This window comes from Acinonyx jubatus, chromosome B3, assembly GCF_027475565.1.
Source record: "Acinonyx jubatus isolate Ajub_Pintada_27869175 chromosome B3, VMU_Ajub_asm_v1.0, whole genome shotgun sequence".
Lineage (NCBI taxonomy): Eukaryota > Metazoa > Chordata > Mammalia > Carnivora > Felidae > Acinonyx > Acinonyx jubatus.
The window spans coordinates 95,638,958-95,694,966 of record NC_069386.1 but is presented as its reverse complement, the minus strand read 5'-3'; the positions used below and the strand labels follow the sequence as shown (position 1 = coordinate 95,694,966).

The following is a 56,009-nucleotide window of genomic DNA, read 5'->3' as shown; positions in this document are numbered from 1 at the left end:
TTCACGCTGCTACCACTGCTTGGAAGGGATACTTTGAACAATTAACACAGGCTTTCCTCACTCAGATTTTCATAGCCTAAAACTCCTTCCCTAGTCACTGCCACTATGTTTACAATTTATCAGAATTTCTGGGATGGGTGAAAGCAGTGCTTAGGGGGACACTGATAGCATTGAATGCGTATACATATTTGACAAGAATAAAGATGTAACATCAACCCTCCTAGTTTTCATCTTAGGAAACCAGAAAAAGAAGAGCAAGTTAAACCCAAATGGAAGAAAAAAATTTAAAGCTGTATCAATGAAATTGAAAACAAGAAATAGAGAAAACTAAAAGCTGGTTCTTTGAAAAGATCAATAACATCAGTAAGCCTCTAAGCCAGGCTCTGTAAGGAAAAAACAGAGAAGACGTAAGTTACAAATATCAGAAGTGAAACAGGGGACAACACTACAGATCCCATGAACATTAAGGGAATAATAAAGAGATCTTATGAACAACTCTGCTCATATATTTGATAACCCAGATGAAATGGACCAATTCCTTGAAAGACACAATCTGCCAAAACTCACGTAAGAAAAAAGCAGACATTCTGAATAAGCCTATATCAAAGAAATAAAACCAGCAGTGCCTGGGTGGCTCAGTCTGTTAAGCGGCCGACTTTGGCTCAGGTCATGATCTTGCATGGGTTCGGGAGGTATCTGTGCTGACAGCTCAGAGCCTGGAGCCTGCTTCAGATTCTGTGTCTCCTTCTCTCTCTCTGGCCCTCCCTGCTCATGCTGTTTGTCTCTCAAAAAATGAATAAAAATGTTCTAAAAAATTTTAAAGAAGTTGAATCAATAATAACCTACCCAAACAGAAAACAACAGGCTCAGATGGGTTCACTGGTAAATTCTAACAAACATTTAAAGAAATATCAATATTCCATAATCTCATAAGTTAGAGCAAAGAATACTTCCTCACTCATTCTGAGGCCAGCATTATCCTAATACCAAAACCAGACAAAGACATCACAAGAAAAGAAAATGACAGACCAATATTGTTCATGAACACAGATGCAAAAATCCTCACCAAAATATTAGTAAATCAAATCCAAAAAAAAGTATTATACACCATGACCAAGAGAGATACACCATGACCAAGTGAGACTTAGCCCCAGTATTCAAGGCTGGTTCAACACTCAAAAATCAACTAATAGAATCCACCATCAACAGGCTAAAGAAAAATCAAATGAACATATCAGTAGAAGCAGAAAAATTATTTAACACCTATTCAGGATAAAAACTCAGCAAACTAAGAAACTTCAACTTAATAAAGAACATCTACAAAAACCTACAGTTCACATCATACTTAGTGCTACGAGAAACTCAAAGCTTTCCCACTAAGATCAAGAATGAGGCAGGGATGTCCCCTCTCACAACTACTTTTCAACATCGTACTGGAAGTCATCACCAATGCAGTAAGGAAAGGAAATAAAATGTTAAGAAGGAAGAAACAAAACTTTGTTCATAGATGACATGATTGCCTATGCAGAAGATCCTAAAAAATTTCTCTGGTTCAATCCAAACAATGGAATGTTATTCAGTGGTGCAAAGACATGAGCGATCTTTTCAAGCATGAAAGCATACAGAGGACATTTAAATGCTTGTTACTACGGAAATACACCAACCTGAAAAGGCTACATACTATGGGATTCTAACTATATAACATATGGAAAAGGCAAAACTATGGAGAAAACAAAAAGATCAGTGGTTGCAGGGGTTAGTGGGGAGGGAGAAATGAATGGGCAGAGCACAGAGAATTTTTAGGGCAGTGAAACTATTTTATATGCTACTATAATGGTAGATACATGTTGTTATACTTCTGTCTAAACCTGTAGGATGTATACCACCAAGAGTGAATGAACCCTAATGTAAGTTTTGGGCCGCAGATGCATCTTAGCTTGGCTGATACAACAAAATACTACAGACCAGTTGGTGTGAACAACAGACATTTATTTCTCACAGTTCTACAGGCTGGGAAGTCCAAGATCAAGGTGCTGGCAGATTCGACCCTAGGTGGGAGCCCTTTTCATGGGCTTGCATCCTGACATGGCAGGAGAAGAGTGAGCTCTGATTTCTGCCCTTTATAAGGACAACAGTCCCATCATGGGGTCATCACCCTCATGACCTCATCTAAACCTAATTACCTCCAAAGACTCCACCTCCAAATACTACTACATTGATTGAGGAACAGGGTTTCAATACATGAATTTGGGGGAAACACATTCAGTCTGTAACAGGGTGATAAAGAATGATCTTGCTGTACCCACATGCTGGACTGGATGGTAACCTCATCAAACCAGAAATTCCAGTAGAATCACATTAATACAATGAAAAAACAGCTGTGCGCATATGCATGTGTGCGCACACACATACACACACACATACACAAGGTGGACAGGGAGCATTGTTTCTTAAAATTGCTTCTTTTCTTTTGAAATTTTCTGAAGTCAAAATTTTTTTGTCAGACAGTACATACTACCCCGAAAATTCTTGACTTTATATTATTTCTCTCTCACATACACGTACAATATAAGTAAGGTATTAGTGAAAGCACCACTTCATCCTGGACTGAAAGTAAAAAGTTCTAAAGAATACTTTTAAGCTTTTATCCAAAGGCTAATCGTTTTTTAAGGGTATGTGTGCAAAGACACTGTTTGGAAAAAAAAATGTACACTAACTTAGATGGGCTATTTACTGTATCACACTAAAGATGATTAATACTCAAAAGAATCCTTCCTGACAACTGGAAAAATATCCTGAAAGACAAAATAAAGATGGCCAGAAATCCTTTTTCCTTGAGGACGAGATTGGAAACCTATTTTGTGAACCACCTGAAAAAAACTATCAACCCCTGCAGAATTGTTTTCCGAACAGAGAGCCCACAAGGGGAGTTCCGAGAGAAAGTTCTGAGGCTGTCAGTGTCTTTGGCTCCTCTACACCATGGAGGTCAGCAGCACAAGAGTTGATAGGAAACCATCAGCTAGTGAGAAGTGAAGGATTAATAATGCTTGGCTTTGAGGTTTTGAAACGAGCTTTGCAGGCTCCCAGAATTTCTACAGCTCCTACCAGAAGAGAAGCAAAACCTGGTTGAAGTCAACTTGTGGAACCTGCAGGTAAGGATCAGAATTTCCTGCCACTCCTACTATTGAAGCAGCACAGAATAGTAAGTCAAAAAAGAGCAGCACCGGTTTTGTGTGCCACAGGCAACAGGCTTCTCTTGAAGCCTAAACGCCAGTGTGTTTCGAGGGGGCGAATCCAACTTTTAACATTCCAAGTAAACCATTTAAAACCAGAAGTGTTTTTCTAAGAGGCTAGAGAGGTGTCTGCCTAATCTAGAATTTAAATTCCCATAATCTACACTTTAAAAGATGTCCATTCAACTCAATGTCATGTATCCCTATCCAATAGGTTTTCATATTTTTTCCCCTTAAAAAATGCTGATAACAGAAGTTCATGGTAATAATTACTTCTAGGATGTATATTGCCTGTGAGATCCTTTTTCTAAATCTGTTTTCAGCCTAAAAATAGTAAAAAAAAGAAAAAGAAAAGAAAAAGAAAACTTATACTGAAATCTTGTTTGCACAATCAACTCTAATGACTGGTTTACACTAACAAAACTAGGAAAATAGTATATCTATAGAGTTTGTATAATAAATAAAATGTAAGCACAAAGTATTTCAATACATAAATAGAAGCCTTTACACATCCAAAATATGGTACATATATATAAAATATATCTAAAATTTAATGAGATACTACAAACTACTATAATTATCATTATAAATTACATATATATTTCAATATAGAAATATATTCTCTCTAGTATTTTAAATTTTAGAGATAACTTGAATGGTGGTGTTAGGGAGAATAATTTTATATACTGAGCTTCTTAATAATTCATTGTTATTAGTAATTCAATGAAAGCGTATAACTGTGATAATATGAATAACTTCTTAATTATGGCAAAAGTACTGGCTAAAGGAATATAAATATAGGATGCTATTTCTGTATAGGCAGGTAATACTGAAAATAAATAGGAAGACAACATATTTCCCTATGGGCCAAATAGCAGGGTTTCTATAAAGGCTAATTACTAAGTTACCATCCCATTTCATTACTTGCAGAAACTACTTCAGAAGCATTCTTCCAGGGCAAAAATATATTTTGTTGGGTCTCAAAAGCTAACATATCTACTGTTTCCCCATATTTCAATGTCTGTATGATAAGTTAATCTCCACTTCAGACACTTTAAAACATGGTCTTTATAAAGTTGGATTAGCTAGTAACTTAGGGGTAATGAAAGACAACTGAAGGTATTTATTCTGCTATTCAAATAAAGGTGGGGACAAGTTACAATGAAGCTCAATAAGACTTTACTAGGTAAGGGCTAAAGGGTAGGAGTCCACTATTTAATCCATATCGGTGCTTGCCTATTTTATCATTTTGCCCAGCTGCATCAGTTATTGAAGGAGAAGTTTTTAAATTACTGGGTTACTTAATGAGAAACTTTAGATAATGTTTAAGTGGCTTGAGAAAATCCATTCTTTCTGAAAGTTGATGTATAGTATTTTTATCTATTATGTTGGGGGATTTCTTAAGTCCTTGGGCTAATTTCTCATTCTCCTCAAATTCATATAAACTTTTCAGTAAAGAGTACACAGTGAGTTAAAATCTCTTACAATTGTACGTACTTTCAGAAAGTATATTTCTTCCTGCAGCTAATTAGGAAATTAGTTTACAAATATAAAATATAATCTTCCATTAACATCTTATTCCCATATATTCCATGGCCTATAATCACCAGGACATAGCATTTTTGTTTCAAATTTTATCTTCTAAATCCTCCAATTTTGGGGGGGGGTGTAAATATACAGTCTGATTAAAATGTGTACACATATTAAATATACAGAGTATTGACAACTTAATTGCTACTGATCCACTGATACTTATTTTCAGTTTCTTCTTTTTGGATTCTTTGTTCTTCTCGGTGATTAGCTGCAGTCCAGAATGTTATTTTTTTGAGCACTTGTTGCAGAAGTTTAGGAGGTAATAAAGATATCTGACTTTCTAAAACTATAGCATTTTTACCAATGCAGTCTAGGCATGACCTGTAAATAAAATATTAAAGAATTATTAGTTTTTGAATCTGAACTTATAAAATATTTATAGGTAAGTATTCTTAAAAAAATTATTATAAAATTGTTACATGATAACATATTTCCTCTGTATTGTTTGGAACATGATAGGATACATGTTCTTCCCAGAGCACCACAATAATTGTATATTTTTATAGCCTCAAGGCCAATCTGACCAAAAGCCCATGGAAACAGAAATTTCAACTTACTATGCACCATGCATAATGTTATTTAAACAGAAAAGATTCAGATTTAATTTCAAAGCATGTTAGTCTGTAGCAGATCATTTTTCATTTATCCTCCTAGTCCAATAACCACTTACTCTTCTCTGAGAACTGTCTTTTTCTTCCATTGCCCCAAGATGAAGCATCTAACATCCATTTTTACGCCAAGTGACCTGGTCCCCCCCCCCCCCCAACTGTAACTCACTTCACTGGCACATGTGACTTAGTGACTGACACTGACCCCGAGAGAGCAGGTCTGAAGAGAGGAATGGAACAGCAATGCAGAAAGAGCCAATGAGAGCCCACCTGAGGTTCTCCAGTCCTGGGAGTCTGGGTGGTCATTTTTCCCCTCTGATTCCACTACCTCGTAGAATCCTTCCTATTTGGAAGGATTCCAACTCCCTTTTTATCTTGTTACTTTGAAGAAGGTGTTGCATTTTAAAACCGAAAGAAACTTGATGAGCTATCAAAAAAGCATCTATTCCAACTGATAAGCTTTAAATCAAACAGGGAAGCAAATCTTTTTTAAAAGTTTTAAAAATAAATTCACTTGATTCTGCTGTACTTAACCTCAGTTGTCATTTTTACAAGGATTTAGATATTTATATCTTCCATACTTTCAGGAAGACTTTTCTCTCTGTGAAAACTCTAAGCAAGGAGAGTGAAAACGCTGTACACAGACATGGGAGATGTGCAGGTGAATGACACAAATCTTACACTTGATATAAGTTTAACTCTGCGGCTCTGTTAACACAATAGCTCCTGTGTCCCTTCCACCAGGGAGAAGGGACAAGTCAGATGAGGAGATGGACTCTGTCATTGCTATTCATTCACTGATTCAACAAATATTTATTCATGTGCACTATTTAGGAGCTTATTTAGGAGCAGGAAATCCAATACTGAGAAAAACCCTATTTCGGCTTTCAGGCAGATTACGATTTAGTGAGGATAAACAATGTTGAGACTGGGATAACATGAAATGGCCTTGACAGGTACAGGGTTCTAGGGGAACGAGACAGGGAGAATAGCGAAGACAACCACAGCAAGCCAGGGAAACCTTCCAGATGGGATGTCCAAGCCGAGACCTTGAGAGTCTCAACAAATTATTCATGATAGAGGACACACACCTGCAAAGCCCTAGAAATGAGATATAACATTTATTCCAGAAACTGGAACTGAGTGGTTCAAATATAGCTAGAGAATGGCGAGAGCGGGACATGGCGGGAAATGAGGTAGAGAGACAGGTGGAGGCCCTGAACACCACAGTAAGGAATGTGCGGTTTGCCTAAGGCAGTGGGAGCCACTGCGTGATCATCACAGTATAAAATGTGCACGTGCCTTGATCCACCAACAGCCCTTCTAGGAGTTTCTCCTGAGGAGACATGCAAGTTTTCCAAAAGCATATACAGGAATATGACAACACAAAATTTCTAATAATAGCCCCCAATTGAGATATCCTAAATAAATATCAATACACTAGTAAAGAAATTGTACTTCTATGAAACAGAACACTGGACAGCCATTACGAACATAAATATAGGTCCATAAATCACTGAATGATTATATGTTTACATGACAGATACCCACAGTGCGAGTCTCAAAAGCAGATTATAAACAGGATGCATACTTTGACCCTTTAGACACACATGCACACGTGAGCATACACATGCATATGTATACTGCTCTCAAGGTTCCAATGGCCTCTTAGCATGGTTAAAACCACAACAGTTTTCATTTTAAAGTGTGGAAGGATAAACAGCAAACTCTTAACAAAGATCATTGTGGACGATGGCTCAAAGGTGATTTTTTTTTTACCATATACCTTTCATACTGTGTGAGTTTTCTTGGTAAATACATCTTATTTTTTTATCAGAATAAGCACCAGTGGTATTTCATCTTAAACCTATATAGGTATCCAAATGTACGATGAGCATGATCCACAAATACATTAGATCAGACAAGTATCTTGAGATGAGGAGCCTCTGCGGCAAATTCCTATTTGTTTCCACTGCCTCAACACAGTAGGTGCCAAACGCCTTCTGACTTAAATTTAAAATTTAAGTAGAATTTAAAATAATTTAAAATAAAAGGAATCCTTTATTATTAAATAATTTAAAATAAAAAGATTGCTCTGGCTACAATGTGGGCCACTGGTTGTGGTGAATACACCTCAACGCAAGAATACCACTAAGTTCCTGCTATAGTCAACGGGTTTTTTGGTTTTTGTTTTTAATTCAAGTTCTGATGCATCAAAATGAGCCCAGCATGAAAAGGGTGTGAAAGGGTGTGTACGCATTCGCAGAAGCACTGTGCTAGGGGCAAAGGGTGACACCAAGAAGCCTGACTGATAGTCACACTCAGTCCCAGCCCCAAACACAAGCCCATCCAGTCTGTGCTGTGCCTTTCTCTCATTTCTATGCTGGTCTACCTTCCCCATCATTGTTTATCTTTCCTTCCAAACTCTGTGCTTTTTAGAACACCAGCTGTGTCCGCAAACACCTCCGCTTCCTCTGACTTCCTGCCCTTGCTTTAACTGAAATCTAAGAAAAGTGCGTAGCCTGCAGTCTTCTTGAGAAAAGAGTGCCGCTTCTTCTGTGTCTCCGTTAACACAGTCCAGGAGCTACTCGAGTATTTGTTGTCGCTCCAGGCTGCTGTCATTTCACCTGCAGGTGGTGCACCCTCCCCCCCCCCCAACCCCCCGCCCCTGTTGTTGAGAACTTTGTGTGGAAAACTCTTTTCAGTCTTTATAACCTCACTCAGGACAGTTCTGCCTCTAAAACCTTCCACTTCCAGATTCTCCTCTAGGAGGGACCAGAAGCCTTACATCCTTTTCCTATGCGCACTCCCTTCACTCTTCCCAGTTCTCCAGACAGTAAGTCCCCTCTGTTCTCAGCTTCCTTTCCTTCCCAGCCCGGCCCATCTGCACTTCATTCTCTTGCCAGAAACTTTCATCCCCGTCTCTGCTGTCCCTCTGTTACATCACCCTGGCTAAACTCCAACCATGGGAGAATTCAGTCAGCCAGCTCCTTTCTGCAGCAGCCACCTGCTCAGTGCGGCTGGAGAAAACGAGCTTCTGCAGACAGAGCCCATCCCTTCAATTCTCCGAGGTCTCAGCTGAGCCCCCTGAGTGTTCTGCAGTGCTGTGTTATACAGCCCCAGTCGGTATCTTCTCAAAGCCACTTGCTACCAACTACGCTTTCTCAGTGCTTTGCCCCCCAGCCAACAAATTCATCTGCCTCTACATCCCTACTTTCTTCATTATTTAAAAAGTATTTTTGCTCTACTCAACGACTAATTCAATTACCTTTTCACTAAAACCCACCTCCTCGAGACCCCGCTGCACCAATTTTTCCTTCATTTTCTTGTGTTTTTTTTTCTAAGTTTATTTTTATTTATTTTGAGAGAGATAGACAGCAAGCTAGGGAGGAGCAGAGAGAGGGGAGTAGGAATCCCAAGCAGGCTCAGTGCTGTGAGCGCAGATCTCAGTACGGGGCTTGAACTCACCAACTCTGAGATCATGACCTGAGCCAAAGTCAAGAGTCAGAGGTTAAACCTACTGAGCCACCCAGGCGCCCCATTTTCTTGTGTTTCCAACAGCTGGTTCTTCTCCTCAGCGTATAAATAAATATAGTTTCAACAGTGAGAGGGTTGGGGTAGCAAGGTCCCATGCAGTAGAAAGTCCACATATAACTTTTGACTCTCCCCAAATTTAATTGCTAATAGCCTACTGTTGATAGGAAACCTTACAGATGACATAGTCAATTAACATCTATTTTTGTATGTATAACATCTAATTTGTAATATTAACATCTCATTCCTCTGCTCCAAATTAGTCAATGCTTCTTGATCTACTAGATAATGTAAACTTATCTTCATGAAACACAAGGCTCTGGATGATATATGGTTGCTGATTTCTTGTCCAACTCCCTACCTCATATGTTTGTCTCAGGAATATTCAGGAATTCAGTTTCCAGAACATACTGCACTCGCATATCTTGTACTAACCCCCATGCACTGCTTGTTCGTAGCAAATTGTCTCGAACCCTCCCTCTTACACAAAGACTCCCCTAACCTTCACCATCTTAACCACATGGACCGAGGGCCTTCTCTTCCACGAGTCTCATTAACTTCGTATATGTTACTCTTAAAGCAACAATATTTTTCTTTTATAGTTGTTGAAACCCTACCTTTTGTATTATTAGCAATTCAAGGGAAAGATCATGACTTTTCATTTTATAGCACAGTGCCTGCCCATGGTAGGCACTCCAATACTGTATTTTTTGATCCTTGTATATAAGGAACTTGCAATCTACTTTGGGAAAGTAGTTCTGTTCACAGTAAAAGGTAAGTAACAATACAAGGCAGTATAATCATTACATCAGCAACTTCCAAACTCTGCCTGCACATTAGAATTATCCTGGGGTCTTTCAACAATTCCTAAGTTCAGGCCACACCCCAGATCAATTAAATCATAACATGTGGGCATGGAACACAGGCATCAATACTTTTTGAGGTTCCCTATGAGATTCTAATGTGCAGTAACAGAAGGAACCACTGAAATAAGAGAAGGAGCAGTTATGAAAGATATTAGGATGGTCCAGTTTGAGCTGGTCCAATGGTTTTGAAGTAGTCCAAGTTACAGCCTACTCCTTGACATACAACACATATGTCTCTCTCATGTGCCTTCACCCGTGTTATTCCTCCTGCATAAAACACCACACTTGTTCACTGGGCCACTTCTACTTCGCTCAGAACCTTCCTCCTGACTCTCAGACAGAGACAGGGGCTTCTTCCCCAATCTTCCAACTATCCCTCGTATATACTCCTTTTAAAGCAAGAATAGGGGCGCCTGGGTGGCTCAGTCGGTTAAGCATCCGACTTCAGCTCAGGTCATGATCTCACAGTCTTTGAGTTCAAGCCCCGCGTCAGGCTCTGTGCTGACAGCTCAGAGCCTGGAGCCTGCTTTGGATTCTGTGTCTGCCTCAACCCTGCTCATGTTCTGTCTCTCTCTGTCTCAAAAATAAATACAAACATTAAAAAAAAAATTAAAGCAAGAATATTCGAGGGGTGCCTGGGTGGCTCAGTCAGTTAAGGATTCAACCCTTGATTTTGGCTCAGGTCATGATACCACAATTCACGGGTTCAAACCTCGAGTCAGGCTCTGCTCTGAGTGTGGATTCTCTCTCTCTCTCCCTCTCTCTCTGCCCCTCCCACAGCTCACATACTCTCTTTCTCTCTCAAAATAAATTTAAATAAATAAATAAGCAAGCAAGCGTGTGTGAATTAAGACACCACGTCACACCATCAACTTAACAGATTTGGTGTTAAAAAAGAAATTCTACTTAAGTAAATGCATATATATGTATGTGTGTCTATTATTGGACACACTGATTTCCTAAGAGTTAAAATATGAAAAACTTCAGACTTAAATCAAGGAAATACAGTGTGTTTAATACTTCTATATGAACTAAATGCAATTTTATGCACAAAATAAAAATGATTATACTGCATATTTTAATTTTTAAAAATCACATTGGTGTATGGTTCACTATTACAAATTTGACTATACTTTTCGGAAGATGTAAATATTTTATTAAGTTCAAATCCTAATCTACCTGAAAAATTATAATGCTTCCCAAAAAGGAAGACGAAAGAAATTATCCTATATTAATAGCGTTATAAATATGTATATATAATTAAAATACTTACCTGAGTAGTGAATAGGGCTGTGTTTGAAAAATCAGTAAATCATTACAGTGGCCCTAATCAACATAAAAAAAGAATTATAAAGGTGTTCAAAATAATAAAATTGCATTAATAAATATTTTCTTTTTGTAAATGTAACAGAGATTACGTAAAGCAGCAAAAAAATCTCCCTCTAGCTATTTACTCACACACACACACACACACACACACACACCATACATATACATATAAACACCTGCTATCCACACAAACTTTGGGTACATTGCTACCTTTTTTCAGCGACCAAATTTCTACCTAACCACAACCTATACAACTGCAAATTTAAAACTCAGAAACATGTTTTTCTCTTAGAACAGTGAGTTCAAAATGAGAAAAGTAGTGGTTTTCAAGTTTTGTTTTTTAAGCAGAACTTTTCTCTTCCAAATGACTCTTATTTTAAGATCTCTTTCTCTTGTCTCTCTTTCGCAAAGGGTCCCATCTGGAAATCTCAGATCCAGAAGATTTTTTGAATAATGATTCTTTCATCTGAAAGTAATGTGGAAGAGTCGGCAGAAAATGTCCCTAATCCTTTCAAATAAGTCTTTAGAATTCCATAATTTATGATGATTTTAATCAGAATTCCTGTTTTAATGATAAACTCTGTATCCTACCGATTTCTAGTGCCAAGAAAAAGAAGACAAACCACAAGGCTTATTTTTTAATTAAATGCCAAGTCGTGGTTTTGATCTTTTGTTGAAGCACTGAATTCTTAGCCAAAAAGTTCTAAAACTTCCAATATACATAACGTTCAAATTGGAGGCCCCAAAACTGCAAACTCAGCCAACCCCCCTGGAGAGAAACCAGCTCATTTCAGGGTTTGCCACTGGGCAGGTGCAGCTCCAGAGAGAACTCGTCTGAAGAGATATCCACCAGAGAGCTGGCACCAACTTGGCTGATTCTGGCCGGAGCACACTCTCCCTGATGGCTCCAAGTCCCTCGATTCCCAAATGTCCTATATAAACCAGAGCAACCAATGCCCAACTCCTGTCCCAACACAGCACAGTATGAGCATGGCCACCTCGCTCTGAACTTCCCGAGGTGCTAGGAGTGAAAGAACAATACTCTCCAAATGCTATTCATTTATTTCTTTGGCCTTAGTTTTATCAGATTTTAAAATGACAATGCTTTAATCTTAAAATTAAAATGAGTGAAGCAGTGGCAAAAGACACATAAAGTAGAGAGAAAATACACTTAAAAATTTCAAACTAGTTTCCTCTTGACGGGAGAAGCTAGCATTGATGTTCTAGTTACCGAGGGAGGTAGTAAATTTCATGGGTACTTATTACTCTACTTAGTTTACGTATACGTTATATACATTCTTATAAAATATCAACTATACCTTACAAATCTTTTAATTCGATAAAATTATAAACATCCATACTATGGTGAGACTCAAAGAGAAAGGGCAGAGTCATCCTTTAAAAGGTCTTCTTAATAATTTGACCAATGAGATTCTCTCTCTCCTTCAGAAATAAATTAACATTAAAAAATTTTTTTAAAAAACAAAGGGGTGCATGGGTGGCTCAGTCTGTTAAGCGTCCAACTTCGGCTCAGGTCACTATCTCACAGTTCATGGGTTCGAGCCCTGCATCAGGCTCTGTGCTGACAGCTCAGAGCCTGGACCCTGCTTCAGATTCTGTGTCTCCCTCTCTCTCTCTCTCTTTCTCTGACCCTCCCCCATTCACACACTGTCTCTCCCTCCTTCAAAAATAAATTAACATTAAAAAAATTTTTTTAATTAAAAAAATACGTGTCGGACTCTGTGCTGAGCCTGCTTCAGATTCTGTCTTTCTCTCTGCCTCTCCCCTGCTTGTACTCTGTCTTCCTCTGTCTCTCAAAAATAAATAAACATTAAAAATTTTTAAAAAATAAAAAAATAAAAATAAAAACTAACTTGGCTAATGAGGTTCATAGACCTATTTTGATTTGTAGACTCAAAATATCCTTAAATGCTGCACAAAAGCCACTCATTCTGAAGATTAGTCATACCACAGAGTAACATTTCATGTTCTTCCATATTTTGCAATGTGGGAACATCAACAATCTTGTTAAATAGCCATTTAGTTTAAATAACAAAACTACTCAGAGGAAATATTTAGATAGGAAATTTTCTTACTGTATCCAAGGAAAGTAAATCATCTTTGCTCCCACCAAATACCATTATTTCATTTTCTTTCCCCAAACAGGCTGTATGCCATAACCTATAGTTGAAAATTATAAGGAGAGTAAAATACTATGAAGAACGAAACCATATATTACATATAAATCAATTTTAAATTGCACACTTTCACATTTAATCTATTTCAAAATGGGCAGGACTGAACTTGAACTTTGGCATATCCTAAAAGAGGTTAGATTTTGAATATTCCTCGAGAATCACTAAAAGATTAGATCCTCATTAAATCATGTCAATTAAAATGACCCCCCACCCAATAATTCTTTTCTGTTATACCCCCCACCAACCTTTTTCTAGCCTCTTTATCTCATAGATATTCTCACTGAAATAAATTAGTTAGAAAGGAACTGATCATCCTGTTGCTAAATGGACACTTTCCCTAATTTTCTTAGGACTCTCTGCCATGTTACTGTTTTCATCATTTTTTACTTTTCTTTCCTGTTCTCTGTTCCCATCATCTGACAAACCCAACTTGGCATTCCCTTCACATTTAGACTGTCATACTACTTATCACTCTGAGTACAAAATACCATAACATGTTCTTCATTTTTCTGTCTCTAATCTCTCTCAGCTACATTTAGCTGATTACTAACATTTTTCAAATGTTTTTAACCATGGACATGTCCTGATCAGGAAGCATCTGTGCCATTTTTCTTAGCCTAATATTCATAACCAATAGCTATTTTTTTCCCACAAGTTTTAATTATTGGCCCCTCCCCCCCTGCAGTGAACCCTCTACTTCATCCAAGTTCATTTATTTTCATCCCCTAAGAGAAAAGTTTATCTATCTCTAGGCTTTTGCTCACCCCATTTCTTATGCTTAGGATGATAAATCATTCTTGCAGTGCCTTAAACACAGGCTCAATATCCCCAGGAAGTGTTCCAAATACCCAAACTAACTGGCTGTTACCTTCTCTGGTCAGCACCTTTCAGCATTTATGTACACATTTTATAATCTTCTGACTTATATTTGAAGATAAACTGCCCTATACACTCCTTTAATTCTTTGATGTGTGGGTCTTCTAAAGGTACACACATGAGGTCCTTAGGTCAAATCTTGGCAGTGGTGTGCTGGAAGTGGCTTAGCAGCTAGTTGAAACCAACTGTGCCTATCCCTCTTCCAATCCATGTTCAGTGCCATCATGCTGGTAGCTTGAAACTGGCCATGATGGAAACCAGAAAATGCTACAAAGCTGGGCTTTTTGGTTTTACTTTTCCTGGAGAGCAGCTGTTAACCCTTTACCAGCACACCGCTGGAACCTGGGTAATCTAATTTTATGCTTCTCTTTAAAAATACCTAAACACTGTGTTCTGCACACAGAAGGTGCTCCAAAACTCTTGATTAACAAAAGCAAATACAAAAACCAGCATTACATATTCAATTATTAAATAAACAAGTTATTTCATAAGAGTAGAGCATCTAATGTTCTTTTTGAAATGGTCTGATAGCTCATAGTCATCTCCAATTTCACAGTATTTACAAAGAATAATCTTAAGTTTTGTAAAATTCAAGATTTCTGGGAGCTCTAACTCTCAGGAAAAAAAGTACACATAAATTTCTCAATTTTAGAAGCTAAATCAAGAAATTTACAAAGTCATCGCTTTGACTCTTAGAGAATTTTGATGACTTTTCTTAATAGACCAAATTGCTGCAGCAAAAGACATCCCAAACAATTACATATTACCCCTTATTACCACATAACTTATTTTTAGTACATTAATACTTTTCACTTAACTTTAGCAAGTGCAAACAGTAGGGTTATGCACAATTTGTTAAATCAAATACTTTCCTCACACAATCACTCACACATTCAAGGACAGTTGCACTCGGGACCCAGGATAGAACTGAGCCATAAGAGATTTTATTTAGGAAACACTCTGCCCAATTCTCCAACTTATATGTTAGAATATAAATTGACATAAATCTTCATCAACACCCAGATTATATTGTGGGGTCGGGGATGGGGACTGGATAAAGGAAATGGAATATAAGGAATGCTTAATTTCCAGGAGAGAAGGCCATGTATAACCTTGGCAACAGTCATGGGACCCAACAGTAAGTACCTAAGGCTCTATAAGCCAATACTTTATTGGACTTCTTTCACAGACACATTTAAAAAGGGGTCCTTGTTGACAGCCACTGACACAGGCAATTAGATACGGCTTTGTACTTGGCCTTTCACTCAAGCGTTGCTCTAACCACAGTGAGACCTGGAGGAGACGGTGGTACACTGTGGAACAGTGGTTCTCAACCAAGGGTGATTTTTGCCCCCATGGGACATTTGATAATATCTGCAATGTTTTTGACTGTCACAACTCAGGTGGGTGGGTGGGTGGGGGAATACTATTGGCATCTAGTGGGTAAAGGCCAAAAATGCTGCTAGACATCTTACACTGCAAAGGACTAATGACAAAGAATAATTTGGTCCAAAATGTCAATGGTGCCGAGGTTGAGAAATCCTGCATAGAATTACAAGAGGAGAATTGGGCCATTCACATTTTAAAGTATAACTTGGAACAGTTTGCACAAAACGTATTCAGATGTTAAGTAAACTCTCACTCATAAAAATTAGTATACATCCACATATATATGTTCTCCTTACACTAAACTGTATCCTCCTCACCTCATACCTGAAGATAGATCTGCCTCTGTCTTATCTGCCTTAGGGAAACTCTGGCCTGGACTTCATCATCGAAGAACACTGGAAAGCCTTTCCTGCCTTGATTTTGGTGACATCTAGCTTGCAACCTGATGTTTTGTCTACAGACTGATAGTTTATGTCCTCTCACAGCTGTTCTAAACTTATCACCTAAACATTCTAATAAAGCATATTATTTACATGACACATCAGCTGAATTCAAAGAAATGTCTTTACATAGCTCAGTTCTAACTAATATATTATTGATAATAGTTGTGTTGCTCTAATTACTTATTAAGGATAGAATTATAAAATAGGAGCAATTTAAAAATTAAACATATTCTTAATACAACTTTGGCCCAATATTAGTGCAATCAAACAACTGTAAGAGAACTAAGAATGTCTCTAGTCCAGCTTCCTCATTTCATGGGATGAAGAAATTAATGCTCAGTTTCTTTAAGTAACTTTCCCAAAGCCAAAAAGCTAGGTAGTAGCTGAGCAAGGACTAGAACTCTGGGCTCCCATATCTTAATATAAAACTCTTTAAGTTAAAAAATACATTTCAAAAGATCCAAATTGCTAAAATAATACATTACAATGAATTTCTACACATGAAAATATAAGAATCACTTATGTAATTATGATAAACTCTAAATTTTTTGTGCATATTAATATAGATGTACACATTGAAATATATACAATTTTTTTCAGGCTTGTTTCTCAAGTAAGTTACTTCATTGTCACTTATTAAACTGCTGAAATGCATGTCATTAAGTTGACTTCACACTAGTATACATAATCTGCAGCAAAAAAATCCTTAAATACATGGCATGAAAACAGTAAAATCTATTACTAACTATAATGATTATAAATGTTCTATCAATTTCCTATGAATATATCTTTTATACTACTCACTCAAATTAGGGAAAAAAAAGAATTACAATACTAATGTTGTTTTCTCTGTACAGTTTACCCTTGAACAACACGAGGTTTGGGGCACTGATACCCCATGGAGCTGAAAATCTGCATGTAACTTTTGGATCCTGAAAACTTAACCACTAATAGCCTACTGTTGACCAGAAGCCTTACAAATAACATAGTCAATTAATACATATTTTGTATGTTATATGCTTTATACACTGTATTTTCACAATAAGTAAGCTAAAGAAAATGTTACTTAACAAAACAAAACAAATGAATAAACAAACTAATAAAAACCAAAATCAGACCTATGAATACAGAGAACCAACTGATGACTGACAGAGGAAAAGAGAATGGAGGGTTGGGGAAAATGGGTGAAGGGATGGGGTGCCTGGATGGCTCAGTTGGTTCAGCCTCTGACTTTTGATTTCAGCTCAGGTCGGGATCTCATGGGTTTGTGGGATCAAGCCCTGCATCAGGCTCTGTGCTGACAGCATGGAGCCTGCTTAGGATTCTCTCTTCCTCTCTCTCTGCCCCTTCCCCACTCTCTCTCTCTCTCTCTCAAAATAAATAAATAAATATTTTTCAAAAATGGGTGAAGAGAAGTGGGAGATATAGGCTTCCAGTAATAGATGAATAACTCATGGGAATAAGAGGTACAGCATAGGGAATATAGTCAATGGCACTGTAGTAGCATTGTATGGTGACAGACAGTAGCTATTCTTGTGGTGAGCGTAACACAATATATACACTTGCCAAATCACTATGTTGTACACTGAAACTAATGTAACATCATGTGTCGACTACACTCAAATTACAAAAAAGAAAATGTAATTAAGAAAATCATATGGGATGGGGCACCTGGGTGGCTCAGTCAGCTTAGCATCTGACTCTTGATTTCAGCTCAGGTCATGATCTCACAGTTGTGTGACTGAGCCCAGCGTCAGGCTCCCTGCTGAGCATGGAGCCTGATTGAGAGTCTCTCTCTCAACTTCTATCCCTCCCCACGCACCTCTCCCTCTCCCTCTCCCTCTCTCTCTTAGAAAAAAAAAAAAAAGAGAGAAAATCATATGGGAAAAAAAGAAAATTGTATGGAAAATATATTTATAGTATTGTATTTATTTTAAAAATCCATATAATAAGTGGACCCATGCAGTTCAAACTCGTGTTGTTCAAGGATCAACTGTAGTCTAATAATAATATGCTGTTTCTACATTTTTTTCTCTATAATATGTCACAAATAACTAACATGTTTCTTTTTTAAAAATTCATATAAGTGAATATATCAGTTAATAAAAATAAATATCTGCCATCTATTTTATTAACATGAAACTTATTTTCTCATTAAATTGCAATAAACCTCTTCCAAAACCAAATAACTACTAAAGCCAAATCCATTCTTGTCTACTTATTAAAAATATTAACATTATATGATACTTCCAATTTCTTAGGCTTTTCGTATTTATGAGGCAAGATTATACAGTTACCTAAAAGAGTAACATTTTCAAATATGCAAATATGGATGAAAACAGAATAGACCATTTTTAACAATCAGATATAATTTGAAATGATTATTAAATTATTTGGGTAACATCAAGCTTATTTGAAAGATATCTTTCTTGATTTACAATTTTAAAGGCAAACACTATAAAATCAGTGCTATATTTAATACTTGATTAATTCTTAACTATTTTACTATTCTTTAAGTTCTATATTTACCTGGGTCTTGTTTTAGGTAAGTGTGTAAGTTGTTTCCAACAATTTGTTATGACATTATAAATCCAACCATCACCTGCAATATTATGACAGTTAAGAAATTAAGATTAGGTCTTTGTACATTTCCCCCCAAATTTATCATGCTATATTTATGCAACTATCTTTTGTGTGTATGCATATTTTCTCACAAAAATTTTCAAAGATATAGAGAGGTAGAGTGAACATGATAATGACCCCTCACATATCTCAGGTTCAACAACTATCAAGATTTTGCTACATGTTCTCCATTTCTCTCTTTTTTGTTACTCTTGTGGCTCAGTTATTCTAAACCAAATCCTAGATCTCCTGTCATTTTCCCCATATATACTTCACTAAACATAGCTTTTAAAAGGAGACATATTTTTCCAGAATGACAACGGCATTATCACATACATAATCACAATGCCATTATCATAGTCAACAAGATTAAAATAACTTCTAAGTATCATGTAATACCAGTATGTTACACTAAATCTATACAGGAGGAAACTGACTGCACTAAGAGTTAGGACATAGAATTTTCCACAGGTCAATGACCAAAATCAGCAAATAGGAATTAGAAACAGTAGAGCTCAAAAAGATGTTCTATTAAACAACCCCCAATGAAAAAATAGATGTTAGTTATTAGATTCCAAATCTCTTTTAATTATGAACCTTCAGATTGAAGAAGCATAATAATCTGCAATAACTAACATCCCCTGCTAGAAATCCCTGTTTCTCTAACCAGCCTCTGGAGTTTGTCTGTTGTCCAGCAGACTGCTGGATGCAAAGCTGATGCTTGATGCATTTTTGTTGAAAAATAAATACGTGTTTCCAGATCCCATATGGAATTATATAAATGAGTTTAATGGCATATAAGGTTTCTTATGAAAACACTCCTAGCCATGGAAAACTTCTGGGTTAAGAAAACATGAAACATCAACTATGTCAAACTAGGAAGTGGATACTTAGTCATTTGTCTTTCCTGATGCCACAGTTTTACTGCTGGAAAAAAAAAACCTGCATTACAAAACCATAGCTATTGGGATCAGCAGTGACAGGAGTTTAAAAATTCTGGCTAAGCACTTTCTTTACAGTTCTGGAACAGAAAGAGAAGCAACTGCCTTCCCACCTTATATTTCCAGAGCCTTCTGGGGAAGACTGTTCTAATCCTCATTCCAGCCTACACTGTACTGGGATCAAAAATCAGGAAGGCACAGAATCACAGAATATTATAGTTGAAAGGGGCTTTAATTCATCTAGGTTCAACTACCCTTTCTTTTCTATGTATCTAGGAAACAGGAGAACATGGAGAGCCAAAGATACTAAAGCAAAGGGTTTTCTAATTCTTAATGCAATCATACAGTTGGGGATAAAGGTAAACCAGAAAATCTGAAAAAGAGACACCTTAAATATCAAATACAATTAAGAAAAAAGAATGAGATAATAATTGTAGGCTACACTTTAGTTGACTTACTTAATGGAATATTGTCTGCACTTAGTCCACCAAATAGAAAAAGTTTATCATCAGCTATTGGTGTTAAAGTATGCCATGACCGATGTTTGGGGGTTTCTCCATTAACAGGAATCCTGTGGCAAGGGAAAAAAAGTAGAAAAATCTAGGTTAGTCAAATAAAAAGTCAAAATAAAAAGGTTTTTGATCATCTCAGATTAAAGGGGAAAAAACTGCCTTCACTACTTTTACAACAGCTGATTTTATGAACTCCACCTGCATTTAGATTTTAAAAATATTCTTAAATTCTTAGATGAATTTAAATAATCTTTCCACTTAGTGTCTATTCCACCTGGTTACAGAACACAGACTGAAAATTAAAAAGTCCTAGTTAATTCACAACGCATACTCAACATCATTCTTGTTTAATCAATATAACTTCCCCAGTTTTTCAACATAACCATTTTCATGTCTGTAACTTTTTACTGTTGGCCCATGTTTAGTTTTATATTTTCAGCTGATTTCCTTGAGGATATTATGGGATTTTGTTGTTGTTCCTTTTACTCTGGTTTACTTGCTGTACGATTTCCCAAAGTTTCTTTGCCTTAAAATGCTAGTTATTCTAGCTTCAAAATAAAAGCATGCGAGCCATTCCAGATCCAGGACAAACCTCTGAAGATTTTTTAAAAATACTGTCCTATTCTTAGAAAATTACAAACATAAGTACAAAAGTTTAACTCATAATTCAGGAGGTAAGAAGGCATCATTCTTCAGCATTCTGGAATGTTCCAGAATAATATGGGCCATTTGTGGAAGATATTTTTTTCTAAAATGGAAATATTTTTATTTTTTGTATTGATTATAAGAATCGTTTTGGTTACAAAACATTCAACAACCACATTTTTTTTAGGGGTACCTGGGTTGCTCACTCGGTTAAGTGACTGACTTCAGCTCAGGTCATGATCTCGTGGTTTGTGGGTTCGAGCCCCCCATTGGGCTCTGTGCTGACAGCTCAGAGCCTGGAGCTTGCTTCGGAGTCTGTGTCTCCCTCTTTCTCTGCCCCTCCCATGCTCGTGCTCTGTCTCTCTCTGTCTCTCAATAATAAATATTAAATTTTTTTTAAAAATATGTATATATTTAAAAAAATTTTTTTAATGTTTATTTTTGAGAAAGAGAAAGACAGAGGTGGGCAGGGGAAGGGCAGAGAGAGAGGAAGACACAGAATCTGAAATAGGATCCAGGCTCTAAGCTATCAGCACAGAGCCTGACGTGGGGCTCAAACTCATGAACTGTGAGATCATGACCTGAGCTGAAGTCAGACGCTAACTGACTGACCACCCAGGCACCCCAACAAAAATATTTTTATTTTTATTATTATTTTTTTCTATGTTTACTTTTGAGGGAGAGACAGAGGTGAGTGGGAGAGAGGTAGAGAGACAGGGAGACACAGAATCCAAAGCAGGCTTCAGGCTCTGAGGTGTCAGCACAGAGCCCAATGCGGGGCTCTAGCCCATGAACTGTGAGATCATGACCTGAGCCGAAGTCGAACGCTCAACTGAGGCACCCAGGCGCTCCAAAAGTATTTTTAAAAAGGAGAGTTCTCTTATAATCCTGTCCTCTAGCAATAAGAAATAATAATAATTTGGTATAATCTTTCTAGGCTTGAATACACATATAAACATGTTTATTAAAAATACATAAATAGGATCATACATTCTATTCTGCAACTTTTTTTTCATTCAACTAATATGTTGTAGAATATTTCTATGAAGTGTAACTTTCTTTGGTAAAGGAAGCATGATGGCCCACTGGCCAAATGTACCATGATTTAAATAATCCCCAAATGTGAACATGAAGGTTGACCTCTAGTTTTTGCTTTTATAATAATGTTGTAACACACACACACTTACTGTCTTTGGGGAAACTCTGAATCAAAGCAGAAATTCCATTTTACATTTTAAATATATTGCCAAACTACCTTCCAGAAAAACTGTACCAATTTATGCTCTCACTAATTATGTTGTTACAACTTCAGCACACATTGGGCATTTGTAATTATTTTTAGCTCCATTTCTTTGATTGTCTCTGAAGTTGAACGTCTCTTTAAAATAATTTTTGCCCATTTGTATTTCTTCTGTGAGTTGTTCATTTATGTTCTTTTTCCATTTTTCTGCTGGATTATTTGTCCTTTTGTTACTGATTTTCTGAGTTCTTGTGGATTTAGGCCCTGTTAAAAATACTGCAATATGACTTCCAGTTTGTTTTTTGTTTGTATTTTCCAATTTCTCTTTTAGCTTGGGTATAGTTTTCTATACAGAAAACTACATACAGAATATTTTTAAAAATATTCATTTATTTATTTTGATAGAGAGAGAGCAGAAAGAGGGAGAGTGAAAATCCCAAGCAGGCTCTGAGCTGCTAGTGCAGAGCCCTATGCAGAGCTCAAATTCACAAACCTGTGAGATTATGACCTAAGCTGAAACCTATAGTCAGATCCTTAACCAACTGAGCCACCCAGGGGCCCCCAGAAAAATTGAATTCTTAAGTGATCTTATAAGTCAGTCTTTTTATTTAATAATTTTGGGTTTATAACCATTTTTAGGAAAACTTTCTCCATGCCAAGATTTTTAAATTATTATTATTATTTTCTTAATTTACATCCGAACTAGTTAACATATAGGGTAATAATGATTTCAAGAACAGAATTTAGTGATTTATCACTTACATATAACACCCAGGGCTCATAGCAACAAGTGCCCTGCTTAATACCCATTGCCCATGTAGGCCATCACCCCACCCAACACCCCTCCTTCAGCAACCCTCGGTTTCTTCTCTGTATTTAGGAGTATCTTATGGTGTGTCTCCTTCCCAGTTTTTATATTATTTTTGCTTCCCTTTCCTTATGTTCATCTGTTTTGTATCTTAAATTCCACATATGAGTGAAGCCATATGATATTTGTCTTTCTCTGACTTATTTCCCTTAGCATAATACACTCTAGTTCCATACACATTGTTGCAAATGGCAAGATTTCATTCTTTTTGATTGCCAAGTAATACTCCATTGTATATATGTACCACATCTTCTTTATCCATTCATCTGTCGATGGACATTTGGGTTCTTTCCATACTTTGGCTATTATCGATAGCACTGCTATAAACATTGGGGTGCATGTACCCCTTTGAAACAGCACTTCTGTATCCTTTGGACAAATACCTAGTAGTGCAATTTCTGGGTCATAGGGTAGTTCTATTTTTAGTTTTTGGAGAAACCTCCATACTATTTTCCAGGGTGGCTGCACCTGTTTGCATTCCCACCAGCAGTGCAAAAGGGTTCTTCTTTCTCCGCATCCTCGCCAACATCTGTTGTTGCCTGAGTTGTTCATTTTAGCCATTCTGACAGGTATGAGGTGGTATCTCATTGTGGTTTTGATTTGTATTTCCCTGATGATGAGTGATGTTGAGCATTTTTTCATATGTCTGTTAGCCATCTGGGTATCTTCTTTAGAAAAGTGTCTATTCATGTCTTTTGCCCATTTCTTCACTGGATTATTTGTTTTTGGGGTGTTGAGTTTGGTAAGTTCTTTATAGATTTTGGATACTAACCCTTTAGCTGATATGTCATTTGCAAATATCTTCTCCCATTCTGTTGGTTGCCTTTTAGTTTTGCTGATTATTTCATTCTCTGTGCAGAAGGTTTTTATCTTGATGAGGTCCTAATAGTTCATGTTTGCTTTTGTTTCCCTTGTCTCTGGAGACAGGTCAAGTAAGAAGTTGCTGAGGCCAAGGTCAAAGAGGTTTTTGCCTGCTTTCTCCTCGAGGATTTTGATGGCTTCCTGTCTTATGTTTAGGTCTTCCATCCATTTTGAGTTTATTTTTGTGTATGGTGTAAGAAAGTGGTCCAGGTTCATTCTTCTGCAGGTCGCTGTCCCACCACCATTTGCTGAAGACACTGTCTTTTTTCCATTGGATATTCCTTACTGCTTTAAAGAATAGTTGGCCATATGTTTGTGGGTCCACTTCTGGGTTTTCTATTCTGTTCCACTGATCTGGGTGTCTGTTTTTGTGTCTGTACCATACTGTCTTGATGATTACAGCTTTATAAAACAGCTTGAATCCAGAATTGTGATGCCTCCAGCTTTGGTTTTCTTTTTCAGGATTGCTTTGGCTATTTGGGGTCTTTGTGCTTCCATACAAATTTTAGGATTGTTTGCTCTAGCTCTGTGAAAAATGTTGGTGTTCTTTTGATAGGGATTGCTCCATGCCAAGATTTTAAAGACAATCTGCTATATTTTTTTCCTGGCACTTTTGGAGTTTCATTTTTAATGGTATTTCTATTTTGGAATAATATATGGCTCTGATTCCATATCATTGCATGAACAGCTGAAGTGATACCTAAATATATTTATTCTATTGTTAAATATATATTTTGAACCACAAAAAAAAATCTTTTACATACTTCATTATCTGTTTACTTGTGATGACACCAACAAACTGTTCCTTCGTTTCCTCTACTGGCCAGTTCTCAAGAATACTTAGAATAAAACCAGTACTTTTACATAATCAAGTTTCAACCTCTGGTATTCTCATGTTTTATATAATTTGGTTAAGAACAAACTCAGCATTTAAATCTGTATATTCCTTGCTTAGACATATAATCTGAAGGAAAAAGATACTAATTCAGTTTTAAAAACTCAAATTTGGATTATGATCCCAAACACACACACACACACACACACACACACACACACACACAAATACCTTTCGATTAAAACATACTTAAATTTCAAACGTACCTTCCAGACCAAGTCCAGGTATCTAAGTTCAGACAGTGCAAATCATTCATCCTAGTTTGCTAAAATAAAAGTGTGTTAAATTAGTCCCTGTTTCACATTTTTCATGGACTAAAATTTTGGTTTTAAAATTACTTCAGTTTAAAGATAGACTATCTCCATCTTACTTATTTTTACTTATTAGCATCAGAAGTTTACATATGAAGAAACAATGCTAAGCATTAATCAAATTACTATAGAGCTACCCAATTAATGTGTCAAGGGAGAAAGGAAGAAAAGACCTTAAACTAATAGGATTTAAATGTTAAGACATTAAGCTTTTCCGGTTATGCACAGAAGTGAAGGATTCTCCTCATTAAAATATGATTTATAAATCATGTGTGATTACTCATGTATAGTCTGTTTAGGGGATGGAAGATAAATAAAATTTATTATTGAATGGTATTTTATTTACCTAGATACTTTGAATGTTCAGTTGTTCCCCCAAATCAGAAAATAATCTTTGTGAGCAGAAGCACACATAAAAATATCATTTTCATGAAAAACACTAACCAAAACACGTCCGCCAAAGATATAGCCCTTATTTCCAAGAACTGCACACGTGTGCGCGGCTCGCGGCTGCGGTGGGACTCCACCCTGCAGGCAGAGAGGAGGAAACAGAGTGCAAAACTTGAAACATCTCTAAGGAACTCACACTCATGCTCAGTATGAGAAATACCTGACTACCTAGTCACCATTACCCCTATAATTCGATAAACACCCTGATGCAAAAGTTCATTGTAGGGACGCCTGGGTGACTTAGTTGGTTCAGCACCTGACTTTTGGTTTCAGCTCAAGTCATGATCTCACAGTTGGTGATAACGAACCCCACGTATGGCTCTGTGTTGACAGCATGAAGTCTGCTTGGTATTCTCTCTCTCTCTCTGACCCTTCCCTACTAATTGCTCTCTCTCTCTCTCAAAATAAATAAATATTTAAAAAAAAGTTAATTGTAAATAGTAATGATTATAGATAAATACTGCTCTTTAAGAATGAAATTTACTCACCCTGATCTTTACTTTTTCTTTTACTTTTATTTTTTATTTTTTAAAATATACATCCAAATTAGTTAGCATATAGTGAAACAATGATTTCAGGAGTAGATTCCTTAATGCCCCTTACCCATTTAGCCCATCCCACCTCCCACAACCCCTCCAGCAATCCTCAGTTTGTTCTCCATATTTATGAGTCTCTTCTGTTTTGTCCCCCTCCCTGTTTTTATATTATTTTTGTTTCCCTTTACTTTTTAAAGTGTTTTTCTTAGGGGTGCCTGGGTGGCTCCCTCGGTTGAGATTTGACTCCGGTTCAGGTTAGGATCTCATGGTTTGTGAGTTAGAGCCCCATATTGAGCTCTGTGCTGCCAGATCAGAGCCTGGAGCCTGCTTCAGATTCTGTGTCTCCTGTCTCTCTCTGTCCCTCCCCCGCTCTCTCTCTCTCTCTCTCTCAAACATTAAAAAATGAATAAAATGATGGAACAGAATAGAGAACCCAGAAATGGACCTACAAATGTATGGCCAACTAATCATTGACAAAGCAGGAAAGAATATCCAGTGGAACAAAGACAGTCTCTTCAGCAAGTGGTGCTGGGAAAACTGGACAGCGACATGCAGAAGAATGAACCTGGACTACTTTCTTACACCATACACAAAAATAAACTCAAAATGGATGAAAGACCTAAATGCAAGACAGGAAGCCATCAAAATCCTCGAGGGGAAAGCAGGCAAAAACCTCTTTGACCTTGGCTTCAGCAACTTCTTACTCAACATGTCTCCAGAGGCAAGAGAAACAAAAGCAAAAATGAAATACTGGGACCTCATCAAAATGAAAAAGCTTCTGCACAGAGAAGGAAACAATCAGCAAAACTAAAAGGCAACCAACAGAATGGGAGAAGATATTTGCAAATGACATATCAGCTAAAGGGTTAGTATCAAAATCTATAAAGAACTTACCAAACTCAACACCCAAAAGACAAATAATCCAGTGAAGAAATGGGCAAAAGACATGAATAGACACTTCTCCAAAGAAGACATCCAGATGGCCAACCGACACATGAAAAAATGCTCAACATCACTCATCATCAGGGAAATACAAATCAAAACCACAATGAGATACCACCTCATACCTGTCAGAATGGCTAAAATGAACAACTCAGGCAACAACAGATGTTGGCAAGGATGCGGAGAAAGAGGATCTCTTTTGCATTGTTGGTGGCAGTGCAAGCTGCTGCAGCCACTCTGGAAAACAGTACGGAGGTTTCTCAAAAAACTAAAAATAGAACTACCCTACGACCCAGCGATTGCACTACTAGGCATTTATCCAAGGGATACAGATATGCTGTTTTGAAGGGACACATGCACCCCCCTGTTTATAGCAGCACTATAATTCAATAATTCACAAAAGTCCAAAGTATGGAAAGAGCCCAAATGTCCATCGATGGATGAATGGATAAAGATGTGGTATGTATGTATGTGTGTGTGTGTGTGTGTGTGTGTGTATAATATATATATTACTTGGAAATCAAAAAGAATGAAATCTTGCCATTTGCAACTACGTGGATGGAGCTAGAGGGTATTATGCTAAGTGAAATTAGTCAGTCAGAGAAAGACAAAAATCATATGACTTGACTCATCTGAGGACTTTAAGATACAAAATAGATGAACATAAGGGAAGGGAAACAAAAATAATATAAAAACATGGAGGGGGACAAAACAGAAGAGACTCATAAATATGGAGAACAAACTGAGGGTTGCTGGAGGGGTTGTGGGAGGGGGGATGGGCTAAATGGGTAAGGGGCACTAAGGAATCTACTCCTGAAATCACTGTTGCACTACATGCTAACTAATTTGGATGTAAATTTTAAAAAATAAAAAATAAAATTTAAAAAAATGAATAAAGTGTTTTTCTTAAATGCCTGACACTATTTGGCAAAATAAAATTTCATGTAAATTTCACCTTGAAATATAAATATTTAAAAATCAAATTTAAACTATTCTTTCCTCACTTCCCTTTCCCCGCCCCCCCTCACCCCTGAGGTAATATTGTGAGCAAGCAGTGCACAGTGTGATAATCTCAGAGACCCTGAAAAATTAAATCTGCCCCCCTAAAACTCTTGATATCTCAAATTCCACAGTAAAACTTTCACTCTTACTTTAAGCCAAACAGTCCTTTGTAGCTTGCTAAAACTCTTCCCATTAACTAATAACACTTTTCTACACTTTACTTTGAACAAATACAGCAGATCTTTTCTCTGGAGAAGTTTTGTATTCGTGGGTAAAGACAGAGTATAATGGGTAGATGAATTAATGAGATTCTAAGGGAAATTTTTCTGCATAATTTCCACGTGTTCATGGTAGGAGTCTTTCTTTATGCATTTCATTCCAAGTTCTAAAAGAACCTTTTCAACATTTTCAGCACATTGGCTACTGAATGTGGGCACAGGACGTTTAAACTCTACATTCAATATCAGAATTTCCTCGACTTTTCAGGCTTACTTGAATCACTGTCCCAAAACCAATACAGTAAGAAATTATTCAGATATTACCAATTTAACACTTAAATAAATGAGAGAGAACCTTCTGAAATGTGGTCCCCAGTCATTCCAGCAAAACATAGTTTTTATTATTACCCCACCCCTGATCTGAAATTTTGGAAAAATTATTCTACTATAAACATATCTAGTATGCAACAAATATTGAATTTTTATCAAATACATCTCATAACCACCTAAAGCTTCTGAACGAGTTCACATAATTCTAAACAAAAACAAAGAAATGGCATCTGCATTATAACTGTAATGCATAAATAACTGTAACTGCATAAATAATGCACAATGCTTATTAAGTTGCTTGAAATACTGAAAATAACTCAAAGATCCCAATTACTAACATACTGTTCTTAAGGGATAAAAATCCCATGTAGGAAAAACACCTTCAACCCTTCTATTTTACAGATCACACACTACATGGCTTATCTGAAGGACATAGCTCTTTTATGACAGAATTAGAATGCAATTCCAATTTTTTTCAACTTTTACACCAATAATTGGTACACTCTACCATGCTGCCTTGTCTTTTGATGTTGATATTTGGAAATAATAAAGTAATTTAAGAGTGTCCCTAAAAAATGAAGAGAGTGGATTCCAGCTACAACCATGTCAGAAAAAATTTCAGACAAAATATAAATAATATAAAAACTTATTTGAAGAAATCATCAGAGAAATTACAGTGAAAATATTGGTAAATATAAACTAAATTAGGGACATGTGCATGTAAGACTACTACAGCAGGAAGGGAGGGCTATGAACTGAGGTAAGAAGGGAAAGAAGGAGCCAGAGAAAGACTTGAAGTTCAAATATAAGTACCTCAGCTCTCTCATCCCCAGGAGCACATCCTTTTTTTTTGTTTTTTTAAGTAGGCTCCAGCCCAGCATGGAACTTGATCTCATGATCCTGAGACCAAGAGTTGCATGCTCCATCAACTGGGCCAGCCAGGTGCCCCTACAGGAGCATGTTCTAGAAATTCGCCTTCAATAGCTATAGATCCCTGATTTTTCTCTAAATAGAGGGTACAGATGCCTGAAAAAGATCTAGGATGAGTTTCAGTAGATCCATTCTCAACAATTTTCTCTGCACTTGCTTGTTCCAATATAATTATGTGAACAGAGATAAAATGCTTTTATTTCATGAACAAAAGACATAAATCTTAAAATTCAAATGTATGTATGTCATATATGCATATTAGTGGACAATTTTGGTTTTGCCTGTTCAGCATTCCATTCTGCACAGTTCTGGTGAGTTCATCAGCCACAAAATCCTGCTCCCTTAGGGTAGGCCTGAGACTTGGGCTTAAACCAATTATCCCCTTGGCAACAGGGACCAATGTAAAGAGTGGGAACATGCCCAAATACAACCAGAGTCCTTTTTTAAGACTTATTTGTAGACATTGAAAGAATACAGCACCAGTAGAAAAGACTGTTTGGATAGCCAGGACCATATTCCCTCCTAAAAGAGCTGGCTGGTCTGCAGTAGACAGAATGGAGCTAGCATATAAAAGAGAAGCAGAGAGAAACTAACAGAGATGGAAAACATTGTTTCTGTTGAGTAACTTGGGCAAGTTCCTGAGGCTCAAGCCCTTGCAGCTCTTCCACTGTGTGAGCCACTCCAAAACAGACTTCTCCCCATGTGAAAATTCGTTATATCTTAAACCAACTTGAATTTGTGTTTGTTCACCAGCACTTGAAAGAGTATTAATAATGTATTTTTTGTCATGCTATAACCGCATGTAGATTTCAAGAGTTTATGAAATATGGGCTTTTTAAAATTGTGGACTTCATTATGAAAGGACATTTTAAAAGTGCCATTATTAAATAAGGACATCACACTTGTGGCTAAAGAATGATTATGGAACCCTCTTTAGAAGATTTTTCTAGAAAACCTTAGCTAACCTGGAGAAAAATAGGTGATTAAAAAAAAACTACTAGTGACAGTACTCGGGGACCCCCTTAATATATAAATATAAACTCAATTGCTAAAATCCAAATAACTTAGCAAAACTGTATCCTTTTAAACTATCAATGGATATATCAATATAAAGAAAGGTAACTTTTTACAATACTTACTTTAATTTCTGGTTGGAACCAACTCCGTGTCTTTGTATCAAATATATGAACATCATTATGCCACCCCCAGAATATCTGTTCTTCCTAAAACAGAAGTTTTTTAAATATTTAAAAGCTTTTATAATTTTTAGATTAATGTTATAAATTTAATTGCATATTTACCAGTGAAATAATAGGCACCATTACAAAAATAGAGTTAAGTGTTAGCATAGTCATAAAGCTAACGCGTACAGCAGTGGCTCACAAAGTGTCGCCTCCAGGCCAGTAACAGCCACCACCTAGCAACTTGTCCTCTCATAGCATTGCTTCCAGTGAATCATAACTTTACTCATTGATAACCTGCCAATCCTCTCAAGGATTGTCCTTTTAAACTTGCAAAGAACAGAATGACATTTATATTTTGCAATCTGTTTTCCTAGAGTACATGCTCAGAATTCCTAATCTTTGCAATTAGGAACTTTAGGGGACCATGGTTCTTGTTTCCAAAGAGTTCCAACCACTTCTATTTAACCAAGCAGTTTGTTTGCATAGGTCAAACTTGTGCTCACTCTCTTCTTTGTCTTCTAGGAAACAAAACTGTCAGCGAGGTACCCATTTAGCAGTTATACTATATTTAGCATCTCTGGATTGTTGAAATCCTCTGTTACTACTCTAGCTTACCACTGTGTTGGTTTTATGTTCTGTGCCAGAAATACATCATTCATTTTTGGCAGGACTTGTGAAACAAATTAAACAAACTAAATGATTTACTTAATTTAAAATCTAAGAGAAAAAAAATCTACTGGTACACCAGAAACTTCAGGACATGATCCTTAGCCTAACCTGTACTAGAGGAGAAAAAAAAATGAGTAAAAAAATTAGATAGAAGTAATGGGGATGTATAGTTCTGAAAATTATCAGTAATACTATAAGTAGCAAAGCTTTACACATATTTTATTTTAAAACTCAAAAACCATGGAAATACACAGAGAACTTTTTAAATACCCATATACGAAAACATATACATGAAGTGTACATATATATTTATATTATAATGTACAAAAATACTATATGCTAGTAGAAGGTAAAACCAAAGAGTTACTATGTATCTTGGTGCTGGGATCAATGTTGTGTTTGTTTGGTTTGGTTTAGTTTAAGATTTTATTTTTAAGTAATCTGTATACCCAACATGGGGCTTGAACTTTCAAACCCAAGATTAAGAGTCACATGCTTTACCGACTGAGCCAGCCAGGCACCCCTGGGATCAATGGTTTTTACAGTTATCTTTTAGGGGCGCCTGAGTGGCTTAGTTGGTTGAGAGTCCCATTTCAGCTCAGGTCATGATCTCTCAGTTCAAGAGTGTGAGCACCGCATTGGGCTCTGTGCTGACAGATCGGAGCCTGGACCTGCTTCAGATTCTATTTCCCTCTCTCTCTCTCTCTCTCTGCCCCTACCCCTCTGTCTCTCTCTGTCTCTGTCTCTCTCTCAAAAATAAATAAACATTAAAAAAAATTAAGTTATCTCTTAAAAGGTTTCATTTTCATGTCATGTCTTATTTCATTAGTAATAGATTATTCTCTAACCAGTAAGACGTAGGAAAGGTAATGTCACTATCAACTTACTGCATTACAGAGGCCAGTCTGAGCTATGAATAGTTCTGGTGGACATACCTAAAAGGAGGTGTGTATCAGCAACAGCCATTCTGGTTATCTATGAACAAAGTTTTTCCAAGTTGTGCTAAAGTCACCACTTGTCTAACAGAAGCAGGTGTGAGTGATGAATGTAAGAAATTACTCTGCCAGTAGCCATGAAGGCTAATACCACTAGGTGAGAGAACTTCCTCCAACTGAATCTAAATCCAAAAGAAAGAAAACACATTTTTTTTCCACAGGGTCAATTATGGCAATTTAAACTGAGAAAGATTGGGCTCATTGTGTCTAGAGACTTTAAGGGGATACTAAATTTGAGGAAAATGTAAACAGTGGTTACTGTCTTACCCAAGATGCATCATGAACATCAAAACAGTCCTGGAGTTCACTGTGTCTCCTACACCCATAGCCACCAAAATATATTAATCTGAAAAACAAGTACAAGAGAACACATTTCAGATGTTCTATTCCCAGTCTGTTTGCAAAGGAGCTCATCTCTCTCTCCCCCTAGTAATCTAAAAAGCCAAATAAACTACAAAACCACAGTTTAAAAAAAATCAAGGAGAGAAGGGAAGAATCCTAAATGAACTAATGCCAGAAAGTGATGAGTTCTCAATAGGAGAGAAGAAACACGTGCACAGCTGCTTTCATTCCTGGTGCAATAGCAAGAGGAGGAAGAATCCGGGACAGATAGGCTTTGTAAAAGACACCCAAAATTTTAATAGCTGCATGTAGGCTGGCATGGCAAATTAGAATCTTAAGAAAATCAGCACAGTGGGAGATTGAATCCACTCGACAAGTCTTTCCCATAGTCTTCAGAGAGCTCATGGTTGGTCACCAATAGGCAATAATCTACTAAACTGAGTCTTCTAACATTTGAAATCAGGACAGAAGAGCTGATGGAAATACCTCAGAAGCATACCAAGCCATTAAAGGACACAGGATGCCTGCTCTCAAAAGCCCAGAGGAGGACATACAAGGCTGAAAATGATCTCCTAAGGTATGGAAAGCGAAAGCGGGGACTGGAGAGCAAAGAGAACTCCCTAGTAATCCAAAGACCTACCAATGAGGCTATAAAACAGGAAGAGATCTTCCACGGTTCTGAGGCTTGGAACTCTGTGAAGCACAGCAGAACATCTTTGGAAAATCTGCAATGCTCAAACATGGGGTCCTAGCAAAGGAAAGTCCTGATCTTGCCTCAAAACATCTGAAGCCAGTTGTACAATGGAATCAAACTAAAATTATAACAGCCTCAAACACAAATCAACTACAAATGAGACTGACTGAACTCCCACTCTAGCAGCTTGAGAAAAACATAAAGGACATGTCCTTTTCTGAAGATAAATATCATTTTTTCCAATCTTTACCATTCTTTCACACAGAATGTCTAGCACGTGTGTAAAAAAAAATACAAGATACATGAAAAGGTTAAATAAATAAATAAATAACCTATGATCAAGAGAGCAAAGAGTCAATATAAGCTGACCACAAGGTGGTCAGCATGGCATTTACAATAACTATGATAAACTATGTTAAAGATGATAACAGACCTAGTTTGTAAATGTGGACAAAATGCAGGAAGAACAGAACAATTCCAGCAGAGACACAGAATGATGAAAAATAACCACTAAGTGGAAATGCTGAAAATGGGGGAAAATGTAAGAAATAAAGACTTGAATAAATAGGCTTCACAGGAGACTGGACATAGCAATGGAAAATGCCAGTGAACTTCAAGATAGGTCAAGAGGTTAATAAAAAGTATTCAAATTAAAACAAAGAGAAGAAAAGAGAGCGGGGGGGGGGGTGAACCCAGAGAGCCCAAGCTCTGTGGAACAATATCAAATGGCCTAATGTGCACTAAACAGGAGCCCTTGAAGATGGAGAGACAAATGAATGTGTAGAAGAAATATTTGAAAATTACTAAGAGGTTTCTAAAACTGATGAAAGATATAAACCCACCAACCCAAGCTCAGCACACTCCAATCTGGATAAATACAAAGGAAACTACAAGCAGGAACATTTGTGTAAAAAAAAAAAAAAAAAAAAAAAGTTTATTTATTTATTGAGAGAGAGAGAGCATGTGCACAAGTATGAGTGGGGGAGGGGCAGAGAGAGGAAGAAAGAAAGAATTCCAAGCAGGCCCCACACTCAGTGCCAACAACAACATGGGGCTAGGAGATCATGACCTGAGCTGAAATCAAGAGTTGGAAGCTTAGCCAGCTGAGCTATCCATGCTCCCCCAGGTAGGAACATTTTAATCAAATCAATGAAGAGCGAAAATAAAGAAATAAAGAAAAGCTGGAGTAAAAAGACATATACCGGGGAACAAAAACACGAATGAGAGTGAATTTCTCACCAGAAAAATGGAGGCCAAAAGCAATGTCATAAAAATCTTTAAAGTGCTGAAAGGAAAAAACAAACAAACAAACAAACAAACAAACAAATAACCTGTCAACCTAATGGGTAGAGAATAAAGTCACAAAGGAAATTAAAAATTACCTTGAGATGAATGAAAACACAATAAAACAAACAAAAAAGACAATGCAATAAAACAAAACTTATGATGTACAATGAAGATGGCACTCAGAGGGAATTTTATAGCTGTAAATGCCTACAATTTATTTAAAAGATCTCAAATCAATAACAGAACTGTACACATTAAGGAACAAAAAAGAGAAGAGCAAACTAAACCCAAAGATAACAGAAGGAAGGGTTTAGTTTAATTGAAGGGTATAAGCAAAATAGTAAATAGAAAAAAAAACAACAAACTAAAAGTTGGTTCTCTGAAAAGATCAACACAATTGACAAATCTTTAGCTAGGTTGACAAAGAAAAAAAGAGAAAACTCCAAGCACTAAAACTGGAAATGACAGAGGGGATATTATTATCAACATTACAGAAATTAAAAGGATTTTACGAGAATACTACAAAAAACTATGCCAACATACTGGATAATTTAGATGAAATAGAAAAATTTCTGGAAAGACACTATCAGAAATGGCTTGTAAGAAATAGAAAAACTGAATAAAACTATAATAAGGAGATTGAATCAGTAATCAAAAAACCCACCAACAAAGAAAAGCCCAGGACCAGATGGCTTCAGTGATAAATGATATCAAACATTTATAGAATAATTAACACCAACCTTCTCAAAGTCTTTTTAAAAAGAAATGAAGAGGAAAGAACATTTCCTAACTCATTCTATGAGGCAAGCCAGCCAAAAACATTACAACAAAAGAAAACTACATATATCCAATAAGAGATTAATATCCAGAATAAGTAAAGAACTCCTATAACTCAACAACAAAAAGACAACCCCATTTTTAAAAATGAGCAAAGGGCTTGAGTGGACATTTCTCCAAAGAAGATCTACAAATGGCCAACAGGCATATGAAAAATGGTCAACATCATTAGTCTCTGGGGAAATACAAATTAAAACCACAATGAACACTACTTCACACCCACTATGATGCCTATTATTTTTAATTTTTATTTTATTTTTTGAGAGAGAGACAGGCAGAAAGAACATGAGCAGGGAAGGGTCAGCGAGAGAAGGAGACACAGAATCTAAAGCAGGCTCCAGGCTCTGAGCTGTCAGCAAAGAGCCCGATGCGGGGCTGAAACCCACAAACCATGATATCATGACCTGAGCTGAAGACAGATACTTAACCAACTGAGACACCCAGGTACCCCTGCCTATTATTTTTTAAAAAGAAGAAGAAAAAGAAAAAAAAAATAAAGGAAGAAATGGCAAGTGTTGGCAAGGATATGGAGAAGTTAGAACCCATGTACAATGCCAGTAGGAATATAAAATGGCATAGACACTGTAAAAAACAGTTTGGTGCTTCCTCAAAAAATTAAACAGAATTACCATATGACCTGAAAATTCTGTTAGAATTGAAAACAGGGACTCAAACAATACTTGTAAGCCAATGTTCACAGCAGCATTATTCACAATAACCAAAAGGTGGAAACAAATGTTCATCAACAGATGAACAGATAAACAAATATGTAACAGGGCATACAATGGAATGTTATTCAGCCTTAAAAAGGAAGAAGCCCCGATACACACAACATAGTGAACTTTGAAAACATTTTAAGTGAAATAAGCCAGACACTAAAAAACAAACATTGAATGATTCTACTTCCATGAAATATCTGTAACAGGCAAATTCATGCAGGTAGAAAGTGGATTAAAGGTTACCAGAAGTTGGGGCGAAAAGGGAACGGGGAGGTATTGCTTAATGTCTACAGAGTCTCTGTTTGGAGTGATGATAAATTTTTTAACTAAATACAGAAAACCTTGGTTTGACAGCATAATTCATTCCAGAAACATGCTTGTAATCCAAAGCACTTGTATATCAAAGCAAATTTCAAGAACCATTGGCTTAGTTGTGATCATGGGACAATCGGCATCATGTACTACTCGTATTGCAAGACACTGCTTGTTTATCAAGTTAAAATTTATTAGAGGGGCACCTGGGTGGCTCAGTCAGTCAAGCGTCCGACTTTGGCTCAGGTCATGATTTTGCAGTTCGTGAATTCGAGCCCTGCATTGGGCTCTGTGCTGGCAGCTCAGAGCCTGGAGCCTGCTTCAGATTCTGTGTCTCCCTCTCTCTCTGCCCCTCCCCAACGTGCTCTCTCTCTCTCTCTTTCTCTCTCTCTCTCAAAAATCAATGAACATTAAAAAAATTTTTTTTAAATTATTAGAAACGTGTGTTTGTGTTGCAGAACACATTACTGGCAATCCAAGGTTTTATGTACTGGTGATGGTTGTACAATCCTGTGAATGTAATTGTCCACTGCACTGGACGCTTACGTATGGTTAAAATGGCAAATTTTATGTTACATGTATTTTATCATGACTTTTTAAAAAGGTGTAGTAAAAAGTAAGTCGCTCTCCTACTCTTAGTCACTCAATTTCCCTGCCTGGGGCAACCACTGTTACCAGTTCCTTGTATATGTGAACAAGAAAAACTTCAAAGGACCAAAAACATACTTTGTAAGGTTAGGATCAATTAAGTCTAGGACACAAAAGCACTAACCATGAGGGAAAAAATGATAAATTAGACTATATTGAAATCAGATTATACCATTGAGAGAATAAAGAGATACATGCCCAACAGAAATGTTAACGCTTATGTACCAAAATACATAGAAGAATGCTCATAGCTATATTATTCCGAAGAGTCAAAAAATAGAAATGACCCAAATGTCTATCAACAACAGAATGAATAAATACATTGCAGTATTTCATTTCATATAATAACATACAGGAAAGAAAACAAACCATAGCTACATACAACATCATGAATGAATCTCAAAAATATAATTTTGGTTAAAGTATAAATTCTATAGGATGCCATATACAACATAAAAAAACAAAAATATATAAAATATAAAAAACAATAACTAATATAGGATACCAGAAGTCAGGATAATGGTTTCCTTTAGGAAGGGGGCTGAGCATACTCATTAGGAGTGGACATAATGAAGGATTCTACAGTGTTGATGATGTTCTTTCTTTACTTGAGTGGTGGTTACATAAGTATGTCATTTTGTGATAACTACTTAAGGTATACACTTATGATTTATAATAGTCCTATAAGAATGCTCTGTAGAGCTTCAATATCTAAACTGGTGAAGTATTTATACATTAACAGATCAATGGAACAGAATAGAAAACTCAGATCCAAATACCAATGAAAATTAGGTAAATACATGATAAAGGTAGCATCTGAAATAACTGAGTTACAGACAGGTAGCCATTCAGAAAAAGATAAACCTGGATCCATATCTCATACCATTCTCAGAATAATCCCCAAATGAATCAACAATTCAAATGTAAAAAATAAAATGACAAAAGTACTAGAGAAAAATACATTGGTGAATTAATGTATAACTTTGCAATCAAGATTCAAGATCAACAAAGCCATAAAAGAAATTGGTAAAAAAAGAAATTATTGATAAATTTATCTAAATAAGTTTTAAAAATCTGCTTAATGCATGTAGAACACATAGTAATAAGCAAACTCAAAAGACAAATGACAAATTGGAAAAAATATATTCATACCATATCATATCATAGTCAAACACTAATTTCCTTAATACATAAATAACTCCTAGAAACTGAGTTTATAAAAGCAAAACTCAAATAGAAAATAATTAGCAAAGGACACAAATAGTTCAGAGAAAAAGAAATCAAAATTTCCCTTAAATATATGAAAATACATTCAAACTCACAAAAATTGTTTCAGTGAAAATGAAAATAAGACTGAGACATTTCTCATCTATCAGTACGGCAAACAAACAAACAATCTGAGTTTGCCAACAAACTCTTGGCAAGACTACGGAGAAATAAGCATTCCATTGTTGAGAATGCAAAATGGCCCCACTTATATGGAGGAAAAATTGGCAAAATCTATTGCTATGTGTTTCATTGTGTTCTTCCAAAATTCATGTTCAAGTCCTAATGCCTGCCCCCTGCCCCTGTATCTCAGAATATGACCTTATTTGGAGATAGGTTCTTTACAGAGGCAATCAAGTCAAAATGAGGTCATTAGGGAAGGCCCTAACCCAGCATGACTGGTGTCTATAAAAAGGGAAAATCTGGAGACAGATCAGAATAGATAGAGAGAATCCTATGTGAACATGAAAGCAGAGATCAGAGTGATGTCTCTACATGCCCAAGAACATCAAAGATTGCCAGCAGAAATGGGGCGCCTGGGTGGCTCAGTTGGTTAAGCCTCCAACTTCAGCTCAGGTCATGATCTTGTGGTTCACAGTTTCAAGGCTTGCATCGTCTCTGGGCTGACAGCTCAGAGCCTGGAATCTGCTTCATGGATTCTGTGTCTCCCTCTTTGTCTGCCCCTCCCCTGCTCACACTCCATCTCTGTCACTCAAAAATAAATAAAACATTAAAAAATAAATTTTTTTAAGTTTGCCAGCAAATCACCATAAGTTAGGGGAGAGGCATGGAATAAATTTTTTCTCAAAACCTAGAGAAGGAACCAATCGTGCTGACCCTTTGATCTCGTACTTCCAGTTTCTAGAAACATGAGAAAGCACATTTCTGTTGTTTAAGCCCCTTAGTTTATGGTACTTTGTTAAAACAGCTTTGGCAAACTAAACATTTGTGAGAATTATAAAGGCAATCTAATTTTATCCAATGGATAAATTTCATTTAAATTCATCAAAGCATAATTTGTAACAGTAAAGGAACAGAAATAATCTAAGTGGTATTTCATTTTCAGGGGAAAGGTTATATAAACCATGGTATGTCCTCAAAGGGGAACGCTATGCAGCTACGAAAGAAAAAAAGGAAGGAAGGAAGAAAAAAGGGAGGGAGGAAGAAAATCAGCTTTCTAACTAGGGATTCAGAAAGATGAAAGATCTCCATGGTACACTGCTAACTAATGGAAGCAGCAGGGTGCACAAGAGTGTACAGAATACACTGCTATTTGTGTAAGGAAGAGAGAGAAAAAAGGAATACGTGCACACACTCCTACGTATTTGCTTCTATTTGCATAAAGTAACACTGATGGCAGTGGCTTCCAAACCTGTCTGCATCTTGGAATCACCTGAGGAGTTTCAAGACATCATAACCCTAGAGATGATCATTTAATTAGTGTAAAATATCACCTGGGCTTTGAAATTAAAAAAAAAAATCCCCAGGTGATTACAATTGCAGACAAGTTTGAGAACCACTGATGTAAGAATACAAAAGATATTAATTGAAGCAGCTATTTGTGCATAGTGGGGGGGGGGGGGGAACAGAGTGGATAGGGACAGGGGTGGGAGCCAGACCTTTCACTGTAGACTTTTTAATATGGTCTTGAGTTTTGAACCATGTGAATGTGTTAACTATTTAGAAATTTTAATTAAATAATAAATTTATTACAAAAAATAGTTGCATCCACAATGCTTATTTTTATGACATGGCTCTTACCCAGGATGCAGAACTGCCATTACCAACAGAGTCAAAACGAGTTTGTAATTACATCTTGAAAAAATTCAGACTTTCAAGTTTTCTCTATTTCAGCCACCACCCTTGCTAAAGTGTACTTAATGAGATGATTCTGCCGTATTACCTGTCTTTATATACCCAGCAAGAAAGTTTATCACGTGGTGTGGGTGGTTGTCCTTCAAAATTGGTGATTTTTTCCCAAACGTAGGTTCCATCTCTTGTTCGCAAATTAACAAAATAAAGCTTTTAAAAGAGAAGAACACCATTAGCAGACAGGGCATTTAAAAATCAAGTCTGTGTCTGAGGGATATGTGATCCAAAACTTAATAATATAACTTTTTTTTTTCTTTTTGCAAGGTAAAATTTTTCATTGTAAAGTTAATAAAAAAGAAAGCTGTGTTTTAGAAGCAAAAATGACATATAAAACATACTGAAATGGATCTTTTCTCATCATGCTCTGCCCTATAGACACGAACTAAGCAGGGAGCGAACTCTGAAGCAGAAAGACATGGAAGAGACGAACACAATGGCTGCATTTTCACTCTATTTTTAAAACCTTGTAAGCTTAAGATTTTCTACATGTATCTTCTCCTTTAAATATTTGTACGCGAGATTAAGTGATACACTGAATATTACATTTTGCTGCACTCCTGAATTGAAAGAAAATATTACTCGATTGCTGTATCCTTTGTCATCATATCCTCCAAAAACGTACAGCTTTCCATTAATGCAAACACCACAACTTCCTGACATGGAGGTAGGGAGTTCTCCTTCCATGAGGTGCATGGTCCTGCAGCAAGAATAACATGGAATTCCATGACTTTCTAGAAAGGCAAATTAAAATTCCCTTTGAACTCCATGAGTACTCTTTCAGTGAAAATTGCCATTGACAACTGTAATTGAAATGCAATGGTAGCCAATACGGTAAAAACTCTAATCCATGGTAAAGATTTTTCAACCTACTGGGGAAAAAAATCGCAAAATCTTCAGGTGGCACTAGAATTGGGAATTAACTGGTACAACAAAGCAAAGTCTTCTGGGGTTGCCTGAACCTTGAGAGGAATGGTAAACAATGAAGAATGAGCAGAGAGAGGAAGGGAGTAGGGGAAAGAGCCAGAGAGAATAAAGCATTCAAAGAAAAGGAAAGGGTCATGCTAAACGTTGCAGTATGTTCTAAGTTTGGTCTTAAATTCCCTGTAGTCTATGAAAATATTTAAATCAGATTTTAAGATTGGACATTCTGCAATTTAAAATTACTTACCACAACCCACTATCAATATCATAGGTCCAAATTTCATCATTAGGCAAATATACTTCATTGTCTTCAATTGACTAAAAACAGAATACATAAAATTATGTTTATCAATTACACAGTAACAATTAAATGGTTCCTCAAGATGGGAAATCTGTGATTAAAATGCTGCAAGACACAAAATCATAAACAGGCTCCGAGAGGGTTTCTTTAATTTAAACTAAGATAGGTCAAAAAAAAGGAGAAAAAAAGACATTTTCTAAGAGAAAGTGGGCAAACAAGAAAGGTTTAGAATACAAAATAGCAAGTATATGAGTCTCAAGAAAAAGACTCAGGGCAATTAAACCTTAAAAAGGGATTTGGAGTAAGGGAAAATGGCAAAATAATAACATTCAGAGCAGAATACTGAAGACTACAAAGTCAGGAAGAAAAGGAATATCAAAAGAAGGCAATATATTTTGGATGAAAGGAAGGAAATAAGGAAGTAAACTTTTATAACCTATAATTAAGATGACTCTATCAGATATTTTGATTTACTGAGCGTATTTTTTGAGTGCCTACTATGTGCAAGGCATAGTGTTAGGTGTTCATTAAATATAGAATCTAAGGAGCAAGATAAATTTAGTCAAGATGACAACTCAGAATCCAAATAATCTCTAAAGAAGCAGATAACATCAACAGAATAGTACATTCTGACATTTGTGATGAAAAGAGAAATAAGAATAGAGAAATCTTACTTATTTTAAGTGTAAAAATCTAGGGATTAAAACAAATTCTTACATAAATCCACCATAACTTATTAGTCTGTAAAATAATTCAAAAATAACTAGTTTAAAAGATAGCAGTTTAAGAATTTCTAAGACTGTATGATGAGTAAATTATTAACATGCTAAAAAAGAGTTGGTTAGTTTTCTCATTGGCTTGTTAAATTAAAAAAAAAAAAAGTATCTTGACTACCAAGTATCTGACCCCTGCCACCACCTTTCTCTCTCTCCCCTTCCTCCCCCTACCTCACACACACACACACACACACACACACACACACACACACACACTCACATGCACAAAGAAGAAAACCATTGTATTAATTCCAAGGAAACTTTCACTCATGTCTGGCTGTGGAAGCCCTATTAGATAGATAAGTAAACAAATAATTGTAAGGAGTGTGGTAACTGTATGATCCTAAGATTTAATGGCATCAGGGTCCAGTAGCCTCATGTATACACCTTTACAACAGAAACAGTATGAAAATAGATTGTCACTATTCTCCTTAAGTCCCTCAATGCTTTCCCATTGCTCGCAGGATTGTCTAAAATTTCTATGATTCTGCATTATATGGCACATGCTATCCCTCCAAAGGTTATCTTGCCTTTTACTCACTATGCTCTAGTCTTCTTTCAGTTCCTAAATCTCTGCAAATTCCTTGCTTCAACAGGGCCTTCATCTGTGTTCATCTTTCTTCTTGGAATGCTCTTCCGGAATTTGCCTGGATAGCTGCTCATTCTTTGGAAATCAGTTTAAATGTTGCTTCTCTAATCTCCCAGAATAAGGTTACGGGATTAAGGTCCCAATTAATTGCTCTCCTGCAGTACTGTACTTCACTTCCAAGTCCTTTGTATCACACCCACCAACCACTACCACTAACCTATAAGCTTCATGAGCGTGAGTGCATGGGCCATGTTTATCTTGTTATAATTCTGTTCTGAGAGTGGAGCACAGTACCCCTCGCACATAAAAGGCAAATGTAATGTTTGTTGATTGAGGAGTGAATGGATAAGTGAATAATACTTGTTAAACTGACTACAGACTCACCTTAGCCTGATTGAAAAAAAAAAATCTCTTTGAGGGCACCTGGGTGGCTCAATTAGTTAAATGTCCGATTCTTGATTCCGGTTTAGGGCATGTTCTCACAGTTCATGAGTCAAGCCCTGCACTGCCAGTACAGAACCTGTTTGGGAATATCTCTCTCTCCCCCTCTCTCTCCCCCTCCCTTGCTCACACTCTTTCTCTCTCAAAAAATAAGTAAACCTAAAAATATATCCCTTTCACTAATCTTTAAATGGGGTGGTGCAAAAACACAAATGAATCACAGAAGTGAAAAATTTGGACTTCGTTCCCTCTCATTTTCTCAGAGATTTCATTCCTAAATTATCCCCTCTTTTCTACATCATTAAGTTTTCCTTCTCTACCAGATCATTCCTATTGATGTCCAAACATGCCTTGATATCCCTCATCTTTAAAAACAAACAAACTCTCCCTTAACCCCATCTCCTATTTCTTGGCTCCCTCCACAATAAAACTTCCATGTTAACTACAGTGAATGTCCCTCCTGTTTCACCTCACATTCTCTCATCAATCCAGATTAATCTGGCTTCTGAGCCCATCTTTTCACTAAAATTGCTCTGTGAAGATGACCCTAAAAAAGAGAATTTGTTAACTGATTTATCCAGAAATATGAGCCAGAGAGATGGAATATATATTTTTAAAAACAGTCATGGAAAAAGAGAGAAGAACTAAGTCTAACCAGAATTTCATTAGCATGTAATAGAATAAGATGCAATATTTGAAGAGACAAAGGCTGGGAATTTTACAAAATCGTTGAACATCATCAATCCTTGAGATCTAGGAAGTCCTAACAAGTTGCAAGCAGGATAAATAGAAATCCATACCATGATACATCACAGTAAAACTGCAGAATATCAAAGAAAAACATATTTTCTTAACAAGAGCCAGATAAAAAACAAATCACCTTCAAACAAAATGGCAACTAATGACTGAATTCCCATTAACAACCAAGACTAAGTATAGCCAATATGTTTAATGAAAGTAACTGTCAACCTAGAATTCTACACCCAGTGAAAATATATTTTAAGAACCAAGGTAAAATAAAGAAATTTTCAGACAAACATAAGTTGAGACAGCTGGCCAATAACTGACCCTCATTTAAAGAAATTCTAGGGGCACCTGGTTGGCTCAGTCAGTAGAGCATCCAACTTTTTTTTTTTTTAGTTTACTTATTTATTTTGAGAGAGAGAGAGAGAGAATAGGGGAGGGGCAGAGAGATTGGAAGAGAGAAAGAATCCCAAGCAGGCTCTGTAGAGCCAGATACAGGGCTCGAACTAATAAACCATGAGATCACGACCTAAGCCAAGTCTGAGGCTTAACTGACAGAGCCACTCAGGTGCCCAGAGCACCAGACTCTTTTTAAAAAAAAAAAATTTTTTTTAACATTTATTTATTTTTGAGACAGAGAGAGACAGAGCATGAACAGGGGAGGGTAAGAGAGAGGGAGACACAGAATCTGAAACAGGCTCCAGGCTCTGAGCTGTCAGCACAGAGCCCGACGCGGGGCTCGAACTCATGGGCGAAATCACGACCTGAGCCCAAGTCGGCCGCTTAACCGACTGAGCCACCCAGGCGCCCCCAGAGCACCAGAGTCTTAATCCCAGAGCAGTGAGTTCAAGCCCCACAGTAGGTGTGGAGCCTACTTAAAAAAAATAAAAGAAATTTAAAAATTTTTTCTTAAGTTTTTTTATTTTGCAAGAGAGAGAGGGAGAGCACAAGAAGGCTCAGAGAGAAGGAGAGAGAATCCCAAGCAGGCTCCACACCATCAGTGCAGAGCCCAGTAAGGGGCTCGAACTCACAAACCATGAGATCATGACCTGAGCTGAAACCAAGAGTCAGATACTCAACTGACTGTGCCACCTAAGCACCCTAAGAAAAGAAATTCTAATAGCTATTTCAAGCAAAAGAAAAATGATATGCAATTAAAGATCTGAAATGTCATAAGAAATAGTATGATGAGATACTAGTAAATGTATGGGTAAATTTAAACCCACAAAAATGGGCTAAACTTTTTTTTATGCTTAAGGAGAGGGAAACAGGAAAGGACTACCTAGGGAAAAGGGTGACTGGACTTAAAACCTTCTCAAGTAACTGAACTCTCTGGGAAGAAGGAAAACTATTAACTTTGAACTTTGTGAAGTATTCATGTTGAAAGAGAGTAGTTCCCACATGGTTAGAAATAAATCATATAATTTCTACACAAGCAAAGACCAAAAAAAAAAAAAAAAAAAGGAAAGAGAACAAAAAACTCCTTAAACAATCCTCAAAATGAAAAAGTTAAGAAGCAGGAGGAAAAGAGAGAGGAGGGGAAAATAAAACACATAAACACATTTGATGAAAATAGTATATCAGAATCACATTAAGTGAAAATAGGCTAAACTCTTCAGATAAAATATACAAAATGTTAGACTAGACAAAACCAAGATCCAGCTATTTTCAGGTTGTAAGACACACATCTAAAATATAAAGATATATGCAAAGTTTCCATGAGAAGGTAGAAAAAGGTATGCCATGCAAATACTAACCAAAAGAAAATTGGTATAGATGTACTGAGAAAATACATTTTAAGGAAAGTAATATTACTACAGATAAAGAGGATCACTACAAAATAATAAAATGTTCAATTATCCAGAAAGATATAATAATTCTAAGTTCATATACATATAAAGAGGCAGCCTAAAATAGATTAAAGTAAAAACTGACAGGATCACAGGGAGAAATTAACAAATCTATAGTCAGAGTATGAGTTTTAAAGACCTGTTACAGTAACTGATGGAACAGGAAATAAAATAATAAAAAAGATAAAGGAGCTTTGAACAACACAATCAGCAGATTGATAAAATAGACATAAATAAAACACTTTACCTGATAATTAGAATATATATATATTTTTAAGACCTAATGGTATATTTATGAAAACTGGTCATATGCTAGTCCTTAAAGCAAGTCTCAACATATTTGAAAGGACTGGCAACAGATAGACATAGATTACACTGTATGACACAATTAAGTTAGAAATTAGTAACAGAAACCTAATTACAAAAATAGCACAGAAATTTAAAATATTTTCCCAAACAACTTATGGGCCAAATAAGAAATGATAGTGAAAAGTATAAAATATTAAGACTGTAAAATAACAACATACTGCTTATCAAAAGGAGGAGGAGAGCTAAAGAGATACTTACAAGAAAATACATAGTCTAACACACTTAAAGAATTTAAAAGTCTCAAAAAAAAATGAATTAAGCATCCAACTTCAGAAGTTCAAGAAATTACAGCATAATAAACCCATAGAAAGTAGGAGGAAAGGGGCGCCTGGGTGGTTCCATCAGCTGAGCAACCAACTCTTGATTTCAGCTCAGGTCATGATCTCACGTGTTTGTGGGATAGAGCCTCGCATCAGCTCTGCGCTGACAGGGTGGAGCCTGCTTGGATTCTGTCTCTCTCTCTCTCTCTCTCTGCCTCTCTCTCTCAGAATAAATAAACATTTAAAAAAAGCAGGAGGCAATAAAAAGCAAACATTAATGAAATAAAAAAATACAACAGAGAAGATTAAGTAAACCAAAAGCTGTTGTTTCAGAAGGCTGGTAAACCTCTGGCAAAATTATTCAAAAAAGGAAAGAAAGGAAGGACCTACTAAATAAATTTAGGGATGAAAAAAGGAACATACCTATAGCTACTACAGAGATTAAATAGAGGGTATTATGAACAACTTTAGTTTATGCATGAAATTTTTAAACCTAAAGGAAATGGATAGAGGTTGGAGGTGGGGTGAGGGAACCTTACCAAACTTGACATCAGAAAAAATGGAAAATCTTAACAATCCATAGCTTTAAAAAGATTGAATCAGAGATTTAAAACCTCCTCTACAAAGGTCCAGATGGCTTTACAGATGTGGTCTTCCAAACATTCAAAGAACAATTAATTCAATCTTACAAAAACCACTTCAGAATATAAAAGAAAGAACAATACCCAATCCATTTATAAACACAGATGTAAAAATGCCCCTCCCAAGAATTAGCAAACAGGATCCAGTAATGTATAAAACAGATAACCTATTATACTAACTTGCATTTAACCTAGAAAATGCATCATTGGTTAATATTTATATAATAGTATAAATTATCCCATTAAGAGATTAAAGGAGAAAAAATATGACTGTCTCAGTCTGATGCAGAAAAATCACTCTCCAAAGTTCAACAGCCATTCACTGAAAATCAGATAGAAGAAAACTTCCTCAAGTTGAAAAAAGTTATCTACAAACAAATAAACAAAAACCAAAGCAAACATCAAACTTAATGGTTAATAGTCGAAAACTGTCCTTCTAAGATTAGGAACAAGACCAAAAAAAAGGCTTCTATTTAACATTGTACTTTAGGTCCACCAGTGCAGTAAAGAAAAGAAAAATAAAAAGTAGGAGGAAAGAAACAAAAGTATTCAAAAATTGTATTTCAGAACACCAGCAACAATCAGGAAATTTAGTTTGTAAAAAATTAGCAATAGAAATTAAAAAATATAAAGAAACTAAGAATACAACAAAAGATGTACAAGATTCCTATGAAGACACTGTAAAAATTTTATCAAAAGACATTTTTAAAAACCCTCCTAAATAGATATACTGTATAATTGGAGAAGAATACTCAATTTCATAACATGTCTATCACCCTCGAAAGATCTGAAGATTTGAATACAGTGACAAAAAATCCCAACAGAAACTTTATTTGACAATCTGACTCTAAAGTTTATACAAACGAGGAAGCACCGTGGAAAAACAATTACACAGTTCATCTAAAAGCTAAATGTAGAATAACCATATGACCCAGCATTGCAACTCCTACATACCCAAAAGAATTGGAAATAGGGGCTCAGATATTTGTGCCAATTTCACAGCAGTATTATTCACAATACACAAAAGATGGTAACAACCCCAGTACCCCATCACAGATGATGGATAAGCAAAATATGGTATTTACACACAATGTCATCTTGTTCAGCCATAAAAAGGAATGAGGTTCTGATTGACACTATGACATAGATGAACCTTGAAAACATTGTGGTAAGTGAAATAAACCAGACTCAAAAAGACAAACATTGTATGATTCCAATTACTTAGAATATCTGTAAAAAGACAAATGCATAAAAAGATTAGAAGTTACCAGTGACTGAGGAAAGAACTAAGAGAGAGTTATTGCATAATGGGTATAGAGTTTCCATTTGGAGAAACAGAGTTTGGGAACCAGATAGTGGTAACATTGTAGAACATTGTGATGTAATTAATGCCACTGAATCGTGCACTAAACTATGGCAAAAATGGCAAATTATAAGTTTTACATATTTTACTACAAAATAAAAATAGTAAAGAAAATTTATACAAAAGCACAAAAGGCTCTAAAAAAAACACAAAATATTCTTGAAGAACAAGATAGAGTGGGGATTTAAATTTATATGTTAACATTTTCAAACTTCTACTAAAGCAGTTGCAATTTACACGGTGTGGTTGTCAAAATAAACAGACCAACTGAACCTAATAAAGGACCTGGAAACATATCATACACACATGAAACCTTCATATGTGACAGACTGAGTTTGCGTGTTCACAGGGAAAGGGACCATTTAATACATGACACAGGACAATTGGTTATCCATATTGAAAAAAATAATGAAATTGGATCCCTATTCTAAACCATTTAAACAAACAAAAAATTCAGATAACAAAAGATTTAAACATGGAAGGCAAAACTGAACGTTGTTTGCAAGATAACATAGGACATTTTATGATCTCCATATTGAGAAAGATTAAAGATGCAGAAAGCATAAAGCTTTAAGGAAAAGACTGAAATTACATTAAAATGAGGAAATGCTGTTGAACAAAAGACAATCATCAAGAAAGCACAAAGACAAGCTATAAATTGAGAAGACATATTCAATTCATACAGCCATATACTTAAAGAATTCCTATAAATCAGTTAGAAAAAAACAAATAATCCAACAGACAAATGAGCAAAAGACATGAACCAGCATTTTTACCGAAGAAGAAACACAAATAGTTCATAATTGTTCAAATGAAAAAGCATTTAACGTCATTAGTAATCACGGAAAAGCAAACAAAACCACAATGAAATATCACGTCACATTCACAGGATTGGGAAAATAAGGCCAGATAGTACTGAATGTTATTAAGGATGTGCAGCAAGGAGGAAGCTGGTGGGAGTGTAAATTGATACAAATATTTTGGGAGCAGTGACATTTCCAAGTAAATTTGGAGATGTGTATACCAAGTGACCGAGCAGTCCACCTCTTGGTATATGCCCTAGAGAGAGTGCATGCCCTTGTGCAGGTATAATAGGAGATGTGTTATAAGAATATTCCATGTAGCATTGCTTAACAATACCAGAAAAAGAAAAGAAAAGAAAAGAAAAGAAAAGAAAAGAAAAGAAAAGAAAACCATTCAAACATTCAACATCAGAATAAATAAATTGCAGTAAATTCACACAACAGAATATTAGAGAGGACATATATCAAATGAATGAATCCAGGGATGATTTTCAAAATATTTAATAACCAGATAGCACAGAAACTGACAAATCAGAATGGACATCAGCTAAAAACAGGTACAGCCATGCAAGGGCACACTAGCTGAATAAAAGCAATGTGTGAATCTAAAAAACATGCATTACTAAAAGAATTAAGTCACAAAAGAAAACATACGCTATGACTCCAAAACCAAATAATATATTGTTTAGAGACAGATGCATGTGTGGTAAGATCATAATGAAAAGAGTGATTAACAAGAAATCAAGATCTTGGTACCCTGTGGGGTGGAAGGAGCACTGTAATCAGTGAAAGACAAACAGCTGCTAAGGTACTGTTCCAGTTGATTTCTTAAGCTGGCAATTAAAGATGTTTACCTTGAAATGATACTTATTTTACACATTCTTTCTGTATATACATTTCAAACTTTAAAATTAAGAAAATAAAAATTTCAGAAATGACTAGTTACTCACAAAGTCATCAAAGAAGCTGGAGAACCAGCCTCTGATCCACACGAGTTAGGACAAGCTCTGAAAGCATGTCATAGGACAGGTCTGGTGAGCTAATTGCCGCTGTCACTGGAGAATGACACCACAACTTGTAGCACCACCTTTTATGCCAGGGACCTTGCTCTTCCTACAGATTCTATTGCTGGGTAAGAATCCTCTTCAGGTCCTCATTTTTGCATCTTACTACGTATTACTTAGTATTACTGTGAGTCCAAATCTAGCACAGATTCATCTAACTGGGTCCAAGCCACCTGCCCACAATCTAGCTGCAAGGGAGGCTGGAAAAGTGAGTACAGTACACGGCACTCAGGTTCTTTTTATTGGTCACTTACCATAAGTTATGCTCCTTCTAGATACTGGGGATACAACAGGGAACAAAATCTCAATCTTTATAGAATTTACATTCTATGGGCTAGGTAGAAGGTAGACAACTACAATAAATACCCCAAACAGACTCATTTGGTGGGTGATATTACAATAAAAGAAGGAGGTTCAAATTTGGGGCATCTAAAAAGAACAAATGTCTTCATGTGACATGGATGGCCTATGTGACCATTTATGAATATGTAAAACAAAACTATTAGGTTAAAGAGACTATGCACTTAAGGCTTTCGATTCACGTCACTACAGTTCTCCTTAAAAAGGTTACACAGATTTGTATTCCCATTACCAGACTAATTCATTTCCCCATGCTCTTTTCAAAAATTCTTTTTAATATTTGCAAATAGGAGAAGAAAAATCTCATTGTTTTTTTCAGTTGGGTTTTTCTTACGACTCATATTGTATTTCTTCTTTTGTAAATTTCTTGTACATACTCATTGCTCATTTTTCTATGGAAATACTTTTACTTTTACAGATATTAATCTTTATTTTTGCCTAGATGTTGCAAATGTCTCCCCCAGTCTTTCATCTGCCTTCTCACTTTATGTTATTTAAAAAACATAGTTTTAAATTTTTAAAAAGGTTTTATCTACCTCTTTTCCTTCATAGTTTTACCCAATTCATTTTTATTTTCCCAACTCAAAATTTTAAAAGAGTCACTGTTTTTCTTCTGGCATGATATAGCTTAATTTTTCTACATTTAACACTTCAATCCTAAGGCTCTACTATCATTTTCCTCTAGCTATCCCTGGACCATTTATTGAATGAGTAATTGCTTTTCCAGAATTAAAATGCTACCTTTTGAATGTTTGGTTTGCTTGGCTGTTTATGTAACTTCATTTCCATTCCATCATGCTATCTCATGTTGCATCAGGAGCACTGACTTAAGTATTGTAATATTGTGGTATGTTTTAATATCTGGCACTGTAAACCTCCCACCTTGCTTCTTTGAAAACATTCTAAATTGAGTCTTCTTCCCTTTAAGTCTATGTCCAAAACAGAAATATGTAGTTAAGCATACTTGTGCAGATATTTTCTATAAGGAAAAGTTTAGGGAAAAAATGTATCAACATCAACTGTATTAACATAACATGTGTTATGAAAATAAAACTGTTCATATGATTAAGCCCTAAGAAGCTAGCATACCAGCTACAAACATGCTAAAACACCACGCTTTTCCTCCAAAATTTGGGGAAACTGCTCATAACTTTTCAATGTTCCCAGTAGCAGCACTAAAGATTGCATGAAGTTCAGTAATACAGAAAGAATATGGAAGAAGAGGCAAAAGAATATTCTGGTATTGGGGCACCTAGGTGGCTCAGTTGGTTGAGCGTCTGTCTTCAGCTCAGGTCATGATCTCACAGTTTGGTTTGTGGGTTCGAGTTCCACAACAGGCTCTGCTGTCAACATAGAGCCCACTTTGGATCCTCTGTCCCCTCTCTTTCTGCCCCTCCCCCACTCATGCTCGCTCTCTCTCTCTCCAAAATAAACATTAAAAAAAAGAATATTCGGCACCAATTAAAATTTGCCACTTACTTTTTTCAGCACTGCCACTCTCACCTCTAGAGAGAGGTAGAATTGTTTTCAGATGCAATGTCCTATAGAGTATGTTGGATAATAATGAGTTAATCTAGATGGTTATCTGTGGACTATTCAGGTTTTAGGATGTATGTTCATGAATGTTAACATATTGTTTTTTGGTGATAAGGAAGAAAACTGGGGCACCTGTGTGGCTCAGTCAGCTAAGCATCTGACTTCAGCTCAGGTCATGATCTCGTGGTTCCTAAGTTTGAGCCCCACATGGGACTCTGTGCTGTCAGTGTGGAGCCTCTTGGGATTTTCTCTCTCCCTCTCTCTCTGCCCCTTTCCCACTTGTGCTCTCTCTCTTTCTCTCAAAATAAACTTAAAGAAAAGAAAAAAAAATAAGGAAGAAAACTGTGATTAGAACATACAATCTGAAATTATTGGATTATTCTTAACTGACTACTGGATTACCTCCAGAATCCAAGGGCTCTCAGCTATCTTCTTTTCAGAAGGGTCTCAATAAAACACTTGTTGGAAGGATTCTACTTTTCCTCGAGATATGCTAGGTCTTCTTTTTTGCCTCCCACTCTCTTTCCTTCCACTCATGCCTTAGACATTCGTTAGCTGCTGATAATTCCTGGAATTTAAAAAGTACAGGCATACCTTGTTTTATTGCACTTTGCTTTACTGTGCTTCACAGATACTGTGTTGTTGTTGTTTTACGTTTATTTTATTATTGAGAGACAGAGACAGAGCATGAACATGGGAGGGACAGAGAGAGGAGGAGACACAGAATCCAAAGCAGTTTCCAGGCTCTGAGCGATCAGCACAGAATTAGACGTGGGGCTCGAACTCACAAACCGCCACATCATGACCTGAGCCAAAGTCGGACGCCCAATCGACAGAGCCACCCAAGTCCCCCTTGATACTGGGTTGTTTTTTTTTTTACAAATTGAAGATTCAATCAAGACTTCACTGGAGGCAGTAACTGCAGATGTGGTGGAAATAGCAAGAGAACTAGAATTAGAAGTTGAGACTGAAGATGGGACTGAATTGCTGCAGTCTCATGATCAAACTTGAGCAGATGGAGGAGTTGTTTCTTATGCATAAGCAAAGAAAGTGGTTTCTTGAGGTGGAATCTACTGCTGGTGAGGCCTCTGTGAAGATTGTGGAAATGACAACAAAGGATTTAGAATATGACATTTTCTATTCTTGGTAAGGCAGCAGGAGGGTCTGAGTATTGACCCCAGTTGTGAAAGAAGTTCTACTGTGGGCAAAATGCTATCCAACAGCATCACATACTATAAAAAAAATCATTAATGAAAGCAAGATGTTGCAAACTTCATCATCTTCTTTTTAAGAAATTGCCACAGCCACTCAACCTTCAGCAACCACCACCCTGATCAGTCAGCAACCATCAACATCAAGGCAAGACCCTCTACCAGCAAAAAGATTAGGACCTGCTGAAAGCTCAGATGATAATTAGCACTTTTTCGCAATCAAGTATTTTTAAATTAGGGTATGTACATTTTTTAGACATAATGCCATTGCACACATAAGAGACCACAATATAGCATACACATAACTTTTATATACACTGGGAAACCAAAAAATTCATTTGACTTGCTTTATTGTGGTGGTCTGGAACCAAACCTGCAATATCCAAGGTATGCCTGTAGCAAACTCTTTCTAAATCTGCATGGCACTTTTCAGAGTGGTTCTTAACAGCATCGTATCATTGAATTGGTAAGTAGTAGAAAACAAAGTGATTCTATTCACTGATTGCCACCTGAACACCTGGAATCTAATTAATTACATAATTTTCAAGATTAAAATGAGATAAAAATATTCAGACATTTCATTTATAGGCCCAAAAGAAATGTATACTGTCACCAGATACGAGATATTGCAGTTACTATGTTAAATTAGATTTTTTCACTTAACTTTTACAATATTAAGAATCAATATAGCAGATGAAGTTTGATACCTCTACATCTTCAAGTGGCAGAGCTAAAAAAACAATCAAAATATTTCTTCTACATAAAACCATCAATAGATCTAGGCTCCTTTTTCATAAAGAACAAATGGTGTAACGATTAAACATGAAGAAAACATAGTCATCTAGTTTACCTTAGTTTATCACAGAAAAAATAGCCTTTGGAAATCCAATATACCTAGGTTGGAATCTCCTACCCTTGAGGTCAAATGGCCATCATTCATTCCCATTGACTCATCATCCTTACTTTTAACGGGGTTATTACTTACCTTACAAGGCACGATAAAAATTATATAAGATTAGGAATATGAAAGTTCCTAGCACATGCCAGGTATAGTAGGCACTCAAAGGTCAGTTCTAATTTTCCCGTCCTGATACTGCACCAAATTAAAAATAAACACACAAACAAAACAACAAAAACCAACTTGGATCTGAGAATCATTTAACATAGACAGTATGTACTTTATTTCAGTGAGTGAGTCAGTAATGTTACATCTGTCATATAATCGTATCGAGACAGTCAGAAAATGTGGGTTCTACTTGCAAAAGAACTTCCAGATGGCTCGCTTTAAAAAGACAAAAAACCAAAAACTGTAAACTGATGGGGTTGGCATATACTCCTGAACTGTTTTCTGGCTTTAGAATCTTTGCTTCTATAATCTTATGATTATAGAAACAAAACAAATACACACATTCAAACCTCCATCGTAATAAGCGTATTTAAGCAATTTTTACTAAATTGTTGCTAATACGAGTCTATTCTGAGACTCGAAAAAAACTTCGTAATTACCCACGGATAAAGGAATGCCACTAAAAATCGCTTAGAAATAGTCAAATGCTTCAGCGATTTCAATACTCCGAATCGCAACCTTGCAATAAGGAAATATTTACAAAACAATACAGAGCGGCGTCCTCGTGGTGCCTTTAAGTCTGCGCAAGCATTTAAAGATAATTAATCGCGCAGAGACTTAGTGCCGGTCAGCCCGGGAGTTACTGGACAGCTGCGGGGGGTCGGGGAGGAGGGTGGGGAGCGGACAGTGGGAAGAGCCCCAGAACGCGGGTTTGAAGCCTTTCAAAGTGGAAGCAACGGCGGGGCGGCGTCAAGCCCGGGCGCGGCTGGGAGAGCGGCCGACGGCGGAGGGGCGGGCGGGCGGGCGGGCGAGGGGGTCGCCGGACGCGCCGGGCCCGGGCCGCGGACCGACCCCCGTCTCGGGGCCGGTGTGGGCGGGCGCTCGGCGTCCGCTCGGGCCCAGAGGCCGGGCGGGCTCCCAGCGCGAGTCCGCCCCGTCCCGCCTCTTCCCCTTACCACGTAGCCCCCCCACACGTAGAGGAAGTTTCCGTCCACCACGGCGCAGTGGCCGCTGCGCTCCTCCGCCACGCAGAACGGCTGCGAGTCCGCCATCCGCGCCGTCGCCCGGTCCAGCCGCTGGGCGCGCCTCGGCCCCTGCCCACGGAGCGGCCTCTCCTGCCGCCGGGCTCTTCCACGCACGAACGGAACGCGTCGAGGGCCGAGATTGGTGGGAAGGCGGAACGAGTGCGTCTGCGCCGTCCCGCAGCCCGCCCGGGAAGCCTGGCCCGGGGTGGCGTCGCCCGTTAGGGATGCTCTAGGCTGAGCTGTGAGGGAGGTGCTGTGGCTTCGGAACCCTGCCACCTGCTGATTTCTTCCCACTTGGATCGCGTGATTTTGGCAGTACAACCTAACTCTGTCTCTTATTCCCTGGATAAATAGGCTTCTGGTCTATTGATGCTGCTGTGACATAAATCAATATATTAATTAATGCTTCGTGTGGGTTTCCTTTTCCACTCAACCTCCAGCAAAGATGGTTATCCATAAGAATGGGGGTGTGTGCAATATATATTTTTTAAT

The 56,009-nt window shown here is 36.8% G+C and overlaps 1 protein-coding gene across 3 annotated transcripts; it reads right to left on the bottom strand.

The window, feature by feature from the left end:
* Window positions 1–4,727: 4,727 nt before the first annotated feature.
* KLHDC1 (kelch domain containing 1) lies at window positions 4,728–55,743 on the bottom strand. 3 transcript variants are annotated; one of them, XM_027065668.2, is made up of 13 exons: window positions 55,449–55,743; window positions 41,366–41,436; window positions 40,741–40,894; window positions 40,229–40,347; window positions 32,488–32,566; window positions 30,512–30,595; window positions 25,409–25,492; window positions 24,860–24,918; window positions 20,091–20,203; window positions 18,599–18,671; window positions 13,260–13,344; window positions 11,108–11,160; window positions 4,728–5,147 (listed from the first exon to the last, which is right to left on the bottom strand). In XM_027065668.2, the coding sequence occupies exons 1-13, from the start codon at window positions 55,542–55,544 to the stop codon at window positions 4,961–4,963; spliced, it is 1,257 nt and encodes a 418-aa protein (XP_026921469.2). In that variant the 5' UTR covers window positions 55,545–55,743; the 3' UTR covers window positions 4,728–4,960. The 3 variants fall into 3 exon arrangements, with proteins under 3 accessions (XP_026921469.2, XP_026921470.2, XP_026921471.2); XM_027065669.2 differs by having other exon boundaries at window positions 40,777–40,894; window positions 55,449–55,734; XM_027065670.2 differs by lacking the exon at window positions 55,449–55,743 and adding an exon at window positions 52,618–55,442.
* Between the last annotated feature and the right edge of the window lie 266 nt (window positions 55,744–56,009).

Excerpts from the sequence above, each read along its gene's own strand:
- KLHDC1 (XM_027065668.2), bottom strand. The coding sequence starts at position 55,544 with ATGGCGGACTCGCAGCCGTTCTGCGTGGCGGAGGAGCGCAGCGGCCAC. Across the intron at positions 40,348-40,740 it reads ATTCAGGAGTGCAGCAAAAT|CTTTATTTTGTTAATTTGCG; the intron begins GTAATATTCAGT and ends CTCTTTTAAAAG. Across the intron at positions 32,567-40,228 it reads TGCTGGGTATATAAAGACAG|ATTAATATATTTTGGTGGCT; the intron begins GTAATACGGCAG and ends CTTGTTTTTCAG.